Genomic DNA, 72,089 nt, shown 5'->3' with positions numbered 1-72,089 from the left:
TATTTTAAACTTATCGCTATTCAAAAGTTATTATCATGTATCTTTTGAGTTTTTTTTCTAAACTCGATGATAAGAAAAACTGGATTGTGGGAAAGGTGTGGAGTGCTGAGTGGTAGGGGGGCAAGTCCTCAAAGGTAAGTAAGTTTAGGGTTATTTTCAAAAAGCTTTGACAAACAGAAGCCAAGAAGTAGAAGATGATATGAGGGAGAATAAAATAGAAAAGAAAGATTATGGAGAGAAATTATCAAGGAAGGAGAAACAGTTTGAGATAGAATGTTGGAGAGAACCAAATAGTTCAAATCAAAACAGAAAGAATATATTTAAATATGCTGAGAGCAAGTCAAAGCAGTTGACTGTAATCAATTCTAGGACTAGAAAACATACTATGTCTCTAGTAGAGTACCTAACTCTACTAGAGGAAAAACAACCTATCCGAAAACCATGGCTGTGGTTTCTTTTCTTATGGTCTCTACAACACAGTTGGCACTTGGCGGTTTTGTATGTAAACACGTTTTAGAAATGATACTTCCTATAAGTAACTAATACTGGTTACCTAGGGCGATGGAAGATACATCATCTTCAATGTTTTTATTACATTCTAGTTTGTAAGGTACATGTACGGTCTGCCTGTTATAATAAAGAAGTGATATCTTCTAAGTTGAATCAGGAGAATTGATTCTTTTGTGTGATAAGTAGGGTCCAGGTAAAGGCAACTTGTCATCTTCACAAAGAGTTTCTTTCTGGGCTGGAGCGATATTTATGGCGTTTGCCTTGCACACGGGTAGGCCATTTACCATGTACGTGGACGACCTGTGTTCAATTCTCAGCATCCCGTATGGTTCCCTGAACACCACCAGGAGTAATTCCTGAGTGCATGAGCCAGGAGGTACTCCTGTGTAGTGCCAGATGTGACTAAAAAAGAAAATAAAGTAGTTTCTTCCTAACATGACAGCATTTTGATAGCAGTCGACATCTGCTTTTAGATCCTAAGAAGAAATAGACAAGTCAAGTCTCAGATGTCTAAGTATACACTGATTTCAGTTTTGTGGAGAGTGATATTTCCAACATTAAAAATATTTAACTTGGATTTTGGTGATTGTTTCTGAAAATTGGGAAGGACAATTTCCTGGTTGATAAAGATACTTGTCATTTAGGTTTTAAAAATAAATCTGAAATTTTGTGACCATTTTTTAAATTGTCTTTTCTCCTTTTTTTCTGATATACTGAAATGGTATGCTCTATTTAATATCTGTTGTTTGATCGCTAATATTCAGGCATATGAATGAGAATAATAATATCACGGTCACCATCCTCCCGTTGTTCATCGATTTGCTCTAGTGGTCCCAGTAACGTCTGCATTATGACACTTGTTACTGTGTTTGGCATATCGAACACATCACGGGGAGCATGCCAGGCTCTGTCATGCAGGCGAGATACTCTCGGTAGCTTGCCAGGCTCAACGAAAGGGGCGGAGGAATCGAACTCGGAATGACTTGTTGGCTGCTTGCAAGGCAAACGCCCTACTACTGTGCTATCGCTCCAGCCAAAAACAGTGTCATTTCCTTGTTATTATTATATTTATTTCTGCTTTATACTCCTTTAAAATATATACTGGCTGCAAAATGCAATCACATTTATTATATTTTCTGCTTGTTATGTCAGTTACTGGTAAATCTTCTGTTTTATGAACACTCAAAAATCACCTTCTATTGCCTTATTAGGCTAGTAGTTTTTGCTAAAATAGAATTTCATCTTCATATTGTATACATGACACAATTTCTTAATAAACTTTTGTATTCTTTCCTTTGTTGTGTTTGGGGACAACATTCACTGTTGGTCAGGGCTTACTCTTGGGGCTGCTCTCAATCAATTACTGTACTATGTTGCTTGCCACCTAGCCCTGATTTCATTAATACATACATACATCTTTTTCAGTTCTGTGATACTTATTTTTCGTGATTTTTCTTGGTCTCTATTCTTCTCACATGTAAGTCACGTGAAAAAGAAAAATTTTATTTCTCTGTGCACATTATTCTTAATTAGAGTTGTAAGTAACTCCTTTGCAGGAAAGCAACTTGAGAGTCAGAATTTAAACAACACTTTTCCTTGCAAAAGCACATCTTGAGAAAAAATAAAGTACTCATTTTTGAGGGGGATCAGAAACCAGGATACAGTTGTGAACCTTTAATTCATCAAGCAGATTGACTTCTATGTGAGGTGTAGGTAATAGATAGGAACTACACAAGAAAAAGTAAAACCTGATGATTACACTACTAATAGTTGTAACGACCCCACATGCCTATATGAATGGAACGTATCATCCTCATAGTTTCTGACATTGTATTGATCAAGGCAGAGTCCTGGAAAGAAAGTCCACATGCTTAGGTTCCGTAACCTGTTAATACATAAGGGACAGCGAGATAGTGCAGGAGGGGATAAGGCATTTGCCTTATAGGCAGCTAATCCCGTTGGATCTCTGTCACTGCATCCAGTCTCCTGAGCACTTTAAGAGGTTACTTCAGATTACAGAGCCAGAAATAGCCCATGATCACTGCCAGATGTTGGTTCAAATCCACTCCACCCCAATATCAATAATAATAAAAAAAAAGATAAACGGGAAAGTTTGAACAAGTCTCTATGCCAATTCTGGGCCTCGGGTTTCTTTCTTCTCCAATAAAATGTTAGTCATTCTCTTAGGACTTCCTAGTTGTAAAATGTTTCCATTCTAGGCAATAATGTAAAGTTAAACAGGAGAGCAAGCTACAGACAGAGCTAGGACGAGGAGAAACTAGCTCTAAGTAACAAATCCATGTACCAACATCACCAGAGTCTTCTATAGCTCTGTGTTCACTTGGGGAGCGTGGTGCCAAATACATCAAGTGCAAAATGTTCCAGCCTTTGAATCACCCAAAGTTGTTTGGACTTTTTTAACTTACTTGACTGTTGGTATAAGAATCTTCTCTATACCTGAAACTTTAAGTGAATTTTGCTCCTCTCAAACGTTGTCAGAGGGGGCTGCAGTGATAGCACAGCAGGTAGGGCGTTTGTCTTGCATGCGGCCAACCCGGGTCCCATTCCCAGCATCCCATATAGTGCCCTGAGCACTGCTAGGTGTAATACCTGAGTGCATTTGCCAGGGGTTACCCCTGTGCATCGCTGGGTGTGACCCAAATAGAAAAAAAAAAGTTGTCAGAGGTTATCAGTATCACAGATTTTTTCCATCACCTTCTTGTTCCTTACAGAAAATATTCAAACTCCTTCTATATTGGGAACTGCACATTCTCTGCAGCTTCCCCTTCCCGTGTTGAACAATACAGCTTTCCTAACAGGAAGTGTATGCAACTACTCCAGCGTACCTACTCCAATTTGTAGATCTACTTGGCTCCTGCCCTCAGATTCTGGCATCTCTTTCCAAACACTCATGGGTAGTGCCGATCTTCACAAACAATCTTGTACAACAATGCTGCCTGGAGTGTCTGGTTAGAGCCAGCTATCCACACTGTCTACTTCAACCCAAGTGTTTTGGAGTGGGATATTTCAGGAAGTACTAAAAATTCTTACACGGAAGAAATTACTGTGACTATCCTTGACCAAAACACCACTGTCTCTTCCATGTCTATGGCAGTTTGCTATGAGAAAAACTTAGATACCAACCACACGGTGCGTCACTTTCTGCCAGTCTTGTTGAAAGGAAACCATCTCAGGTTCCAAATCTTAGTTAGGGCCTGTCGCTTCCCTACAAGAAAGGAAGCCAGGTGGTTTACTATCATTAGGCACTCTTCTAATGATAGAGGACCTACTATCATTAGGTCCTCTCCTTTCTGGAGAGGACATCATGACATGGGTGGAAAATAAACGACTTCCCCAGTTCTTTTATTGCTTGGAAGACCTAGATCAATGCATAGATCCGAAGGGAATGAACACCAGAGATACCATCACTCTGAATCAACGCCAAGAAAACTCAGATGTCACTAAGGGGACCTCCCACCCAATACGGAAGAAAAAACACCAGGCCTCTGAGATTCTGTAGGGAGAAGCCAAAGCCAAAACCCATTCCAAAGACCCAAAACACTTGCTAGGGGGAGCAGGGATTGTTTGCAATTCTGCATCCAGTGATAGGTGTCCTGTGACCATGGCCAAACCCAACAGCAAACCTCAGAAAGCTGCGTCCAGCAGGATCACCAAGACCAAGAGCAATGGGCAGGAGAAGACAAAAAAAGCCAGAGAAAACTCCAAGAAACCTGATGACAATAAGCAGACAGGCAAAAAGGCTCCTTCCCAGTCTGAGCTGCCACCTCCTGGGAAGGTCAAATTGGTACCTTTGCCTTTTCTTACCATGGGTTAGCCACAAGCTCGACATGTTCCTTGGAAACAACCATCTCTGGCTTCACATCGTCCTGCTGGATCTTACACTGCCAAGCCTGCTGTACCAACTCAACTTGGCCAACTGCCACCAATTCATCCTGGCCAGTGACTGCATCTTTGTCACGTCCTGTCAGACCAGCTTAGCCCATTTCGACCAACCCATCTCGACCAGCTTTGCTGAGCTCTACTAGCCGGCCTATTTCTCAGCCAGCAACTTCTAGATCTGCTCTCTCCAAGACAACAGCTAGCACTTCTCTCCAGAGGGGCCCTCTTCCTGTCTCTGGGACTGAGCGCCAGGCTCCACACAAATGGCAGAGTCAGTTTCTACTCCAAGACTTCCTTTTCCAACCAATTCCATGGAGAAAGCCCAATGTTCCCGAGCCACTCATGTCAAAGCTCCTCAACAAAGAGCAGAGACAAGAGCGTGAGGCTATGAAGAGGAAGGCTAAGCAGGAGCGTAAGAATGCTGCCAAATGCACCTCTTTGAGGAATGTGCAGTTTTTTATCCAGAGAGAAAAAGATATTGACATCTCTTGATTCTATGGCTATAAGTAGTTGGAATGGTTGGTGCCACTTTAGGTACCAGAGGGTTGCCTTACACAAACACTTGTAATGCCATACACATTTCATTTATTCTGATACATTTTTCAAAAAATAAATAGTAGCATATAAGTTAATAGATTAATAATAAAACTTCTGAATGTCGAGAGGCTTTCCATTGTGGTCATCATTTAGAGGGGGCGAGGATTCAAGGATTCATGAGAAAGAAATAGAAGTTAGAGGGGGGATAAAAGGGGAAACAGACAAGAAACTATGAAAGAGAAACTTTCTCAGGGTTGTAAAGCTCTTTAGAGGAGAAATTTTATTGTCCTGATGATGAGTTATGGTTGTGGGGCAGAGAAATATTATACCTGATAGGGCACTGCAAGAGGCTGACCCAAGATTCATCCCTGGAATCATATGTGGTCCCAGAAGTTTCACTAGATGTTATCCTTGAGCACAGAGCCAGGAGTAAGCCCTGAGCACAGGCAAGTATGTTTCCATCGCCAGTCTCCTTTAAAAAAGAATGGGAGAAATGGTACAGTTAGAATGTTTGGTTTAATATAAAAAAATGGAATAGGCTGAAGAAGGAGAATTAGTATAATAAGATAACCTGATGAAAAGTAATAATATTTTCACAGAGGCTGTCTTTATGTTTCATGACCTCCCTTATTAAATAAAGAGATTTGAAGGATATTTCCAAATGTGTGGGTGGTCTATCCATATGTGATGAGGCTGTGGAATGCTAAAACATATACTAGGGAAAGAACCTATATATCAACAGTCAACAGCCCTAAGAGTTATTCAGGGGTTTCTGTAAATAGGGACCAAGCAAGAGAACAGTTGTAGCAAGAAGCCCGAATATCAGTTCTTGTAACATGTAAAGATCAATCGCCATGTACTCATTCCCATGGTTCAGCCACCCTAGATGCACCATTTCCATTCATCTTCCCAACAATACTCAGAGACTGTTTTACCGGGACAGTAGGCCAGCACAGTTCAACAATGAGGTCTATCTAACTAAGTGCTTTGGATTTGCAAACTCCCCAAGGTGGCCAATGTGTCTTTCAGACCACAGCATCCTGACATTACTCACTTGGGAATTCAAAATATATTAGCTTCAGGGGGCGTCGCGGGGGTTTTCCGCGGTGCCTGGTGCCTGCATCTTGCTTCAAACATCGATGTTAATGGAAGCTCACATTAAAACCAATGCTATAACTGGCGTTGGAGGCTGGGCCGTGGGAGAATCCGGACTTGGACATGCGCACTAGGTCGTCACTCTCAGAGCGTTGGGACCTGCTCTTCTTGAGGCTGGGAAGAGATGGTGCTGGGAGAGATATGGGGTGATGAATGAAAAGGAAGGAAACGGGAAAGGACTGGGACCAGGACACCGGATGGGCATGATGGGGAAAATGGTGGGTTACATTAAAATGTTTTTTAGTGAAAAACTGTATTCCATTCACCAAAGAAACAACAAAAGTAGGAAAATAAAATAGGTTTAAAATTACAGGTCACATACAAGGTCAGAGAGAGCTCAAAGAGCTGAAGTTCGTTCTGGAGCTCCTCCTGGATTTTGGGCAGACAGCCTGGTTCTTTCAGCATCACGTGGTGTGACCACAAAACAACAACCAAGTGTTAAACATGCAAAGACAAAAGAAACAAAAATCAAGCTGCAGAAAATGAGATTGGTGACTCGTTTTTCTTTTGGGGTGCAGTGTGAGAGACTTTGAAGTGAAGTGTTTTAAGTATTTCTTAAGGGGAAAATAATAAGAACACCTTGGCCAGCACAGAGATTAGGGGCCAGAGGGGAGAGTCTTATGGGCTTCTATTTCTACAGTAAAAAAGTAAGGTGTGCTGCACTTACATAATTTAGAGTTTGAAAAGAAGGAAAAATCTGACACAGCCCAACAGTTATTTCCAATTTTCCTAGGTGCTTCTAGGCAATGACTAAAAGAGAGAGAACTTGTATCCTTTTAAAATACAAACATTCATAAGCAATTTTGTTCATGGGATCCATCATTTAAGACATATTTCAGTGACATTTGCTATACTTGGTAGTTTTGCAACTATTACCATTATTTTATCCATGGGCTGGAGCTATAGTACAGTGGGTAGGGTATTTGCCTTGAAAGCGGCCCACATGGGCAACCTGAGTTCGAATCCTCCGCCCCTCTCAGAGAGCCCAGCAAGCTACTGATAGTATCTCTCCCACATGGCAAAGCCTGGCACGTCACCCATGACTAATTCGATATGCCAAACACAGTAACAATTGTCACAACGGAGACGTTACTGGGCCCGTTCGAGCAAATCCATGAACAACTGAAGGACAGTGACAGTAATAGTGACCATTATTTTATCAATAACAGTTTCATCATTTCCAAACACAGCCTCTTCACTACCCACTGACCTCTCCATTTTCTGTCTCCTTTAGTTCCTGGCAACACTCTTCTTTTGTCTTTATGAATTTTCATTCTCTACACCCTTCACATACATGGATCTTAAGATATGTGACACTTTTGGAAGCCTTTTGAAAACCCTGATGCTTTCAAATTTCATAACCACTACAGTATGTCATTACTTCTTTCGACTAATATTCTGTTTTATGGATCTATCATATTGGAGAGGTTTCCACACTTTCTAAATGCACAGATCCCTGCAGATCTCATAAATTGGCTAAAAGAAATATTAATAGTGGTTGTACACATAGTACAGAGGATAGGGTGCTTGTCTTCAACACAGTAGGACTGCTTGGGTCCCTGGCACTCCATATGTCCCCTGATCCCTGCCAGGAGTGACTTCTGAGCACAGAGCCAAGAGGAAGCTCTGAGCACCATCACATGTGGAAACAACACACAAAAAAATCAAAGCATTCACACACACTCAAGATCCAGTCCCAGATCCAGTCATGGTGTAGAATAGATAATGGCCATTCAAAGAAACCATCAATCCTGCAAATATTCCTTTGTTTAGTAAACCTTGATTGAATAGATGCTATGGCCGGCAATGAACAGATCTGGTGAATTATCATGTGAGTCAATGGAATAACACTTGTTCTGACACAATGGAAGAAGATGATGAAGATGAAGGGGAAGTTCATGTGAACTTCGAGGCCAAGACTTGAGTTTCTTAACTACCAGACAAATTGAGGTCATCAGAATTTAACAGAAAATACAGGGTAAAGACCTTCTAAACAAGGCATATATCCTGACTAACATGTTTTTCCCAATGATCTGTATGTGAAATTTCTGGCTTCCAGGAGAGTGGATTTTTTTTTCTGATGTTTAAGCTAACAGGTGATTGGTTACAGCAATCACAGAAAACTTAAACAAACAGCACATCAATAACACAATAGACTGAAAAACAATACAGTGCTCCAGCAACAAATATTTGAAACCAGTACTAATAAAACCTAAAAATCTTTTTCTATTTCACTCTTAAATAAACTACTTGATAATGGAACATGTGTAGCTATTGGGCAAGTAGCAACGTCTTGAACCAGGATTTAAATTAAAATGGCCAGTGTCTTTCCCTGCTCCACATTAATTTTCAAACTATTTTGAGTTTTTCTTATAGTGACTCCTCCAGGAATGATTCCTGAGTGCAGAGCCAGGAATAATCCCTGAGCATAACCAGGTGTGGACCACAAACTAAAACAAATAAATAAATAAATCAGATTTTCAAATTTTCCTATCCAATTATTAGCCATATTGTCCATAACTCAACCACCTGTATTCTCAAAGCCACTCGCCACACGCTCAGACAAGCCTCACCCATGAATGAATCTATTCCTGGACCTCTTATACTTTACACCACTAATAGATCAAGAGTAGCACACCACATTTGATGGGATTTATAATAGAAGGCAAGTGTTTGGTGGGCTTGCACTCCAGGGCAGTGTGCCCAGAGATCCAGCTCAGGGAACTGCAAGACTCCTCACTGTTGGCCATGCCGCCAACCCCCAAGACACTCAAGACAGAGGCGTTCCCCAGCAAGTTTTAGGACTGCATCAGAAGTGGGACTTTTTTCTTGATCAGGTGCCATTGAGGCTTACTTCCCCAAAAGTAGAGCAGAGGCGGTGGGCTTGGGCTCCAAGGCAGCAGTGCCGCATGTGGCTGCTGTAATTTTCCCCTTTCTCAACACTTTGGACTCACATCTCAATCTCCATGACCTAATTTTGAGGAGGACAGCCTGGCTGTCACAAATACATTATGCTAATAGTCCACTAGCCTATTCCAATATCACCAAAAAAATTGAACACAAGAAACTGGACAAGTCTAACATTAAAGAACACATATCTGTAACTGCACTAGAGGACTCACAGAAGTCACAAAGGAGCAACACCAAAGAGGAAGCTAGTATTCTAAAGGGGGAAAAGGTGACCACCTTCGAAGAGCTCATCCAGAATCCTTTCTGACAACAAGAGGGGAATATTGAGAGTTTTTTTCTGTATCTTTTTTTTTAATTATGAAGGGTCTTTGAATGACTTTTGGAATTTTTATGGCTGAAAGAGAGTAAACATTTAAAAATAAATATACTCCAACAAAATTGTAATCCACTTCTGCTACAGCTAATACCCAGTTCTGGGTATGGTACAAAAGTGCTAAATCAAAGCAATCCTTAGAAAAAAACTACCACCAACAACAACAAAACAACCAATATTCTACTTTAATAATCGAGGCTCTACTTTTTCCTCTATTTGATATTTAAGATTTGATCTCCATCATCAAAAAAAATCAGAATTTACCTTGTAATATTTTTATCTCTTGAATTAAATCAGATTATTGTATGAAGCTGCTTAAATGTCTAAATTCCCTTCTTCAAAAACCTTCAGGCCAGACGTACTTAGAATCTATACTCAGGTTTCTGAAGGTTAGGCGACATTACAAAATAGCTCTGGCTGGGGACAGTTCCTAGAATCAAACCCACGGCAGACAATTCTTTGGGTAAATCAACCAATAGTTCATGAAGTAGTAAAAAACAAACAAACAAACAAAAAACTGAATTCATCTCATGTTTGTTCAAGTCAGGAGTTGCTAACAAAAAACATGGCACCAAATTCAGAAAGAGCAAAAATAAACTCCTAAGTTTTCCATGCAGAGGGTAAGAGACTATGGCCCTTTGGCCTCTGACAAGCAAGGGACTGGGGACCACTGGGCCTCACAGATGGCCTAGAGCTCAGGTGGCTACCCACAGGTGTGCATGCTACATGCCTGCTATGGTACCTCAGGCTGACAGCCATCATGGATTCAGTTTCCATACACAACAACAGTGAAAGGTTCGTGCCTTCACGGGGCATTTGTAAGAGAAGAACAGAAGAAAGAAGCGTCCTCAGAGCAATGGACCCCCTTTCCTTGACTTAAAGGCAGCCAACTATTGGTGGCAATGGCTGCCTTCCCCAAGGACTACCATCAGGTTTACCACTGTGGGTGCCACAAGTTGAAAAGACTTGCAAAACCATGATGGCGCCCCCCACTCCTAAACCCAAATGCTGATGATCACCTCGTCTTGATGGTGTTTAAAGGACGCGACTCTCAGACCTAATTTAGATGGAGCTCTTCATCATGGCTGATGGAAGCCTGCTGGATAGTGTGTTTTAAAAGTCCCTTTTTGAAGTGCAGAGGATTAAAAACTCACATGTGCTAGGGGAAAAGGAGGCTCAGATAGAGAAGAGAGCACCAAATAAAGGGTGTTGTGAGGATCCTCCCAGGGTGGGAGAAGCATGCTGAAAGTAGACTATAGACCAAACATGATTGCCACTCATTGCCTCTCTTGCAAAACACAGGACCCAAAAGAAGAGAGAGAGAGAACAAGGGGGAATAATGCCCTGCCAAAGAGGCAGGGTGGGGTGGGGGGAATAGGGGTGGGAGGGGTGCTTGGACCCGTGGTGGTGGAGGATGGGCACTGGTGGAGGGATGGATACTTGATCATTGTATAACTGAAACCCAAGCACAAAAATTTGTAAGTCTATAACCGTACCTCATGGTGTTTCACTAATAAAAAAATTTAAAAAAATACAAACTCAAGAGAACAAAAGTCTGCTACACAACTTTAAGGTTGTGCTCTTCCAGAGAGTTGAGGGTATTGGAAATAATTTATAAAAGCATCTTTTGCAAATGTTGGGGTTTTCCCTCCCAGCATCAACCGGAATGTGCGAGTATGTATGTATGGGAGGAGAGACAGAGGGTTTCACGGTTGGGGAAAGTCCCCCACAAGCCAAAGGACGTCAGGGTGACAGTGTGAGGCGGGTCTCGGGTAACACTCCCTGGAGGCACTTGCTGTGGAAACCAGCCTGGGGTCTGGAAGCAACACCAGGGCCCCTCTGAGAGAGTGAGGCGAGGAGTTTCTGGGCGGTCACAGAAAGAACAGGACTCCGGCTCTCCTCCAAAATGAGCCTCGTTCAAGCCAGCCACATCCCCTCCCCTCCGCTGGCCCACGCATGAACAGGGTTCCAGAACTGACCATCCGTCCTTCCTGAAGTGACCTCCGTGCGCCCAGAACGCCACACTTCTCAGTTTCACGCCAGCTTTAATGAGTCAGGAATCAGTGTTAATCACTTAATCACTTAACTTCCCGTTAGTCGTCGATTTGCTCAAGCAGGAGCCAGTAACGTCTCCATTTGTCCCTGTCGCGTGCTAGTGTAGCCCAATGGCATCTGTTCGCTCCGGGAACATGAAGGGCCTCAAACCGATCGTTCATGATCTTCACGAAGAAGTCTGACCATCTGGTAGGTGGGCGGCCACGCGGTCTTTTGACACCCCGTGGAATCCAGTCGGTAACAGCTCTAGTCCAGCGGTTGTCTTTAAATCTCATTACGTGACCAGCCCATCTGATTTTCGACACCTTGGCAAATGAGACAGCGTCCCTGATTCTTGATTGTCGACGGATGTCGGAACTCCGGATTCTTTCTCTCATTTCAGTGAAACGTGATATTCCAAGCAGAGGTCTTTCTATTCTTCTTTCAGAGACTTGAATAGCGTTCTCATCCTGTTTGCATAGGGCCCAGGTCTCTGAGGTATATGTTAATGCAGGAAGAACAGTGGAATCAAAGAGATGTGCCCGGAGCCAGAGGTTCTTCGTCCTCTTAGCTATTTCTTCGACGTTCTTGAAGGCGTTCCAAGCCACTCTCTTCCTCCTGCGCAGCTCGAGTGCCAGGTCATTTGTCATGTTGACCTCTCGACCTAGGTACACATAGCTGTTGCATTCGGAGATGGTCATTCCATTGAGAGTGAATGGGGCATCAGGAACGAGGCTGTTTCTCATAAACATTGTCTTCGTAAGATTCAGCTGTAGTCCTACCTTTCCACACTCACAGTCAAAGTCGGCCAGCATTTGTGCCACTTGGCTGATGTTTGGTGTTATTAAAACAATGTCATCAGCAAAGCGGAGGTGGTGTAGTTGCCGACCATCTATCTTCACTCCCATTCCTTCCCATTCCAGTTGTTGCATGATGTTCTCGAGGGTGGCACTGAAGAGTTTCGGTGAAATGGTATCACCCTGCCGCACCCCACTATTGACATCAACGATCACTTCTTTGTAGAATGGTGAGATCCTGGCAGTGAATCCGCAATACAGCTCACGGAGGATCCTGATGTATTGGGCTTGAATGCCCTGATTGGCTAGGGCTTCCATGACCGCTTCCGTCTCAACAGAATCAAAGGCCTTCTTTAAATCAATGAACGTTAAACAGAGCAGCATCTTGAACTCCCGAGAAACCTCAATGAGCTTGGTTATCGTGTGGATATGGTCGATGATGCTGAATCCTTTGCGGAACCCGGCTTGCTCGCATGGTTGTCCTTCATCTAGTGTTCTGCCAATCCTATTTAGGATGACGCGAGTGAACAACTTGTAGATGACAGACAATAGGCAGATCGGGCGATAGTTGCCAATGTCATGGATGTCTCCCTTCTTGAACAGTAGTACAGTCCTGCTGGTTTTCCACTGGGACGGAACCTTGCATTCAGACAGGTAGCGAGTGAAGAGCCGAGCCAGTGTATTTATGAGTACTGACGGCAGGCTTTTCAGGTGTTCAGGTTTGAACTTGTCTGGGCCGGGTGCTGTTTGTTTCTTTACCGACGAAATGGTGTGTCAGATTTCGGAAGGGAGAACGTTGGGAATTACATATCCATCCTGTGGAATTTGGTATGTCGGCAAGTGGACATGGCTGTCGAAGAGATTAGAGTAGAAGTCATGGATAATCTTCTCCATTGCCTTTCTGGAGGATGTGATGGATCCATCAGGACATCGGAGGGCAGTCATCTTGGTCTTGTAGTTGGCGAAGGACAGGCAGGCGTTACGAATACTTTTCCCGGCTTCTGCTGCATCTACCAGTACTTCTGCTCTTCTCTCTTTGAGGTCTTCATTGATTGCATCTCTGCACTGCTTTGCGAGCTCAGACATTAGCTTGCGGTTGCCTGAGGCATGTGCCAAACCACGCTGGTGAATTAGCTCAAGAGTTTTTGAAGATAGGCGATTTTTTGTGGCTATCTCTCTCTTGGCGTTCCTCGCACATTCATGGAGGTGCTGAACCAGTCGATCGTATTCCTCGTCAATGTTGTTAACAATGACATCTTCCCATGTTGCCGCAATAGTACTAAACAGTTCCCAGTTGGTGATCGTTCTGGGAGTTCTCTTTTTGAACTTTGCCGCCCTTTCTCCCCGCTCTGTGAAGTAGAATTTTGCACGAAGGAGACGGTGGTCCGATCCCGTTCGAAATTTTGGAACAACAGCGACATCGGTCAGGCAAAACCGTCGATTGAATATGATGTGGTCTATTTCGTTGTGGAATCGTCCACCGGGAGACTCCCATGTCCATGGTTTAGATTCTACCTTCTGGAACTGTGAGTTACCATGAATGGTCTTGGTCGACATGATGAACTCAGACAGTCTCTCACCCTGTTCATTCCATTCTAGGCCATGGGTCCGGAAGTGAAGTTCTTCAGCTGATCTTCTCGGTCCTATCTTGGCATTAAAATCACCCACAATGATCTTGTAGAAGGTGTGGTCTTCTTTATAGAACTTCTCTAGCTCCATGTAGAACTTCTCGATTTCTCTTTCATCATAATGAGATGTTGGCGCGTAGACAACGAAGATAGAAACTGCAGGCAGTGAGCCACATCTATTCAAATGTAAATGTCCGATTCGGGTTGTTAGGCATTCGAATGAATCAATGCTCTTGGCCAAGTTTGTGTTGACAAGGACACCGACGCCTCCAACACCTCTTTTATCGCATGTTCCGAGGAACAATTCTTCTCCAGTGTCGAAAACGGCATGGTGAGATTCGTGCCTTCTTGTCTCGATCAGACCAATGATATCGTACTTGATCATTCGTGCTTGTACCATCAGGTCCTCGATGGATGTATCTGATGCTAGTGTACGTGCATTGAAAGTACAGATGATCATTTTTGTCTTCCTTCATTGTGGCAGCCTAGGTCGGCCTTGAGATTTTGTCGGCCTCTCCTTTCTCATCCTTCTCAGTGCTGCGATGTCGGTGAAGCCTTCAGGGTCAGGTGAATGAGACCAGTTGTAGTTACTGGTTTTGGCATATCGAATACACAACAGATAGCTTGTCAGGCTCTTCCGTGCGGGCGGAATACTCTCGGTAGCTTGCCAGTCTTTCCGAGAGGGATAGAGTCTCTTGGGGCAACCTCTAATCACCCTTGTAGGTGTTACCATATTTGAGCCCTATCAAATACGGTACGACAATTCCGGAAGATGGGTATTTAGTGTCTTATGATGTGTCGCACGGCAGCAAAGCTGCCGCTCGGGTCCAGAAAGCGTCCTGAAGTGTGGCCACGGCTGGGTAGTGGAAGTAGTGTCGAGTAGTAGTGCAAGGTGATAGCATCCTGCTGGTGCTACTGGTGGTGGGCGGCATCGTGGTGGCCTTGCGCTGCTGGCGTCACACCTTCAAGGGCGACTACAGCACCAAGAAGCACGTGTATGGCAATGACTACAGCAAGGCGGGGGTCCCGCAGCACCATCCGCCCATGGCCCAGAAGCTGCAGTACCCAAAGGACTCAGACGATGAGAAGAAGCCGGGCCCCCTTGGCGGCGGCAGCTACGAGGAGGAGGACGACGAGGAGGGCGGCGGTGGGGGCTGCGGCGAGCGCAAACTGGGGGGCCCCCACCCCAAGTACGACGAGGACGCCAAGAGGCCCTACTTCACAGTGGACGAGGCCGAGGCCTGGCAGGACGGCTACGGGGACCGGACCCTCGGCTACCAGTATAACCCCGAGCAGCTGGACTTGGCCGAGAACATGGTGTCCCAGAACGAATCAATGTTAAAAATACCAAAATACCAAAATACCAAAGCAGCATGAGGAAAAGGCACAAATCCCCACCACAAGGAGGGCTTGAAGAAAAGAGCTCAGAAGCCTCAATAGGGAATACCAACAAATACAATCTATTCAATAAAGAATTCTGAGATGAAATGTTGAGGATGATTATTGAACTCAAAGAAACGATGAAACAGGCACCCAGTAGATTAAAGGAAGCCATGAAAGAAACAGTGGAATGGACAGCCAATAAAATCAGGAAGCAATGAAAGCAGAAAAAAGAAAGCAACAAACAGGTGTCACTAACAAAGGATTCAGGAGATGAAATTAAAAACAGAGTGTGCACGCTCAACAGTAGAATGAACACCACTGCTCCAGCACTGAGAAATAATGTAGGGGTTAATATATTAATATTCCATGTGACTGACCCTGGTTTTATCTCCAGCACCACATATGGTCCCATGAGCACCACCAGGCGTCACTCCTGAGCACAGAGACAGGAGTACTTGAGTATCACTAGGGCTACCCCAAATCTTCTCTCTCTACTCACACACAAAAACACACATACATAACACACACATACACACACTCTTCCTGGGCTGTGTTGATACTATAGTGAGTAGAATGCTTGACATGTATGAAGACAATCTTCAAGGGTTCAAGGAACAATACGTATTGGGTGGCAGGGATTGAATTCAAGTCAACCATGTGCAAGGCAAGTGCGTTTCCCACTGGATTATTACTTTGATCCAGATGACCACACTATATTCAATTACAACTGACATCGAGTGTTCCTTGAGTTCTTCCTGATTCTTTTTATCTTTCAATCACTTAATCACTTATTCATCGATTTACTCGAGCGGGTGCCAGTAACGTCTCCATTCATCCCGGTTGCGTGTTAGCGTAGCCCAATGGTATCTGTTCATTCTAGGAACATGCAGAGCCTCAAACCGATCATTCAGGGTCTTGACGAAGAAGTCTGACCATCTTGTAGGTGGGCGTCCACGTGATCTTTTGATGTCCTGCGGAATCCAATCAGTAATGGCTCTAGTCCAGCAGTTGTCTGTAAACCTCATTACGTGTCCAGCCTATCTGATTTTTGATGTCTTGGCAAATGAGACAGCGTCCCTGATTCTTGAGCATTGACGAAGATCAGAACACCAGATTCTATCTCTCATTTGAGTGAATTGTGATATTCCAAGCATAGCTCTTTCGAATCCTCTTTGAGAGACCCGAATAGCGTTCTCATCCTGTTTTCGTAGGGCCCAGGTCTCTGAGGCATATGTTAATGCAGGAAGAACAGTGGGATCAAAGAGATGTGCTCATAGCTGAAGGTTCTTTGTCCTTTTAGTTATTTCTTCAATGCTCTTAAAGGCATTCCAAGCCGCTCTCCTCCTCCTGCGCAACTCAGGTGCCAGGTCATTCATCATGTTGATTTCTCGACCTAGGTATATATAACTGTTGCATTCGGAGATGGTGATTCCATTGAGAGCGAATGGAGCATCAGGAACAAGGCTGTTTCTCATAAACATTGTCTTCGTAAGATTCAGCTGTAGTCCGACCTTTCCACATTCACGGTCAAGCATTTGTGCCGCTTGGCTGATGTTTGGTGTTATTAAAACAGTGTCATCAGCAAAGCGGAGGTGGTGTAGTTGCCGACCATCTATCTTCACTCCCATGCTTTCCCATTCCAGTCGTAGCATGATGTTCTCGAGGGTGGCACTGAAGAGTTTTGGTGAAATGGTATCACCCTGCCGAACCCCTCTCTTGATATGGATGATTACTTCTTTGTAGAATGGTGAGATCTTGGTAGTGAATCCGCAATAGAGCTCACAAAGGATCCTGATGTATTGAGTTTGTACGCCCTGATTGGCTAGGGCTTCCATGACCGCTTCCATCTCAACAGAATCAAAGGCCTTCTTTAAATCAATGAACGTTAGACAGAGCGGCATCTTGAACTCCCGAGAAACCTCAATGAGCTTAGTAATTGTGTGGATATGGTCGATGGTACTGAATCCTTTTCAGAATCCGGCTTGTTCACATGGTTGTCCTTCATCTAGTGTTCTGCTAATCCTATTCAGGATGACTCGAGTGAACAGTTTGTAGACGACAGACAATAGGCAGATTGGGTGATAGTTGCCAATGTCGTGGATGTCTCCCTTCTTGTATAGTAGTACAGTCCTGCTGGTTTTCCATTTGGATGGAACCTTGCATTCAGACAGGTAGCGTGTGAAGAGCCGAGCCAATGTATTGAGTATTGATGGTAAGTTCTTCAGGTGTTCAGGTCTGATCTTGTCTGGGCCAGGTGCTCTTTGTTTCTTTACCGACGAGATGGCATGTTGGATTTCGGAAGGGAGAACATTGGGAACGACATATCCATCATGTGGTATGTGGTATGTGGGCAAGTGGACGTGGCTATTAAAGAGATCTGAGTAGAAGTCATGAATAATCTTCTCCATTGCCCTCTGGAAGATGTGATAGATCCATCATGGTGTCGGAGGGCAGTCATCTTGGTTTTGTAGTTGGTGAAGGACAGGCGGGCATTACGAATGCTTTCCCCAGCTTCTGCCGCATCTACCAGTACTGCTGCTCTTCTGTTTCTGAGGTCATCCTTGATGGCTTCTCTGCACTGTTTTGTCAGTTCGGATGTTCGCTTGTGGTTGCCTGAGGCATGTGCCAAGCCACGTTGGCGAATAAGTTCAAGAGTGTTCAAAGAAAGATACTTTTTATAGGTTCCAAAATATTCCACACTACTTGGGATTTTCTAATAGATGGTATAATTTTTGATCACAATAATTGGTTATAATGTGTAAATTTTTTCTCATCTGCCAAATCCAATTATCACTTTGAACCTCCATTCAGTTGCGGTCACTCACAGAGAATAAGACAAACACAGAACTAGGAAAACACGCAGATTGAACTAGCTTTAGGGTCACCTGTGCAGCATTCAGTGTCTCATGGCAGGTCAATATAATGCAATATTTCTCCCCCAAACGCAGCAGATTCCTACAGGTGAGCCGTTGTTGGAGTTGACAGGGACATCAAGGACCGTTAGGAAGTATATAAACATGCCACAGGGGCCTGGAGAAGAGAGGCTAGTGTAGTTCTCAGAGAATCAGTAGGCATGAGTAAAATTTAAAGTTGTTTGCGCAGGAGAGAGAATTCAGCGGGCAAGGTACCTCTCTTGCATCTAGTCTACCGAGTTCCTCCAGGAGTGATCCCTGAGTTTGGAGCCAGGAACAAGCCCCGAGCATGGCTAGGTGAGGACCCAAAATCAAAATAAATAAATAAAAGATTGTGAAAGTTGTTTATTCTAGATTTGGCTATATTGTCCCCTAAATCTAAAAGACCCTACAAAGTATTAGCCTATGTTTGCCTGGCACAAGTTTACAGCTGGCAGATACTGTGTCATCTATTCTATCCTTGCCTACTATTCTTTTTTGTGTGCATGTTTTCTAGCGGATCAGCCTAAACTTAGGGGTTTTTGATAGGGGAAGATTTCTTATCATAATCCATCCTTTCCTAATCCTAAAGTAAGTAACAATATATATTATAAAATATTAATATATCAATTAATATTATTGGAATACTCTCGGTAGCTTGCCAGTCTTTCCGAGAGGGATAGAGGCTTTTGGGGCGACCTCTAATCGCCCTCGTAAGTGTTACCATATTTCAACCCTATCAAATATAGTACAACAATTCCGGAAGATGGGTATTTAGTGTCTTATGATGTGTCGCGCTGCCGCAAAGCGGCCACGCGCGTACGGAAAGCGTCCTGGAGTGTGGTGGTGGCTGGGTAGTGGAGGTAGTGTCGGTAGTGTCTGCCAGTGGGGTATTTATCTGGTCCTGGTAGGGGTAGGGTGGGTCTTCTGTGCACAATCCAATCCCTGGGTGGTTGGTGGAAGCAGACAGGGCAGGGTAGGGTGGGGCTCCTGGTTAGAATCCCTTTGTCACCTGTGGTTGGTGGGAGCAAGCAGAGAATCTCTGTCCCTGGGTCTGCCGAGCCTGGAGTCCAAGGTCTCAGAGAGTTCCGCTTATCTTGTTCTGTGGGTCTTCAGTTGTGCGTGAGTCTCGGCCGAAGCTGCCACACGACCTGTCTGAATGCAAGGTTCCGTCCCAATAGAAAACCAGCAGGACTGTACTACTGTTCAAGAAGGGAGACATCCATGACATTGGCAACTATCGCCCGATCTGCCTATTGTCTGTCATCTACAAGTTGTTCACTCGAGTCATTCTAAATAAGATTGGCAGAACACTAGATGAAGGACAACCATGCAAGCAAGCTGGGTTCCGCAAAGGATTCAGCACCATCGACCATATCCACACGATAACCAAGCTTATTGAGGTTTCTCGGGAGTTAAAGATGCCGCTCTGTCTAATGTTCATTGATTTAAAGAAGGCCTTTGATTCTGTTGAGATGGAAGCAGTCATTGAAGTCCTAGCCAACCAGGGCATTCAAGCCCAATACGTCAAGATCCTCCATGAGCTGTATTACGGATTCGCTACCAGGATCTCACCATTCTACAAAGAAGTAATCATTGATGTCAAGAGAGAGGTTTGGCAGGGTGATACCATTTCACCGAAACTCTTCAGTGCCATCCTCGAGAACATCATGCGACGACTGGAATGGGAAGGATGGGAGTGAAGATACATAGTCGGCAACTACACCACCTCCGCTTTGCTGATGACACTGTTTTAATAACACCAAAAATCAGCCAAGCGGCATGAATGATCGATTTGAGGCTCTTCATGTTCCCAGAGCGAACAGATGCCATTGGGCTACACTAGCACACGACAGGGACAAATGGAGATGTTACTGGCACCCACTCGAGCAAATCGACGACTAATGGGAAGTTAAGTGATTAAGTGAATTAATATTATTAAACATTACACAAAATACACTAGTAGTATTGGTTAACTAGGCAATGCAAATTATTACCTAGTAACTTTTGTTTTATTAATGAAATATGTAAGCTCATCAGTATAATAGGAGTATTTCCCTAACCTAAGAGTCTGAGGAAGGTCATACTGTTATAAATATCTTGTAAGATTCCATCTCTCTAGCCTGCTTAAGTCTACATCTCAGTCTATCCAATCAGGTCTTCGTCTTGGGAATCTGACCTCCCTATTGGCTAGCCTCAGCCTTTCAAATGCCTGCTTTATGACATCATTCTCCCACCAAACATATCAGCACCCATTAGAATCCCGGGGCTACCATGCAGTTGTTTCTAAACAAATTTGGATCATCGCGAGTGACCAGTGACCAATGACCAATCACCAGTGATCAGTCATCGGTACTGGACACTAGTGGACTCCCACTTCAGTGTTCAGATGTACATTTATATCATTTCCTCTTCTCATTTACCTTTCCTTGATATTTCCTCTTCTCTGATCATGTCAGGTAAGGAATAATATTTTTCAAAGCTTTTAATTAGATTTCTTATCCCTAATCTTAGTAGTTAAGGAAAAGCAGAATGTAATAATAGACTAAAATATTCAACTTGAATATGGTAAGCCTTATTTTAGCTTGACATTCACATTTGTTGTATGATTTTAGATATTGACTTCCTTTCTCTCACAAAGTGTTTTTCTTCATTGATTACTTTATAATTGATACATACTTACAACCTCAAATACTATCACTGTCACTGTCCTCCCATTGTTCATTGATTTGCTCGAGCAGGCCCAGTAATGTCTCCATTGGAGACTTTGTTGTTACTGTTTTTGGCATATCGAATACATCATGGGTAGCTTGCCAGGCTCTGCCATGTTGGCAAGGTACTCTCGGTAGTTTGCCGGGCTCTCCGAGAGGGGCCCAGCAATCGACCTCGGGTCGGCCATGTTGGCTGCAAGGAAGGCAAATGCCCTACTGCTGTGCTATCACTCCACCCCAACCTCAAATACATGTTCATATATTTGTGTTCACTGTGTGTTTCCTTTTCCTTTTAATAGTTATTTTGACATGATATCCATGAAAAAAAGTAAATCAGAGACAATATTTTGATAGAAACAGAAAATGCAGTTTTGTTAGAAAACCTAATCTATACCAGGATGCTTTATCTGTAGCGGTCTCTCCACTTGCATTTATAATTTAGTATTTTAAATTTAGTGCTATTCAATAGTCATTATCGTGTGTATTTTGAGTTTTCTACCTAAACTAGATGATTTAAAAAAAACTGGATTGTGGGGAAGGTGTAGTTTGCTGAGTGGTTGGGGGCTAGTCCTCAAAGGTAAGAAAGTTTAGGGTCATTTTCAACAAGCATTGTCCAAAAGAAGCCAAGAAGTACAAGATGATGTGAGGCAGAATAAAATAGGAAAGAAAGATTATGGAGGGAAATTATCAAGGAAGTAGAAACACTTTGAGCTAGAATGTTGGAGAGAACCAAATAGTTCAAATCAAAACAGAAGGAATATAATTAAATATGCTGAGAGCCAGTCAAAGCAGTTGACTTTAATCAATTCTAGGACTAGAAAACATACTATGCCTCGAGAAGAGTAACAGTAGGAAAAACAACCTATCCGAAAACCATAGTTGTGTTTTCTTTTCATATTTTCTCTAGAACATAGTTGGCACTTGGCGGTTTTGAATGTAAACACGTTTGAGAAATGATACTTCCTATAAGTAACTAATACTGGTTACCTAGGGCGATGGAAGATACATCATCTTCAATGTTTTTATTACATTCTAGTTTGTAAGGTACATGTATGGTCTGCCTATTATAATAAAGAAGTGATATCTTCTAAGTTGAATCAGGAGAATTGATTCTTTGGGTGGTAAGTAGGGTCCAGGTTAAGGGAACTTGTCAGCTTCACAAATAGTTTCTTTCTGGGCTGGAGCGAGAGAGAGGAGGGGTGTTTGCCTTGCATGCATTTAGGTCATTTGCCAAGCACGTGGCCGACCTGGGATCGATTCCCAGCATGCCATATGGTTTCCTGAACACCACCAGGAGTAATTCCTGAGTATATGAACTAGGAGGAACTCCTGTGCAGTTCTGGGTGTGACCAAAAAAAGAAAAAAAAGTAGTTTCTTCCGAACATGACAGCAATTTGACAGTAGTCAACATATGCTTTTAAATCCTAAGAAAAAAAAAGAGAAAAGTCAAGTCTCAGATGTCTAAGTACACATTGATTTCAGTTTTTTGGAGTCTGAGTTTTCCTACATTAAAAATATTTCAATTGGATATTGGTGATTGTTTCTGAAACTTTGGGAATAACATTTTCCTGGTTGATAAATATATTTCTCATCTAGGATTTAAAAATAAATTTGAAATTTTTGTGACCATTTTTCAAATGGTCTTTTCTGCTTCTTGTATGATTTACTGAAGTTGTATGCTCTATTCAAAACCGTTTGTTTGATGGTTAATATTCAGAGGTATAAATGAGAATAATAATGCCATTTCTTTATAATTATTATATTTATTTCTGCTTTATACTCCGTTACAAAATATACTGGTTACCAAAAGCAATCACATTTATATTATTTTTACTTATTATGTCAGTTACTGATAAATCATCTGTTTTATCTACAGGTAAGCTATACACTCAAAAATCACCTTCTATAGCATTTTTTGGCTAGTAGTTTTTGCTAAAATAGAATTTCATCTTCATATTCTACACATGTCCCAATTTCTTAATAAACTTATTGTACTGTTTTCTTTGTTTGGATTGGGGACAACATTCACTGTTGGTCAGGGCTTACTCTTGGGTCTGCTCTCAATCAGTTACTATACTATGCTGCTTGCCATATAGCTCAGATTTTATTAATATGAACATACTTATTTTTCAGTTCTGTGATACATATTTTTCATGATTTCTTTCTTGATCTCTATATTTGGTTCCTGGCAACACTCCTCTTTTGTCTTCCTGAATTTTCTTTCTCTAAATCATTCACATATATGTATCCTAATATATGTGACCTTTTTGGCAATCTTTTTTAAACCCGAATGTTTTCAAAGTTCATCTTTGCTACAGTATGTCTTTACTTCCTCTCACTGATACTCTATTGTATGGATCCATCATATTGGAGGGGTTTCCATAGTTTATATATGCACAGAGCCCTGGAGGTCTCATAAATTGGCTAAAAGAAATATTGATAGAGGTTGTACACATATTACAGAGGGTAGGGTGCTCTCCTTCAACCCAGTAGGCCTGCTTGGCTCCCTGGGACTCCATATTTCCCCTGAGCCCTACCAGGAGAGACTTCTGAGCACAGAACCAAGAGGAAGCTCTAAGCACATCACGTGTGGCTACAACACACAAAAAATTCAAAGCATTCACACACACAAGATCCAGTCCCATTCATGTAGTTTTATATGCTTAGAAAATCATGGTGTAGAATGGATAATGGCCATTCAAAGAAACCATAAACCCTGCAAATATTCCTTTGTTTAGTAAACCTTGATTAAATAGATGCTATGGCTGGCAGTGGAGATATCTGGTGAATTATCAGGTGAGTCAATGGAATAACACTCATTCTGACACAATGGAGGAAGTAGATGATGAAGATAGAGGAGAAGGTCATGTGAACTTTGAGGCCAAGACGTGAGTGTATTAACTACCAGACAAATTGATGTCATCAGAATTTAATAGAAAATACAGGGTAAAGACCTTCTAATGAAGCTATGTGTCCTGGCTGACATACTTTTCCCAGTAATCTTTATATGAAATTTCTGGCTTCTAGGAGTGCAAATGTTTTTCTTCTGGTGTTTAACCTAACAGCTGCTTGGTTCCAGCAGTCTCAGATAACCTAAACAAAAGAGCACATCAATAACACAATAGCCTGTAAAAGAAGACAGTGCTCCAGGAACAAATATTTGAAACCAGTACTTATAAAACTTAAAAATCTTTTTCTATTTCACTCTTAAATAAACACAGTACTTGGTAAGAAAATATGTGTATCTATTGGGGAAGTAGCAATATCTTGAAACTCGACTTAAATTAAAATGAGCAGTGTGGTTCCCTGCTCCACACTAATTTTCAAACTATTTTGACTTTTTATTATAGAGATTCCTCCAGGAATAATTCCTGAGTGAAGAGCCAGGAGCAATCCCTGAGCATAGCCAGGTGTGGCCCCCAAACTGAAATAAATAAATAAATAAATCAGATTTTTCAAAGTCTCCTATCGTATTTTTAGCCATATTATCCATAATTCAACCACTTCTATTCTCACAGCCACTCTCCACACGCTGAGACAAGCCTCACCCGTGAATGAATCTATTCCTGGACCTCTTATAATTTACACCACTGATAGATCAAGAGTAGCACACCACATTTGATGGGGTTTAAAATATAATGCAAGTGTTTGGTCAGCTTGCACTCCAGGGCAGTGTGCCCCGAAATCCAGCTCAGGAAACTGCAAGACTCCTCACTATTGGCCATTGCCCATGCACCCCTTCCCCAATCACTCAGGACAGAGGCGTTCCACTGCAAGGTTTAGGACTACATCAGAAGTGGTACTTTATCCCCTATCAGGCAGCATTTAGGCTTACTCGCCCAAAAGCAGAGCAGCGGCAGTGGGCATGGCCTCCAAGGCAGCAGGGCCTCAGGCGGCTGCTCTAATTTTCCCCTTTCTCTACACTTTGGAATCACATCTCAATCTCATTACCTAATTTTGCTAAGGACAGTCTGGCTGTAAAAAAACACATTATGCCAATATTCCACTAGCCTATTCCAATCTCACCAAAATAAATGTGAACACAAGAAAATGAACAAGTCTAATATTAAAGAACACATCTGAAACTGCACTAGTGGACTCAGAGAAGTCACAAAGGAGCAGCACCAAAGAGAAAGCTAGTATTCTAGAATGGTAAAAAGGTGACTACCAACGAAGAGCTCATCCAGAATCCTTTCTCACAGAAAGAGGAAAACAATGAGTGAACCAGAGGGACCCAGCTCAAAAACACCAAAACAGCATGAAGAAAAGGCGAAAATCCCCACCACGAGGAGTGGATGAAAAAAGAGTTGAGAAGCCTCAGTAGGAAATACCAACAAATACAAACTCTCCAATAAAAAATTCAGAGATGAAATGTTGAGGATGTTTATTGAACTCAAAGAAACATTGGAACAGGCAGCCAGTAATTTAAAGGAAGCCATGAAAGAAACAGTGGAGTGGACAGCCAAAAAAATCAGGAAGCAATGAAAGAAGAAATAAGAAAGCAACAAGAATATGTCACTAATAAAGGATTCAGGGGATGAAATTAAAAACAGAGTGCGCGCACTCAACAGTAGAATGACCATTGCTGAAGACAGAATCAGTGAGCTTCAAGATGAGCTGCATAATGCTTACAGGCATATAATGGGAAAGGACCTCAAAATAGCTCATGTGAATCAGAGACCTAGGGGATGAACTTTAGAGGAACAACATACGAATAATCAAAAATCCAGAAGAAAGGGTAGGCAATGCCAATGAAGTAGCAACGGTTAAGAATATCTTTGCTGAGAATTTCCCAAATCTGGAGAATGCAGACATCTGGATCCAAGGACCTTGAAAGGTACCAGCTTAAAGAGACCCTAATAAAGAGACTCTAAGACATTTCATTTTCAGAATGATGGATACCACAGATAGAGACATAATACTGCAAGCAGAAAAGTCAAAGAAAGAAATCACATACAAAGGAGCATCCCTTAGGTTTGCAGCAGACTCATCAAAAGAAACCGTTCTAGCCCAAAGACAATGGGAGGATATAGTGAAACACTCATCGAAACGAATGCTTCACCAAGAATACTCTATCCTTCAATGTAATACACTGCAGCTGTTAGAAAGGATGAAGTCATGAAATTTACACACAAGTAGTTCAACATATTAAGTATCATGCTACGTGAAATGAGCCAGAAAGACAGGGACAGACATAGAAAGGCTGCACTCATCTGGGGAATATAAAAGAACAGAATGGGAGACTAATACCCAAGAATAGTTGAGATAAGACCCCTAGGTCTGCTCCATGGCTTGGAACCCATTAAAACGGGATAGAGACATACAAAAACAGAACAAAACAAAAAAAAACCGGGCTCAGACCACTATCTACGACAATGCACAGAAGTCAGACCAAAATGCATTAAAGACCTCAGCAGCAGATCTGAATTCGTAAGGTACATTGAAGTGAAGGTCAGCAAAATCCTCCAGTCATTGAAAATAAAATTTTCTTCAAAGGTGACATGCCACTGAACAAGCAAGTGGAAACAGAGATACTCTAATGGGACTGTCTTAAACTAAGTAGCCTCTTTATCTCAAAAGATTCAGTGAGCAGAATACAAAGACAGTTTACAGAATGGGAAAGGATATTCACCCAATACCCATCTGATAAGGCTATACAAGGCCGTGGTTAAACTCTACAGTAAGAAAACATCCATCCCATCAGAATGTGGGGCAATGAAATGAACAGAAACTTTGTCAGAGGAGAAATCTGAAGGCCCAAAAGGCACATAAAAAATGCTCTTCGTCACAAATCATCAGGGACATGCAGATGAAAAAAAAAAAAAGATATCATGTCACACCACAGAAACTGGCACATATCTTACAGGAAAAAAGGAACCAGTGTTGGCATGGATGTGGGTCAAAGGGCACTCTCTTTCTCTGCTGGTCGGAATGCTGACTGGTGTAGCCTTTGTGGAAAACAATATGGACATTTCTCAAAAAAACTATAAATTGAGCTCCCATTTGACCCTGCAATACCACTTCTGGGAATATATTCTAGAGATGCAATGAATTACAGTAGAAATGACATTTGCACTTGTACATTCATTGCAGAACTCTGTGCAATAGCAAGAATCTGGAAAAAAAATCCAAGTGCCTGAGAACAGATGACAGGTTAAAAAAAACTTTGGTACATCTACACAATGGAATACTATGCATCTGTTAAAAAGGAGAAATTCTGAAATTTGCATATATGTGGATCGATATGGAGAGTATCATGCAAAGTGAAATCAGTCAGAGAGAGAGAGGGACAGACATAGAATGACTGCACTCATTTGTGGAATATTAAGTAACAGAATGGGAGACTAACACCCAAAGATAATAGAGATAAAGTTCAAGCGATCGCTCCAAGGCTTGGAAGCTGGTCTCACATGCTGGGGGAAAAGGCAGATGGAATAGAGAAGGGATCACTATTTAAATGATTCTTGGAGGGTTCACTTGGGATGGTTATGCCGGCTGAAAATAGACTACCAACCATGATGGTCACTAACTACATGCATTGCAAATCATAACACCCAAAAGGAGAGAGAGAGTAAAAGGGAATGTGTTTGCCACAGAGGCAGGTGCGAGAGATTGTGTGGGAGTAGCGGGAGGGATACTGGGAACATTGTTGGTGGAGAATGGGCACTGGTAGAGAGATGGGTACTCAATCATTTTATGACCAAAATGTAATCAGTTTGCAAATCTGTAACTGAACCTCATGGTGATTCATTAAAAAAATAAAAAAATAAAAATAAATAGAATATAAGGGAACCAAACTTAAAGGAAATATATTAATACAGATAGATAGATAGATAGATAGATAGACAGACAGACACACAGACACACAGACCAACAGATAGATAGATATGCACACAAGGCTAAAATTGAATAATATGTTACTAATCTCTTATAGAAGTGCTTAATGGCTCCTGGGTGAAATACAACCGTCTGGACATAATTTCCTCTGAGAAATAATTTTTGGATCATTTTTAGCAAATTACTCATAACAAGAAGTGCAAAATTAATCATTTTGGCTATGCATTAGAGCAGGGTTTTAGGTTTGGGATGGAAACATTTGAAATATAGTGATGAGAAGTTGTAATGGTGGTGTATTGGTGTTTGAATATTAAATGCACCCAAATATTGTGAACAACTTTTAAAAATAAAATTAAATTAAAAAATCTTTTTAAGAAACCAAAGCAACAATTCTGAGTGTGGAAAACAATGAAGAGAAAAACAAAGTCAAGAATATCTCAGAAGTTTCTATATTCAGTTATCAGGTGTTCAGAAATAGAATTCAGCATGGTCCGCAAGGCTCATGCTGAAAACTGAATGTTAAAAGCCCCAAAGGTGCCATGTGGAGAGAAGGATCATGTGAGTCCATCACTAAGGCAGTGGCTTAGGACTGTGATCATTAGAAAACTGTTGGTGGTCAAAAAATGAAAGTGCATAGAGCAAGACCACTTAAGATCAAGGTTGAATCAGTGTGGACTTATAATATTGAGAATCAAATAGTGCTATATTCTGCTATTCACAGTTCTCACACAGCAGTCTATAAACTACTAGGAATTTCATCTTGCAAATAGCATTTTAGCACTGTCCTCCCATTGTTCATCGATTTGCTCAAGTGAGCCCAGTAAGGTCTCCCTTGTGAAACTTGTTGTTACTGTGTTTGGCATATTGAATATGGCACGGTAGCTTGCCTTGCTTTGCTGTGTGGGCGAGATACTCTCGGTAGCTTGCCGGGCTCTCTGAGAGGGGCAGAGTAATCGAAATCAGCTCATCCAGGCTGAGTTAATATATTTACTAAATTTAAATATAGTAATACCTCAGCCAGAGCAATAGTTTTAAGCATATTAAGATGCATTCACTTAATCACTTAACTTCCCGTTAGTCGTCGATTTGCTCGAGCGGGCGCCAGTAACGTCTCCATTTGTCCCTGTCGCGTGCTAGTGTAGCCCAATGGCATCTTTTCGCTCCAGGAACATGGAGGGCCTCAAACCGATCGTTCATGACCTTGACAAAGAAGTCTGACCATCTGGTAGGTGGGCGGCCACGCGGTCTCTTGACATCCCGTGGAATCCAATCAGTAACAGCTCTAGTCCAACGGTCGTCTTTAAATCTCATTACGTGACCAGCCCATCTGATTTTAGACACCTTGGCAAATGAGACAGCGTCCCTGATCCTTGATCGTCGACGGATGTCAGAACTCCGGATTCGTTCTCTCATTTGAGTGAAACGTGATATTCCAAGCATAGCTCTTTCTATTCTTCTTTGGGAGACCTGAATGGCGTTCTCATCTTGTTTGCGTAGGGCCCAGGTCTCTGAGGCATATGTTAATGCAGGAAGAACAGTGGAATCAAAGAGATGTGCCCGGAGCCGGAGGTTCTTCGTCCTCTTAGCTATTTCTTCGACGTTCTTGAAGGCGTTCCAAGCCGCTCTCTTCCTCCTGCGCAGCTCGGGTGCCAGGTCATTTCTCATGTTGACCTCTCGACCTAGGTACACATAGCTGTTGCATTCGGAGATGGTCGTTCCATTGAGAGCGAATGGGGCGTCAGGAACAAGGCTGTTTCTCATAAACATTGTCTTCGTAAGATTCAGCTGTAGTCCTACCTTTCCACACTCACGGTCAAAGTCGGCCAGCATTTGTGCCGCTTGGCTGATGTTTGGTGTTATTAAAACAATGTCATCAGCAAAGCGGAGGTGGTGTAGTTGCCGACCATCTATCTTCACTCCCATTCCTTCCCATTCCAGTCGTCGCATGATGTTCTCGAGGGTGGCACTGAAGAGTTTTGGTGAAATGGTATCACCCTGCCGCACCCCTCTCTTGACATCAACGATCACTTCTTTGTAGAATGGTGAGATCCTGGTAGTGAATGCGCAATACAGCTCACGGAGGATCCTGATGTATTGGGCTTGAATGCCCTGATTGGCTAGGGCTTCAATGACCGCTTCCGTCTCAACAGAATCAAAGGCCTTCTTTAAATCAATGAACGTTAAGCAGAGCGGCATCTTGAACTCCCGAGAAACCTCAATGAGTTTGGTTATCGTGTGGATATGGTCGATGGTGCTGAATCCTTTGCGGAACCCTGCTTGCTCACATGGTTGTCCTTCATCTAGTGTTCTGCCAATCCTATTCAGGATGACTCGAGTGAACAACTTGTAGATGACAGACAATAGGCAGATCGGGCGATAGTTGCCAATGTCATGGATGTCTCCCTTCTTGAACAGTAGTACGGTCCTGCTGGTTTTCCATTGAGATGGAACCTTGCATTCAGACAGGTAGCGAGTGAAGAGCCGAGCCAGTGTATTGATGAGTACTGACGGCAGGTTCTTCAGGTGTTCAGGTCTGACCTTGTCTGGGCCGGGTGCTGTTTGCTTCTTTACTGACGAAATGGCGTGTCGGATTTCGGAAGGGAGAACGTTGGGAACGACATACCCATCCTGTGGAATTTGGTATGTCGGCAAGTGGACATGGCTATCGAAGAGATTTGAGTAGAAGTCATGGATAATCTTCTCCATTGCCGTTCTGGAGGATGTGATGGATCCATCAGGACGTCGGAGGGCAGTCATCTTGGTCTTATAGTTGGCGAAGGACAGGAGGGCGTTACGAATACTTTTCCCGGCTTCTGCCGCATCTACCAGTACTTCTGCTCTTCTCTCTTTGAGGTCTTCCTTGATCGCATCTCTGCACTGCTTTGCAAGCTCGGACGTTAGCTTGCGGTTGCCTGAGGCATGTGCCAAACCACGCTGGCGAATTAGCTCAAGAGTTTTCGAAGATAGGCGACTTTTTGTGGCTATCTCTCTCTTGGCGTTCCTCGCACATTCATGGAGGTGCTGAACCAGTCGATCGTATTCCTCGTCAATGTTGTCAACAATGGCATCTTCCCATGTTGCCGCAATAGTACCAAAGAGTTCCCAGTTGGTGGTCGTTCTGGGAGTTCTCTTTTTGAACTTTGCAGCCCTTTCTCCCCGCTCTGTGAAGTAGAATTTTGCACGAAGGAGACGGTGGTCCGATCCCGTTCGAAATTTTGGGACAACAGCCACATCAGTCAGGCAAAACCGTCGATTGAATATGATGTGGTCTATTTCGTTGTGGAATCGTCCACCGGGAGACTCCCATGTCCATCGTTTAGATTCTGCCTTCTGGAACTGTGAGTTACCATGAATGGTCTTGGTCGACATGATGAACTCAGACAGTCTCTCACCCTGTTCGTTCCATTCTAGGCCATGGGTTCCGATGTGAAGTTCTTCAGCTGATCTTCTCGGTCCTATCTTGGCATTAAAATCACCCACAATGATCTTGTAGAAGGTGTGGTCTTCTTTATAGAACTTCTCTAGCTCCATGTAGAACTTCTCGATTTCTCTTTCATCATAATGAGATGTTGGTGCGTAGACAACGAAGATAGAAACTGCAGGCAGTGAGCCACATCTATTCAAATGTAAACGTCCGATTCGGGTTGTTAGGCATTCGAATGAATCAATGCTCTTGGCCAAGTTTGTGTTGACAAGGACACCGACGCCTCCAACACCTCTTTTATCGCATGTTCCGAGGAACAATTCTTCTCCAGTGTCGAAAACGGCATGGTGAGATTCGTGTCTTCTTGTCTCGGTCAGACCAATGATGTCGTACTTGATCATTCGCGCTTGTACCATCAGGTCCTCGATGGATGCATCTGATGCTAGAGTACGTGCATTGAAAGTACAGACGATCATTTTTGTCTTCCTTCGTTGTGGCAGCCTAGGTCGGCCTTGAGATTTTGTCGGCCTCTCCTTTCTCATCCTTCTCAGTGCTGCCATGTCGGTGAAGCCTTCAGGGTCAGGTGAATGAGACCAGTTGTAGTTACTGGTTTTGGCATATCGAATACACAGCGGATAGCTTGCCAGGCTCTTCCGTGCGGGCGGAATACTCTCGGTAGCTTGCCAGTCTTTCCGAGAGGGATAGAGGCTTTTGGGGTGACCTCTAATCACCCTTGTAGGTGTTACCATATTTGAACCCTATCAAATATGGTACGACAATTCCAGAAGACGGGTATTTAGTGTCTTATGATGTGTCGCGCGGCCGCTTGCGGCCGCGCGAGTCCGGAAAGCGTCCTGGAGTGTGGCGACGGCTGGGTAGTGGAAGTAGTGTCGAGAGTGGAAGTCTGCCAGTGGAGTATTAATCTGGGTAGGGTGGGTCTCCTGTGCACAATTCGATCCCTGGGTGGTTGATGGAAGCAGACAGGGTAGGGTAGGGTGGGGCTCCTGATTAGAATCCCTTTGTCACCTGTGGTGGTGGGAGCAAGCAGAGAAGCTCTGTCCCTGGGTCCGCCGAGCCTGGAGTCCAAAGTCTCAGAGAGTTCCGCTTACCTTGTTCTGTGGGTCTTCAGTTGTGCGTGGGTCTCGGCCGGAGCTGCCGCGCGAGTCCGGAAAGCGTCCTGGAGTGTGGCGACGGCTGGGTAGTGGAAGTAGTGTCGAGAGTGGAAGTCTGCCAGTGGGGTATTTATCTGGGTAGGGTGGGTCTCCTGTGCACAATTCGATCCCTTGTTCTGTGGGTCTTCAGTTGTGCGTGGGTCTCGGCACTACTTCCACTACCCAGCCGTCGCCACACTCCAGGACGCTTTCAGGACTCGCACGGCAGCTCCGGCCGAGACCCACGCACAACTGAAGACCCACAGAACAAGGGATCGAATTGTGCACAGGAGACCCACCCTACCCAGATAAATACCCCACTGGCAGACTTCCACTCTCGACACTACTTCCACTACCCAGCCGTCGCCACACTCCAGGACGCTTTCCGGACTCGCGCGGCAGCTCCGGCCGAGACCCACGCACAACTGAAGACCCACAGAACAAGGGATCGAATTGTGCACAGGAGACCCACCCTACCCAGATAAATACCCCACTGGCAGACTTCCACTCTCGACACTACTTCCACTACCCAGCCGTCGCCACACTCCAGGACGCTTTCAGGACTCGCACGGCAGCTCCGGCCGAGACCCACGCACAACTGAAGACCCACAGAACAAGGGATCGAATTGTGCACAGGAGACCCACCCTACCCAGATAAATACCCCACTGGCAGACTTCCACTCTCGACACTACTTCCACTACCCAGCCGTCGCCACACTCCAGGACGCTTTCCGGACTCGCGCGGCAGCTCCGGCCGAGACCCACGCACAACTGAAGACCCACAGAACAAGGTAAGCGGAACTCTCTGAGACTTTGGACTCCAGGCTCGGCGGACCCAGGGACAGAGCTTCTCTGCTTGCTCCCACCACCACAGGTGACAAAGGGATTCTAATCAGGAGCCCCACCCTACCCTACCCTGTCTGCTTCCATCAACCACCCAGGGATCGAATTGTGCACAGGAGACCCACCCTACCCAGATAAATACCCCACTGGCAGACTTCCACTCTCGACACTACTTCCACTACCCAGCCGTCGCCACACTCCAGGACGCTTTCAGGACTCGCACGGCAGCTCCGGCCGAGACCCACGCACAACTGAAGACCCACAGAACAAGGGATCGAATTGTGCACAGGAGACCCACCCTACCCAGATAAATACCCCACTGGCAGACTTCCACTCTCGACACTACTTCCACTACCCAGCCGTCGCCACACTCCAGGACGCTTTCCAGACTCGCGCGGCAGCTCCGGCCGAGACCCACGCACAACTGAAGACCCACAGAACAAGGTAAGCGGAACTCTCTGAGACTTTGGACTCCAGGCTCGGCGGACCCAGGGACAGAGCTTCTCTGCTTGCTCCCACCACCACAGGTGACAAAGGGATTCTAATCAGGAGCCCCACCCTACCCTACCCTGTCTGCTTCCATCAACCACCCAGGGATCGAATTGTGCACAGGAGACCCACCCTACCCAGATAAATACCCCACTGGCAGACTTCCACTCTCGACACTACTTCCACTACCCAGCCGTCGCCACACTCCAGGACGCTTTCAGGACTCGCGCGGCAGCTCCGGCCGAGACCCACGCACAACTGAAGACCCACAGAACAAGGTAAGCGGAACTCTCTGAGACTTTGGACTCCAGGCTCGGCGGACCCAGGGACAGAGCTTCTCTGCTTGCTCCCACCACCACAGGTGACAAAGGGATTCTAATCAGGAGCCCCACCCTACCCTACCCTGTCTGCTTCCATCAACCACCCAGGGATCGAATTGTGCACAGGAGACCCACCCTACCCAGATTAATACCCCACTGGCAGACTTCCACTCTCGACACTACTTCCACTACCCAGCCGTCGCCACACTCCAGGACGCTTTCAGGACTAAGATGCATTAGTTGATAATATTTTGTTAGAAATGCTCTAGCATCAAAGATATAACATCAAAGAGTATGTAGGAAGTTGTCTGCCATGAAGGCAGGGGGAGGACCAGAAAGGGGCAGTATACTGGGAAGATTGGTGGTGGGGAATGAAGCCTGGTGGAGAGATGGGTGATTGAACATTGTATGTTTGCAACTCAAACATGAAAGCTTGTAACTGTATCTCACAGTAATACAGTAAAAAAAATACAAAATACAATGCTTCAATCAAGAGAACTCTCAAAAGAAATGAAAAGATAAGAAAATAAAGAAAAAGTGATTCAAAATCTATTTAGAGTCCCATCCCCTCCCCTCCCCAATGGAGCTAGTCCAAGCAGCCAAAACCTCCTGAACTTGAAAGCCATTGAATACGGCACGGTAGCTTGCCTTGCTTTGCTGTACAGGTGAGATAATCTCGGTAGCTTGCCGGGCTCTCTGAGTGCAGAGGCATCAAACTGAGCTCGACCAGGCTGAATAAATATATTTACTATATTTCAATATAGTAATACCTCAGCCAGAGCAATAGTAAAGCAGAGAGGTATTTGGCTTGGTGAGGGCCTATCCAGGTTCAATCTAAGATATCCCATATTTTTCGACAAGCACTGCAAGGCATAATTACTGAGTTTCCAGCCAGGAGTCACCTCTGAGAATTTTTGGGTGCCCCTGCAAATAGTAAGAACTTATGAAGTACCCACTGTATACAAGCCATTGTTTTAAGCATATTAGTAGGAATTAAGTTGATAATATTTTGTTAGAAATGCTCTAGCATCAAAGATATAAGATCAAAGAGATAATATGTGGGAAATTTTCTACCATGAAGGCAGTGGGAGGGTGAGAAATGGGGAGGTTTCTGGGGAGACACGGTGAGGGTTGTGTGTTCCCTGACTCTCTGGATGGCTCTTTCTCACTGCCCAAGTTAGGTGCCCTAGAACTACTGTGTGTGACCTGGATCTGGAAGGCTGTTGGCCAAGGGCAGACAAAGGAAGAGACCAGGGCCAGACCGGTTGATCTTTTTAGCAGTTTATTACCAGGAAGTTTATCCCATAGAAGAAATTTATGTTGTGGAGGGCCTAGGTTCTCTCAAGCACATGTTCTCCTTGCTAGTCTCTCCATGGTCCATCTTGCAGCCTCTCTCTCTCTCTCTCTCTCTCTCTCTCTCTCTCTCTCTCTCCAGCTACCTTGTCTCTCCAAATCCCTGGCGGTCTGGGCTGACACTCTAGCCAGTCAGGTAGCCAAATCAACAGAAGAAAGCCCTTCCTGACGGCCCACCTAAAAGGTAATTCTAAAGCCCTTCCTCACTGCCCAAGGGCAAAATATCTCCTAAGGTGTTTTTCTCTTTTCTTCAGTCCAATAAAATATCAAGAAACTATCAATTATTCCTGAGGTTTTGCAGAAAGGACAGAACAGTGTTATCCTACAAAATGTGCACTGGTGGAGGGATGGGTCTTTGAACATTATATGTTTGTAACTCAAACATGAAAGCTTGTAGCTCTCTCACGGTGATTCATGAAATAAATTTTAAAAAATAAAAAGATTCAATCAAGAGAACTCTCAAAAAAAGATAAAAAAATTAAAAAATGTGATTCAAAATCTATTTGGAGTCCCATCCCTTCCCCGCCCCAATGAGGCTGGCCCCAGCAGCTAACAACCTCCAGAACTTGAAAGCCATGATCATGGCCGCTATCCTCATGTGCGGAGAAGCCTCATCTATGTGTGAATGTGCAGAAAAACTCAGGTATGTGAGACTTCTGATTGAAAAATCAAGGCTCAAAGAAATCAGAGAATGGGTGACCTCTCCCAAACTCCCCCGTTTCCAGCAACTTGGCAGTCACACCCACAAACCACCTCTGGAGCCATATATTCTCATCAATGGCCTTGATCCAGAGACTCAACAATAAATCTCTCAGAATAGAGCACAGAACAATACACAATCGACATGCCCCTAGATCCCATGCCAGCCTGTTTTATTCAGGGTATCCCGGGGGGGGGGGGGGGTGGATGAGATCCAATGAAGCCAGGCCCAGCAGCCAAAAATGACTTCTTTCCTCCTTTTTTCCCTTCTTTCCTTCCTTCCTTCCTTCCTTCCTTCCTTCCTTCCTTCCTGATTCATTCCTTTCTTTCTTCCTTCTCTTTCTCCTTCTTTCTCTCTTTCTTTATCTTTTTTTTCTTCTTCTCAGTCTTCTTTTCTTCCTTCCTTTGCTAATTAGGGATCAGCAAATATTTTCTATTTAAAAATCTACACATAGTCAATTGGTTACTATTTGAGGATCTGTCTCAGTCTCTGCTCATCTCTGCAGTTGTAGTATGAAATCCTTCCCTGGCCACTTGGGTGATCCTTCCCCAGCAAATTTACTGATTCTGTCTTTCCACTGACTCCTACTGGCTCATCTTCTTTTCATTTCTAAAATATATCTCTGCTCCAGCACTGAGAAATAATGTAGGGCTTAATATATTAATATTCCATGTGACTGACCTGGTTCTATCTCCAGCACAACATATGGTCCAATGAGCACCACCAGTAGTCACTCCTGAGTACAGAGTCAGGAGTACTTGAGTATCACTGGCGCTACCCCAAATCCTCTCTCTCTACACACACACAAAAACACACATACATAACACACAAATGCACAAATACACACTTCCTGGGCTGGATTGATGGTACAGTGTGTAGGGTGCTTGCCATGTATGAAGACAATTCTCAAGGGTTCAAGGGAACATACGAATTGGGATTGCAGGGATTGAATCCAGATCGACCATGTGCAAGGCAAGTGCGTTTCCCACTGGATTATCACTTTGATCCAGATGACGACACTATGTTCAATTACAACTGACTTAAAGTATTTCTTGTGTTCTTCCTGATACATTTTATAGGTTCCCAAATATCCCACACTACTTGGGATTTTCTAATAGATGGTATAATTTGTTGATTACCATAATTGGTTATAATATGTGTAAATTGTTTCTCATCTGCCAAATTCAGTTATCACTTTGAACCTCCATTCAGCAGCGGTCACTCACAGAGAATGAGACAAACACATAAGTAGACAAACACACAGATTGACCTAGCTTTAGGGTCACTTGTGCAGCTATCAGTAGTCTCATGGCAGGTCAGTAAAATGCTATATTTCTCACCCAAACCCAGCAGATCCCAACAGATGAGCCAATGTTGGAGTTGACAGTGACATCAAGGACAGTTCGAAGCATATAAACATGTCGAACGGACCTGGAGAGCATAGGCAAGTGTAGTTCACAGAGCATCAGTAGGCATGAGTAAAATTTAAAGTTGTTTGCGCAGGACAGAAAATTCAGTGGGCAGGGTACCTCTCTTGCACCCAGTCTACTCAGCTCCTCCAGGAGTGATTCCTGAGTGTGGAGCCAGGAGAAAGCCCTGAGCATGACTAGTTTAGGACCCAAAATCAAAATAAATAAAGATTGTTAAAGTTGTTTATTCTAGCTTTGGCTATATTGTCCCCTAAATCTAAAAGACCCTAGAAAGTATTAGTCTATGTTTGCTTGACACAAGTTTACAGCTGGCAGATACTGTGTCATCTATTCTATCCTTGCCTACTATTCTTTTCTGGGTGCATGTTTGATAGAATACCCTAAACTTAGGATTTTTTGGTAGGGGAAGATTTCTCATAATAATCCATCATTTCCTACCCCTAAAGTAAGTAATAATGTATATCATAAATCATTAACATCTCACTTAATATTATTAAACATTACATAAAATACACTAACAGTATCTTAATGTTATTGGTTAACGAGGCAATACAAATTATTACCTAGTACCTATTGATTTTTTAATGACATATGTAAGCTCATCAGTATATAGGAGTATTTCCCTAACCTAAGAGTCTAAGGAAAATGAAACTGTTATAACTGTCTTGTAAAGATTCCATCTCTCTAGCCTGCTTAATCTACATCTCAGTCTATCCAATCAAGTCTTCTTCTTGGGAATCTGACGTTCCTATTGGCTAGCCCCTACTTTTAAACAGCCTGTTTATGACATCATTCTCCCACCAAAACTACCAGCACCTGGTAGAATCTTGGGGTTGCCATGCAGTTGTTTCTAAACAAGTCTGGATCATCACAAGTGACCAGTGACCAATGACCCATCACCAGTGATCAGTCATCGGTACTGGACACTTGTGGACAGCTGCTTCAGTGTTCAGACATACTCTCACATCGTCTCCTCTTCTCATTTAACTTTCCTTGATATTTCCTCTTTTCTGATCATGTCAGGTAAGCAATAATAATTATCAAAGCTTTTTATGAGATTTCTTATGCCTAAACTTAGTACTTAAGGAAAAGCAGCTTGTAAAAATAGAGGAAAGTAATCAACTAGAATATGGTAAGCCTTATTTTAGCTTGACGTTCACATTTGCTGTGTGATTTTAGACACTACCTTTCTTTCTCTCAAATATAAAGGGTATTTCTTCATTTATTAGATTATATTTGATAGATATTTACGACCTCAAGTAAATGTTTATATATTAGTGTTCACTCTCTGTGTTTTCTTTTGCTTTTAATAGTACTTTGACATGATATACATGAAATAAAGTAAATCAGAAAGAATATTTTGACAGAAACAGAAAACGCAGTTTTGGCAGATAACCTAATATATACCAGGATGTTTTATCTGTAGCGGTCTCTCCACTTGTATCTATAATTTAGTATTTTAAATTTAGTGCTATTCAAAAGTCATTATCATGTGTCTTTTGAGTTTTCTACCCAAACTCGATGATAAGAAAAACTGGATTATGGGGAAGGTGTGGAGTGCTGAGTGGTAGGGGGGAAAGTCCTCAAAGGTAAGGATGTTTAGGGTTATTTTCAACAAGCTTTGACCAACAGAAGCCAAGAAGTAGAAGATGAGATGAGGGATAATGAAATAGGAAAGAAAGATTATGGAGGGAAATTATCAAGGAAGGAGATACAGTTTGAGATAGAATGTTGGAGAGAACCAAATAGTTCAAATCAAAACAGAAAGAATATAGTTAAATATGGTGCGAGCAAGTCAAAGCAGTTGACTGTAATCAGTTCTAGGACTAGAAAACATACTATGTCTCTAGGAAAGTGCCTAATTCTACTAGAGGAAAAAACAGCCTATCCAAAAACCATGGTTGTGGTTTCTTTTCTTATTTTCTCTAGAACACAGTTGGCACTTGACAATTTTGAGTGTAAACACGGTTTAGAAATTATAGTTCCTATAAATAACTAAGAGTGGTTACCTAGGGGGATGGAAGATACTTCATCTTCAATGTTTTTATCATATTTTAGTTTGTAAGGTACATGTATGGTCTGCCTGCTAAAATATAGAAGTGATATCTACTAAATTGAATCAGGAGAATTGATTCTTCTGTGTGGGAAGTAGGGTCCAGGTTAAGCCAATGTGTAATCTTCATAAAGAGTTTCTTTCTGGACTGGAGCGATAGGTAGGTCATTTGCCTTGCACGGGGACATGTCATTTGCCTTGCACGTGGCTGACCGGGGTTCGATACTCAGCATCCCGTATGGTTCCCTGAACACCACCAGTTGTAATTCCTGAGTACATGTGCCAGGAGGAACTCCTGTGTAATGCCACAGGTGACCATAAAAGAAAAAAAAGTATTTTCTTCCTAACATTGCAGCATTTTGATAGCAATCGACATCTGCTTTTAGATCCTAGCAAGAAATAGAAAAGTCTCAGATGTCTAAGTGCACATTGATTTCAGGTTTGTGGAGTCTGAGTTTTCCTACATTAAAAGTATTTCAACTGGATTTCAGTGATTATTTCTGAAACATTGGGAATGAGATTTTTCTGGCTTATAAAAATACTTGTAATCTAGGTTTTAAAAATAAATCTGAAATTTTGTGACCATTTTTAAATGGTCTTTTCTACTTCTTGTGTGATTTACTGAACTGGTATGCTCTATTTAATACCTTTTGTTTGATGGCTAAAATTCAGTGGTATGAATGTGAATAATAATGTCATTTCCTTGTAATTATTATTTTTATTTCTGCTTTAGACTCCTTTAAAACATATACTCGCTACTAAATGTGAACATTTATTATATTTTCTGCTTGTTATGTAAGTTACTGGTAAATCTTCTGTTTTATGTACTGGTAAGTTATACACTCAAATATCACCTTCTATTGCCTTTTTTGGCTAGTAGATTTTGCTAAAACAGAATTTCATCTTCATATCGCATACATGACACAATTTCTTAATAAACTTATTGTACTGTTTTCTTTGTTGTGTTTGGGATACGATATTCACTGTTGGTCAGGGCTAACTCTTGGGGCTGCTGTCAATGAATTACTGTACTATGCTGCTTGCCAAATAGCCTAGGTTTCATTAATATCTACATACTTCTTTTTCAGTTCTGTGATACATATTTTTTATAATTTTTTCTTGGTCTCTATTCTTCCAACACGTTAGTCACGTGAAACAGACAAATTTTATTTCTGTGTGCACATTAGTTCAAAGAAGTCCAAAGATTTCCAGCCCTCCTCAGCTGTGAAACCACTGGCAGGTGCTATAAGGGTTGGAAAAGGTCTTGAGAAATATCAGGTCAAAGCTCAGAAACCAAACAGCAGTGCTACAGAATGCTGGTCTCCATCCCTCTCTGAGCTGCCACCTCCTGGGAAGGTCAAATTGGTCCCTTCGCCTTTTCTTATCATAGAGAAGCTGCAAGCTCGACTTGTTCCTCGAAAACCACAGCCTCTGGCTTCACATCGTCCTGTTGCACCTTACCCTGCCAGGCCTGGCTCGACCAACTCAGTTCGGACAACTGCCACCAGTTCATCCTGGTCAGGGGCTGCATCTTTGTCACATCCTGCCAGACCACCTCAGGCTATTTTGACCAACCCATCTCAACCAGCTTTGCTGAGCTCTACTAGCCGGCCTATTTCTCAGCCTGCAACTTCTAGACCTGCTCCCTCCAAGACAACAGCTAGCACTTCTCTTCAGCGGGGCCCTCTTCCTGTGTCTGGGACTGAGAGCCAGGCTCCACCCAAACGGCAGTGTCAGTTTCTACTCCAAGACTTCCATTTTCAACCAATTCCATGGAGAAAACCCAATGTTCCCGAGCCTGTCATGTCAAAGTCCATCACAAAAGAGCAGAGACCAGAGCGTGAGGCTATGAGGAGGAAGGCTCAGCAGGAGCGTGAGAATGCTGCCAAATGCATCTCTTTGGGGAATGTGCAGTTTTTTATCGAGAGAGAAAAAGATATGGACATCTCTCGATTCTACGGCTATAAGTAGCTGGATTGGTTGGTGCCACTTTAAGTACCAGATGGTTGCCTTAGACAAACACCTGAAATGCCATACACATTTCATTTATTCTGATACATTTTTCGAAAAATAAATAGATCCATGTAAGTTAATAGATTAGTAACAAAATTTCTGAATGTTGAGTGGCTCTCCATTGTGGTCATCATTTGGAGGGGGCGAGGATTGAAGAATTCATGAGAAAGAAATAGAAGTTAGAAGGGGGATAAAAGGGAAAACAGACAAGAATCTATGAAAGAGAAACTTGGCTCAGGGTTGGAAGGCCTTAAAAGGAGAAATTTTATAGGTCTGATGAAGAGTTGGGGGGATGGGGCAGAGAAATAGTATACTTGATAGGGCACTGCAGGAGGCTGACCCAAAATTCATCCCTGGAATCCTATGTGGTCCCAGGAATTTCACTAGATGATATCCTTGAGCACAGAGGCAGGAGGAAGCCCTGAGTACAGGCAAGTATGTTTCCATCACCAGTCTCCTCCAAAAAAGAATGGGAGAAATGGCACAATTAGAGGGTTTGGTTTAATATAAAAAATGGAATAGATTGAAGAATGAGGATTAGTATAAAAAGATAATCTGTTGAGAAATAAAAATAATTTAACAGAGGCTGTCTTTATGTTTCATGGCCTCCGTTTTTAAATAAAGATATTAGAGACATATCTCCAATAAGTGTTCAGGTTGTGGAATGCTAAGATATATACTGGGGAAAGAACCTACAGATGATCAGTCAACAGGCCTCAGAGTTAATCAGGGGTGACTGTAAATAGGGAACAAGCAAAGAGAACAGTTGTAGCAAGAGCCCAAATATCAGCTCCTGGAACATGTAAAGATAAATTGCCATGTACTCAGGCCAGTGTTTCAGCCACCCTACATGCACGATTTCAATTCATCTTCCCAACAATACTCAGAGCCATATTACCGGGGCACTAGGCCAGCGCAGTTCAAAAATGAGGTGTATATGACTAAGTTCTTTGGATTTGCAAACTCCCCAAGGTGGGCAATGTGTCTTTCAGACTACAGGATCCTGACATTACTGACTTGGGAGCTCAAAATATATTAGACTCATGGGCCTCTCGGGGGTTTTCCGCAGTGCCTGATGCCTGCAGCCTGCTCCAAACATCGATGTTAACGGAAGCTCACACAAAACCAACGGTGTCAATTGCGTTGGAGGCTGGGCCATGGGATAATTCTGACTGGGATATGCAAAGTAGGTCACAACTCCCGGAGCATTTGGGACCGGCTCTTCCTGAGGCTGGCAAGGCAATAGTGGGAAGAGATGGTGCTAGGAGAAATATGGGGTGATGAATGACAGGGTAGGAAACGGAGACAGACTGGGATTGGGACACCAGATGGGCATGATGGGAAAATTGATGGGATACATTAAAATATTTTTTAATGAAAAACTGTATTCCATTCACCAAAGAAGGAAAATAAAATAGGTGAAAAATAACAGGTCATATAAAAGGTCAGAGAGAACTCAAAGAACTGAAGTTCGTTCTGGAGCTACAGATGAAACACGGGCAGCCTGGTTCTCTCCCAGCATCACGTGTTGTGACCACAAAACAACCACCAAGTGTTAGACATGCAAAGAAAAAAGAAAAAAAATCAAGCTTTAAATATTGAGAATGGTGAATGGTTTTTCTTTTGGGGGCTGGTGGGAGAGACTTTGAAGTGAAGAGTTGAAAGTATTTCCTAAGAGGTAAAGAGTAAGTCCACCTTGGCCACCACAGGGATTAGAGGCCCAGAGGGGAGAGTCTGAAGACCTTCTACTGCTAATGTGAAAAAGGTAAGGTGTACTGCATTTACATAATTTAGAGTTTGCAAAGAAGAAAAATCTAACACAGCCCAACAGTTATTCCCAATTTCCCTAGGTGCTTCTGGGCAAAGAGTAAAGGAGAGAGAAATTTTACCCTTTTAAAATACACACCTGCTTAAGCAAATTTTTATGAGATCCATCATTTAAGACAATTTTCAGTGGCATTTGCTTTACTTGCTAGTTTTGCGACTATTACCATTATTTTGCTCGAGCGGGCCCAGTAACGTCTCCATTGGAGACTTTGTTGTTACTGTGTCTGGCATATCGAATACTCTCGGTAGCTTGCCAGGCTCTCCGAGAGGGGCGGAGGAATCGAACTCGGGTCGGCCATGTTGGCCGCTTGTAAGGCGAACGCCCTACCCGCTGTGCTATCGCTCCAGCCCTTTGGTAGGGCGTTCACCTTACAAGTGGCCAACATGGCCGGCCCGAGTTCGATTCCTCCGCCCCTCTCTGAGCCCGGCAAGCTACCGAGAGTATTCGATATGCCAGACACAGTAACAACAAAGTCTCCAATGGAGATGTTACTGGGCCCGCTCGAGCAAATCGACGATCAACAGGAGGGCCTTTACCTTTACCTTTACCATTATTTTATCCATGGGCTGGAGCTATAGCACAGTGGGAAGGGCATTTGCCTTGCAAGCGGCCAACATGGGCAACCTGAGTTCGATTCCTCCACTACTCCCAGAGAGCCCGGCACGCTACCAAGAGTATCTCCCGGCATGGCCAAGCCGGACACATTACGCATGACTTATTTGATATGCCAAGCACAGTAACAATTGTCACTATGGAGACATTTACAGGGCCTGCTCGAGCAAATCAATGAACAATAGAAGGACAGTGACAGTAAGAGTGACCCTTATTTTATCCACAACAGTTCCATCATTTCCAAAAACGGCCTCTTCACTACCCACTGACCTCTAAATTCTCTCTCTCCTCTGGTTCCTGGCAACACTCCCCTTTTGTCTTTCTGAATTTTCTTTCTCTAAGCCCTTCTCATATATGGATCTTAAGATATGTGACCTTTTTGGCAGCCATTTTAAACCCCGATGCTTTCAAAGTTCATCTCTGCTATAGTATGTCATTACTTCCTCTGACTGATATTCTGTTGTATGGGTCTATCCCATTGGAGAGGGTTCCACACAGTATAAATGCACAGAGCCCTGGAGGTCTCATAAATTGACTAAAAGAAATATTGATAGTGGTTGTACACATCAAAAGATCACGTGGACGCCCACCTATAAGATGGTCAGACTTCTTCGTCAAGACCCTAAATGATCGGTTTGAGGCTCTACATGTTCCTAAAACGAACAGATACCATTGGGCTACGCTAGCACGCAACCGGGATGAATGGAGACGTTACTGGCACCCGCTCGAATAAATCGATGAATAACGGGGATTAAGTGATTAAGGTTGTACACATAGTACAGAGGGTAGGGTGCTTGTCTTCAACACAGTAAGCTTCCTTGGCTTCCTGGCACTGCTTATGTCCCCTGAGCCCTGCCAGGGGTGAATCCTGAATACAAAACCAAGAGAAAGTTCTGAGCACCATCAGGTGTGGATACAACACACAAAAAATCAAAGTATTCACACACACAAAGATCTAGTCCCATTCATGTAATTTTAGATGCTAACAACATCATGGTGTAGAATGGATAATGGTCATTCAAAGAAACTATCAACCCTGCAAATATTCCTTTGTTTAGAAAACCTTGGTTGAATATATGCTATGGCTGGAAATGGAGAGATCTGGTGTATTTTCAGGTGAGTCAATGGAATAACGCTTGTTGTGACACAGTGGAGGAAGTAGATGATGAAGATAGAGGAGAAGGTCATGTGACCTTCGAGGCCAGGATGTGAGTTTATTAAATACCAGACTAGCCTCCTGGAAGTTATCAGAAGTTAACAGAAAATAGAGGCTAAAGACCTTCTAAAGAAGGCCCATTTTCGGGCTGACATCTTTTTCCCAGTGATCTGTATATGAAATTTCTGGCTTTTGGGAGTTCATATTTTTTTCTTCTGATGTTTAAGCTAACATGTAATTGGTTATAGCAGTCACAGAAAACCTAAACAAAACAGCACATCAATAACACAGTAGCCTGTAAAACAATACAGTGCTCCAGCAACAAATATTTAAAACCAGTACATATAAAACTTAAAAATCTTTTTCTATTTCACTCTTAAGTAAAAACAGCACTTGTTAAGGAACATGTGTAGCTATTGGGCAAGTAGCAATATCGTGAACCTGGGACTTAAATTAAAATGACCAGTGTGTTTCCCTGCTCCACATTAATTTTAAAACTATTTTGACTTTTTATTATAGTGACTTCTCCAGGAATGATTCCTGAGTGCAGAGCAAGGTGCAATGCCTGAACCTAATCAAGTGTGGCCCCCAAACTGAAATAAATAGATCAGATTTTGAAAGTTTCCTATCCTCATTTTAGCTATATTGTCTATAATTCAATCACCTCTATTCTCACAGCCACTATCCACAAGCTCAGATTATCATCACCCATGAATGAATCTCTTCCAACCTCTTATACTTTACACAACTGATAGATCAAATGTAGCACACCACATTTATTGAGATTTAAAATAGAAGGCAAGTGGTTGGTGGGTGTGCACTCCAGGGCACTGTGCCCAGAAATCCAGCACAGGGAACTGCAGAGGCACTCAGGACAGAGGTGTTCCCCAGCAAAATTTTGGACTGCATCAGTGGTGGGACTTTATTCCAGATCAGGCACCATTGGGATTTATTCCCCCAAAAGTAGAGCAGCGGCAGTGGGCATGGCCTCCAAGGCAGCAGCACCTCATGCGGCTGCTGTAATTTTCCCCTTTCTCTACACTTTGGACTCAAATTTCCATCTCAGTTACCTAATTTTGAGGAGGACAGTCTAGCTGTCACAAACACATTATACCAATAGTCCACTAGCCTATTTTTATCACAGCAAACAAGAAACTGACAAGTCTACATTAAAGAACGCATATCTGAAATGGCAGTAGAGGACTCACAAAGGTCACAAAGGAGTAGCACCAAAGACGAAGCTAGTGTTATAGAAGGAGGAGAAGGTGACCACCATCGAAGAGCTCATCCAGAATCCTTTCTCACAGCAAGAGGGGAACATCGAGAGTTAATCGGACGGTCCCACCTCGAAAATACCTAAGGAGCATGAAGAAAAGGCGCAATTTCCCACCATGAAGAGTGGATGAAGAAAAGAGCCCAGAAGTCTCAATATAGAATACCAACAAATACAATCTCTCCGATAAAGATTTCAGAGATGAAATGTTGAGGATGTTTATTGAACTCAAAGAAACGATGGAACAGGAAGTCAGTAATTTAAAGGAAGTCATGAAAGAAACAGTGCAATGGATAGCCAATAAAATCAGGAAGCAATGAAAGCAATAATAAGAAAGTGACAAAGTGTCACTAAAAAGGATTCAGTAGATGAAAATATAAACAGAGTGTGCACGCTCAACAGTAGAATGAGCCCCGCTGAGCACAGAAACAGTGAGCTTCAAGATGAGCTGCATAACGCATACAGGCAACAACATATAATGGGCAAGGACCTCAAAATAGCTCATGTGAATCAGAGACCTAGGGGATAAACTTAATTACTGAGGCATAATTACTGAGTATTGGGCCAGGAGTCACCTCTGAATATTTTGGCGTGCCCCCGCAAACAGTAAGAGCTTATGAAGTACCCACTGTATACAAGCCACAGTTTTAGTCATATTAAGAGGCATTAGTTGAGAATATTTTGTTAGAAATGCTCTAGCCTCAAAGATATAAGTTCAAAGAGATACAATGTGGTAAGTTGTCTGCCATGAAGGCAGGGGGAGGGCCAGAAAGGGGTGGTATACTGGGGAGAATGGTGTTGGGGAATGTCTCCTGATGGAGGAGTGGGTGTTTGAATATTGTATGTTTGTAACTCAAGCAAGAAAGCTTGTAAGTGTATCTCACAGAGATACAGTAAAATAAAATTTACAAAATATAAAGATGCAATCAAGAGAACTCTCAAAAAAAAAGAGAAGATAAGAAAATAAAAAAAAAAAAACGTGATTCAAAATCTATTTAGAGCCCATCCCTTCCCCGCCCCAAATGAGCTAGCCCCAGTAGCCAAAAAACTTCAAAACTTGAAAGCCCTGATCATGGCCGCTATCGGCAATTTTGGACTAGCCTCATCTATGAGTGGTCTGCAGAAAATCTCACGTATGTGGAACTTCTGACTGAAAACTCCAAGCTCAATGAAATCAGAGAATGGGTGACCTCTTCCCAACTTCCCCCGTTTTCAGCAGCTTGGCAGTCATACACAAAAATCACCTATGGTGCCATATAATCTCATCAATGGCCGTGATCCAGAAACTCAACAATGAATCTCTCAGAAGAGAGCACTGAACAATAGACCATAGACATGTCCCTAGACCCCATGCCAGCCTGTTTTATTCAGGCCATCCCAGAGCGGAGTGGGGTGGTCCAATGGAGCGAGCCCCAGCAGCCAAAAACTTCTTCCTTCCTCCCTCTCTCCCTCCTTCCCTTCCTTCCTTCCTTCCTTCCTTCCTTCCTTCCTTCCTTCCTTCCTTCCTTCCTTTTTTCCTTCCTTCCTTCTTTCCCTCCTTCCACCCTTCCTTCTTCCACCCTTCCTTCCTTCCTTCCTTCCTTCCTTCCTTCCTTCATTTATTCCCTTCTTCTTTTCTACTTTCCATCATTCCTTCATTCCATCCCTGTTTTCTTCCTTACATTTGCATTACTTTTTTCTTTCTTTCTTTCTTTCTTTCTTTCTTTCTTTCTTTCTTTCTTTCTCTCCTTCCTTCCTTCCTTACTCCTTCCTTCCTTCCTTCCTTTCTTTCTTTCTTTCTTTCTTCCCTTTCTTTTTCTTTCTTTCTCTCTTTCTTCTTCTCAGTCTTGCTTTCTTCCTTTTGCTAATTTGGTATCAGCAAATATTTTCTGTTTAAAAAACTACACCTAGTCAATTGGTCACTCTTTGAGATCTGTCTCTGTCTCTGCTCATCTCTGCATTTGTAGTATAAAATCAGTCCCTGGCCACTTGGGTGATCCATCCCCAGCAAACTTCCTAATTCTGTCTTTGCACTGGCTCCTACTGGCTCATCTTTTTTTCACTTCAAAAATATATATCTGCTCCAGCACTGAGCAATAATGTAGGGCTTAATATATGAATATTCCATGTGACTGACCCTTGTTCTATCTCTAGCACAACATATGATCCCATGAGCACCACCAGGAGTCACTCCTGAGCACAGAGACAGGAGTACTTGAGTATCACTGGGGCTACCCCAAATCCTCTCTCTTTAGTCACACAAAAAATCACACCTACATAGCACACACACACACACTTCCTGGGCTGGATTGAGAGTACAGTGTGTAGGGTTCTTGCCATGTATGAAGACCATCCTCAAGGGTTCAAGGAAATATACGTATTGGCATGACAGGGATTGAATCCAGGTCGACCATGTGCAAGGAAAGTGTGTTTCCCACTGGATTATCACTTTGATCCAGATGACTACACTATGTTAAATTACAACTGACTTCAAATAATTCTTATGTTATTCCTGATTCTTTTTATAGATTCCCAAATATCCCACACTACTTGATATTTTCTAATAGATGGTATAATTTGTGGATCAAAATCATTGGTTATAATATGTCTAAATATTTTCTCATCTGCCAAATCCAATTGTCGATTAGAACCTCCATTCAGCAGCGGTCACTCACAGAGACTGAGACAAACACATAAGTAGACAAACACGTGAATTGGCCAAGCTCTAGGGTCACCTGTGCAGCATTCAGTGGTCTCATGGTAGGTCAATTTAATGCAATATTCCTCCTCCAACCCTAGCAGATCCCAACAGGTGAGCCAATGTTGGAGTTGACAGAGACATCAAGGACAGTTAGGAAGTATATTAACATGCCACAGGGACCTGGATAGCAGAAGCTAGTGTAGTTCACAGAGAATCAGCAGGCATCTGTAAACTGTAAAGTTGTTTGCGCAGGAAAGAGAATTCAGTGGGCAGGGTACCTTTCTTGCACCCAGTCTACCGAGCTCCTCCATGAGTGATTCCTGAGTGTGGAGCCAGTAGCAAGCCCTTAGCATGGCTAGGTGAGGACCCAAAATCAAAATAAACAAATTAAAGATTGTGAAAGTTGTTTATTCTAGTTTTGGCTACATTGTTCCCTAAGTCTAAAAGACCCTACAAAGCATTAGTCTATGCTTGCCTGACACAAGTTTACAGCTAGCAGATACTGTGTCATCTATTCTATCCTAGCCTACTATTTATTTCTGGGTGCATATTTGCTAGCTGAACACCCTAAACTTAGGGATTTTTGCTAGGGGAAGATTTCTCATTATAATCCATCATTTCCTACCCCTAAAGTAAGTGATAATGTATATCATAAAGCATTAACATATAATTTATTTTTTATTATTAAACATTATACAAAATACACTAGTAGTAACTTAATGTTATTGGTTAACTAGGCAATATAAATTATTAACTAATAACTGTTGATTTATTAATGAAATATGTAAGCTCATCAGTATATAGGAGTATTTTCCTAACCTAAGATTCTGAGGAAAGTGAAACTGTTATAACTGTATTGTAAGATTCCATCTCTCTAGCCTACTTAAGCTAAATCTCAATCTATCCAATCCAGTCTTCTTCTTGGGAATCTGACGTCCCAATTGGCTAGCCTCTACCTTTCAACTGCCTGCTTTATGACATCATTCTCCCAAGAGACCTACCAGAACGTGGTAGAATCTTGGGGCTCCCGTGCAGTTGTTTGTAAACAAGTTTGGATCATCACGATAGACCAGTAACCAACGGTCATTGGTGCTGGACACTTGTGGACTCCCACTTCAGTGTTCAGACATACTCTCATATCGTGTCCTCTTATCATTTACCTTTTCTTGATATTTCCTCTTTTCTGATCATGTCAGGTAAGGAATAATATTTTTCAACGCTTTTCAGGAGATTTCTTATCCCTAAATTTAGCAGTTAAGGAAAAGCAGCATGTAATAATGGAGGAAAGTATTCAACTAGAATATGGTAAGCTTATTTTAGCTTGACGTTCACATTTCTTTGTGCTTTTAGACACTGACTTCCTTTCTCTCAAATACAAAGGGTATTTCTTCATTTATTAAATTATATTTGATACATATTTACGCCCTCAATTACATGTTTATATATGAGTATTCACTCTCTGTGTTTCCTTTTCCTTTTAATTGTATTTTGACAAGATATCCACGAAATAAAATAAATCAGAGACAATATTTTGACAGAAACAGAAAATTCAGTTTTGGTAGAAAATCTAATATATACCAGGATTTTTTTAACTGTAGTGGTCTCTCCAATTGTAGTTATAATTTATTATTTTAAATTTAGTGCTATTCAAAAGTCATTATTATGTGTCTTTTGAGTTTTCTTTCTAAAATCGATGATAAGAAAAATTGGATTGTGGAGAAGGTTTGGAGTGCTGAGTGGTAGGGGGCATGTCCTCAAAGACAAGGAAGTGTAGGGTTATTTTCAAGAAGCTGTGACGAACAGAAGCCAAGAATTAGAAGATGATATGAGGGAGAATGAAATAGGAAAGAAAGTTTATGGAGGGAAATTATCAAGGAAGGAGATACAGTTTGAGATAGAATGTTGTAGAGAACCAAATTGTTCAACTCAAAACAGAGAGAATATAGTTAAATATGCTGAAAGCAATCGAAGCAGTTGACTTTAATCAATTTTAGGACTAGGAAACATACTATATCTTTAGTAGCATACCTAACACTACGAGAGAAAAAACAACCTATCTGAAAACCATGGTTGTGGTTTTCTTTCTTATTGTCTCTAGAACACAGTTGGCACTTGGCAGTTTTGAATGTAAACACGTTTTATAAATGATACTTCCTATAAATAACTAATACATGTTAACTAGGGGGATGGAAGATACATCATCTTTAATGTTCTTATTACATTCTAGTTTGTAAGGTACATGTATGGTCTGCCTGTTATAAAAAAGAAGTGATATCTTCTAAGTTGAAACAGGAGAAATGATTCCTTCGTGTGGTAAGTAGGGTCCAGGTTAAGGCAACTTAACCTCCAGAGTTTTGGGTAGTTCAAAGAAGCCCAAAGATGTCCAGCCCTCCTCAGCTGTGAAACCATTGGCAGGTGCTATAAAGGATGGAAAAGGTCTTGAGAAAACTCAGGTTAAAACTCAGGATCCAAACAGCAGTGCCTAGAAAGCTCGTCTCCATCCCAGTCTGAGCTGCCACTTCCTGGGAAGGTCAAATTGGTACCTTTGCCTTTTCTTACCATGGAGAAGCCACAAGCTCGACGTGTTCCTCGGAAACCACAGTCTCTAGCTTCACATCATCCTGCTGCAGCTTACCCAGCCAGACCTGGCTCGACCAACTCAGCTCGGCCAACTGCCACCAATTTATCCCCGCCAGTGACTGCATCTTTGTCACGTCCTGCCAGACCAGCTCAGCCCATTTCGACCAACCCATCTCGACCAGCTTTGCTGAGCTCTACTAGCCGGCCTATTTCTCAGCCAGCAACTTCTAGACCTGCTCCCTCCAAGACAACAGCTAGCACTTCTCTTCAGCAGGGCCCTCTTCCTGTCTTTGCGACTGAGCGCCAGGCTCCACCCAAACAGCAGAGTCGGTTTTGACTCCAAGACTTCCGTTTCCAACCAATTCCATGGAGAAAGGTCAATGTTCCCGAGCCAGTCATGTCAAAGCCCATCACAAAAGAGCAGAGACCAGATCGTGAGGCTATGAAGAGGAAGGCTCAGCAGGAGCGTGAGAATGCTGCCAAATGCACCACTTTGGGGCAAGTGCAGTTTTTTATCAAGAGAGAAAAAGATATGGACATCTCTTAATTCTTTGGCTATAAGTAGCTGGAATGGTTGGTGCCAAATTAAGTACCAGATGGTTGCCTTAGACAAACACCTGAAATGCCATACACATTTCATTTATTCTGATACATTTTTCAAAAAATAAATAGATGCATATAAGTTAATATATTGGTAATAAAATTTCTGAATGTTGAGAGCCTTTCCATTGTGGTCATCTTTTGGAGGGGGTCAGGATTGAAGGATTCAGAAGAAACAAATAGAAGTTAGTGGGGGATAAAAGGGAAAACAGACAAGACTCTATGAAAGAGAAACTTGGCTCAGGGTTTTAAAGCCATTAAGAGGAGTAATTTTATGGGCCTGATGAAGAGTTGGGGAGGGTGGGGCAGAGAAATAGTATACCGGATAAGGCATTGCAGGAGGCTGACCCAAGATTCTTCCCTGGAATCCTACGTGGTCCCAGGAGTTTCACTAGATGTTATCCTTGAGCACAGAGCCAGGAGTAAGCCCTGAGTACAGGTAAGTATGTTTCCATCACCAGTCTCCTCCAAAAAAGAATGGGAGAAATAGCACAGTTAGAGGGTTTGGTTTAATATAAAAAAAATGGAATAGGTTGAAGAAGGAGGATTAGTAGAAGAAGATAACCTGTTGAAAAGTAAAAATAGATTCACAAAGGCTGTCTTTATGTTTCAGGACCTCCGTTATTAAATAAAGAGATTTGAGACATGTCTCCAAAAGGTGTGGGGGGTCTATACATAAGTGATCAGGCTGTGGGATGCTAACATGTATACTGGGGTCAGAATCTACAGATGAACAGTCAAGGGCCCTCAGAGTTATTTAGGGGTGACTGTAAATAGTGACCAAGCAAAGATAACAGTTGTAGCAATATGCCCGAAAATCAACTCTTGGAACATGTAAAGATCAATCGCCATGTACTCAGGCCAATGGTTCAGCAAACCTAGATGCACCATTTCACTTCATCTTCCCAACAATACTCAGAGTCAGTATTACCAGGACACTAGGCCAGCGTGGTTCAACAATGAGGTGTATATGACTAAGTTCTTTGGATTTGCAAACTCCCCAAAGTGGGCAATGTGTCTTTCAGACCACAGCATCCTGACATTACTAACTTTGGAGCTCAAAATATATTAGCTTCAGGGGGCCTCCCGGGAGTTTTCCGTGGTGCCTGGTTCCTGCAGACTGCTCCAAATATCGATGTTAATGGAAGCTCACACAAAAACCAATGGTATCAATGGCGTTGGAGGGTGGGCCGTGGGAGAATTGTAGCTGTTAGAAAGGATGAAGTCATGAAATTTACATACAAGTAGTTCAACATAGTCAGTAACATGCTAGGTGAAATGAGCCAGAAAGAGAGGAACAGAGATAGAAAGACTGCACTCATCTGGGGAATGTCAAATTACAGAATGGGAGAAAACACCCAAGAATATTTGAAGTCATTACCAGGAGGTCTGCTCCATGGCTTGGAAACCAGCAAAACTGGACAGCTACATGCAAAAAAAAAATGGGCTCAGACCTCTACCTAAACCACGCAAAAAATTCAGATCAAAATGGATTAAAGAACCTCAGCATCAGATCTGAATCCATAAGGTCCATTGAAGAGAAGGTCAGCAAAATCCTCCACGTCATTGAAAATAAAAGTATCATCAAATGTGACATGGCACTGAACAAGCAAGTGAAAACAGAGATACACTAATGGAACTGTCTTAAACTAAGTAGCCTCTGTGCCTCAAAAGAATCGGTGATCCGAATACAAAGGAAGTTTAAAGAATGGAAAAGGATGTTAATCCAATACCCGTCTGGTAAGGGGTTAATATCAAGGCTCTACAAGGCACTGGTTAAACTCTACAGTAAGAAGAAATCCATTTCATCAGAATGTGGGACAATGAAATCAACAGAAACTTTCTCAGAGGAGAAATTTGCATGGCCAAAAGGCACATGAAAAAATGCTCTTCATCACAAGTCATCAGGGAGATGCAGATGAAAACAAATAATACCATGTCACACCACAGAAACTGGTACATATCCAAAAGAACAAAAGCAACCAGTGTTGGCATGGATGTGAGTCGAAGGGCACTCTCTTTCTCTGCTGGTGGGAATGCTGAATGGTGCAGACTTTTTGGAAAACAATATGGACGTTTCTCAAAAAAAACCTAGAAATTGAGCTCCTATTTGAGCCCGCAATACCACTTCTGGGAATATATCCTGGAGATGCAAAGAATTACAGTATAAATGACATCTGCACTTGTGCACGCATTGCAGAACTCTTTGCAACAGCCAGAATCTGGAAAAATATCCAAGTGCCCAAGAACTGATGACTGGTTAAATACAACTTTGGTACATCTACACAATGGAATACTATGCATCTTTTAGAAAAGGTGAAATAATGATATTTGCATATATGTGCATCAATATAGAGAGTGTCATGCTAAGATAAATCATTCAGAGAGAGAGGGTCGGACATAGAATTATTGTACTTATTTGTGGAATATAATGTAACAGCTGGGAGACTGACAGATAGAATAGAGAAGGACAACTATTTTTTTTAAGATCATTTCTCCTGCCCCAACGCCTGGCTGTCCTTGCTGGGGCCCCTTTGGAGGGGAGCGGGTTGAGTTTCTCTCCCCGCCCAGACCAGGTGTCCGGCTGCCGAAGACCTCCAGAACCAGCCACCATCATGCTGAGACCACTCTCCACACGCATGAAGGTACCAACAGCGGAACAAAGGCATGCGGGTCCCAGGGCTGAGATCTCCAAACCTGCTCGGATCGGGCTGAGTATCCTCCACCCAGATCCTCCAAATTCCAGTAGGCAGGGGTCACAACCAAAAACTGGCCCCCTGGCGCCGTGTACTCCTATCAACGGCCAAGACTCAGAGACTACAAAAACTAGCTCCCAGAAATGTGTGGCAGCGAATTATCTCATTTCTACATTGGACAAACTGGCAGGCTACCGACTGTAACCTGCCCACACGGCAAAGTCTGGCAAACTCCGCATGTCGTACCCAATATGCCAAATACCAGTAACAATGATGGGTCTCATTCTCCTAACCCTGAAAGAGCCTTGAATGTGGCACTTTGTAAAAAATCTCAGGGCTCAGACGAAGGAGACGTCACTGGGGCCTGCTCGAGGCAATCGACAAACAACAGGATGGTCGTGATCGTGATCGTGATCACTTCTTAAATTTAATCGAATAATTCCTATTACCTAACTATGGAAAGATATCCTGATTTCCTAAATCCTCAAAAAAGGGCCCAAATGATCAAATACGAAGTGTTCCAATCTTTCAATTATTTGAGCCTTTATTAACATGCAAGTACAGTTTGCAAGATATACAGGTTTTCCTAATCTTCTAATCCAATGTTTTAAACCTAGAGTTACTTCTGAATCTAACACAAAGTAACTCACTAAAGTTGGCCAAGGTTAAGTTAACTATTTCTAGCTATCACCTTGACAGTTCTGTTGGTAGTTTAGGTTTTTATAATTAACATTACTTGTCACTAGGTAACAGAATAGAGTTCTGATCTTGAGTTGTTTATACTAAAATATGTACCCATATGTCTTATGAAGTTACTAAAATATATGCAATTAACATGTATGTTGTTTACTTCACTACTTTCATAAACTAGAAATTACAACATTAGGTCTTTAAAGAGTAAAATTTTATAACTCTAGGTTGTTTTTAATTTTCTGAAGTTTCTATAACCTTGCTCTGGCCTCATCTAAGCATTACAGGAATGCACAGGGTTGCCCCAGACCTAGGCACACAGGAGGCTTGTAGAGACTTGGTTCTTGATGGTTGCAGTTGCCAGAAAAAATGGTCCATAATAAACCCATCTGGAAGAACTAAGTTGAAAGTTTAATTTATAGACTCTATAATGACAGCATTGTTGTCACTACAAGATAAAAGAAATATAAACTCACGTTCAGTGCTTCTTTTACCATACCTTCACATCAGCTATGCTGTTATGTTTTTTAGTATTTTTTGGTATGTTTAGTAGGAGAGCTTATTGACCTCCTTATTAAGTTTAAGTTCACATTACATGTGGGTAAAAGCCCCACCAATCATCATTGTCATATTCACTTCGGATGATAAATTTTAATAGATGATTATGTGTAACAAAGTATATTGTAAGCATTGAATTGTGTATCTCAACATGTTTCTCATAGATAATACAAGTGGAAGGAGCAAGAATAGAATAATTCAGGGTGGTCTATTTTTAAGGTCTAATGAGGTTAAGTGTTAATTCAAAAATACAAAAATGTGAACACAACAAGGAATTATGGAAGAATGAATATTGGGGGAAAATAACTATAGTAAAGTACATACTGTGAATTGGTTAAAATGAACAACGCACATTTAATCAGTCATGTAACTGACCTGTTGGCTACATGAAGTTACTAGCTCCAAAAACTGACTGGTAATCTTCCAAAACTGCTTTTAAATTAAGTTCTTAAATCTCAGCTATAAACAAAAGGACAAGAAACATTTAAACAATACTGCAGTTTATCAAAAGACAGATAAGAAATTTCAAATCTTATGTCTTTGACAGTTATAAGAAAAATTGAAGACTTGGCTAAGTTATAAACATGTTTATAATGCAACATTTGCATAACGAATAATGCTATGAATGATGTCTAGAAGATCAGGATAGTTTTAAAAAAAAACATAAAAATACAGAGCCAATTATTTACTTGTAGAACATGTACATTTATGCCTAAATTTTAGCATTTACTGTACCACCATTAATTAAAAAAATCACATCCAAAATCTAATGCAAAACCACCTATGAAATGGCATATTAGTTTATTTCTCAGTTTTTGAAGATGTCCTTAGTTTACTGATGTAGCAAACAAATGTCAGTTCTGATTGCTATGCAAAAGAACAGAAGACAATCTGTTTGGCAATGAACATTAAAAGTTCAATTGCACACAGGCAACATGCTATATATGAAAAGTTACTAACTGAACTAAGGGTATTAAATACTGAAAAAAGTTAAGATTTTATTATAATTTATTTTATTTAACAATCTAGGAAATTCGCAGCCATCAACCATTCCAGTGAAATTTCAGGTGATAATGGGAATTCAGGAATCTCGGTGGAGCTGTTAGTGTAACAAACCTTGTAGGTGAAATACATGCACACTTTGGATAGCACATGGAAAGAGATCTCTCTACAATTGACTTCATTGGTTTCATTTTCAGGAAACTGACCTGGGCCACTCAACATGGCTTTTATTGTTCCTGATGTTAATGCATGTTCTCTTTTTACAATAAACTCATGGCCATCAGAGGATATTAATTTGACATACATAGCATCAGAGCCTTCACAGCCACCATAGGTTTTCTCTTCTGCATAAATTATGTTCTTAAGAAATTCTACTTCACTCCCAGAGGAAATTTAGGAGTTTCTTGTCAGCTCTGCAGCCACCACAGCCACTACAGCCTCCACACCCGGGCCCGCGCTCCACCGAGAAGGGACCACAATTTAAATGATTCTTGGAGGGCTCACTCGGGATGTTAGATTCCTGTTAAAAGTAAACTATAGAGCAACCATGAAGGCCACTTGCTCTATGCATTGCAAAGCATAACACCAAAAGGAGAGAGAGTAAAAGGAAATGTGTTTGCCACAAAGGCAGGTGGGAGAGATTGTGTGGGGGTGGCAGGAGGGATACTGGAAACATTGGTGGTGGAGAATAGGCACTGGTAGAGAGATGCATACTCGATCATTTTATGACCGAAACGTAGTCACGAAAGTTTGCAAATCCGTAACTGAACCTCATGGTGATTCATTAAAAAATAAAATAAAATAGAACAGAAGGAAACCAATCTTAAGGGAAATATATTTATACAGAAAGATAGATGGACAGACAGATATGCACACAAGGCTAAACCTTAACAACGTGTTACTAATCTGTTATAGAAGTGCTTCATGACTCCTGGTGAAATACAACCACCTTGACATACTTTCCTCTAAGAAACAATTTTTAGATCACTTTTAGTGAATTATTCATAATAAGCACTGCAAAAGTAAGTTTTTGGCTCTGCATTAGGGCAAGGTTGTAGGTTTGGGATGGAAACATTTGAAATATGGTGGTGAGAAGGTGTGATGGTGGTGTATTGGTGTTTGAATATTAAATGCTCTCAAATATTGTGAACAACTGTATAAAAATAAAATTAACTTTAAAAATCTTTTTAACAGATTAAAGCAACAATTCTGAGTGTCAAAAACTATGAAGAGTAAAACAAAATCAAGAATATCTCAGAGGTTTCCGTATTCAATTATCAGGTGTTCACTAATAAAATTCAGCATGGTCCACAAGGCTCATGCTGAAAACTGAATGCTGAAATCCCCAAAGGTGTCATGTGGAGAGACGCATCATGTGAGTCCAGCACTAAGGCAGAGGTTAGGACTGTGATCATAAGAAAACAGTTGGTTGTCAAAAAAATGAAAGTATATAGAGCAAGACCTCATAAGATCATATTTGAATCAAGGCGCACTTATAATATTGAGAATCGAATAGAGGAATATTCTGCCATTCACAGTACTCACACTTCACTCTATAAAACACTAGAAATTTCATCTGCACATAGCACCGTAGCACTGTCCTCCAATTTTTCATCGATTTGCTCAAGCAGGCCCAGTAACGTCTCCCTTGTGAGACTTGTTGTTAATGTGTTTGCCTTGCTTGCTCTGCAGGTGAGATACTCTTGGTAGTTTGCCAGGCTCTCTGAGAGCGGCAGAGGAAACAAACTCAGCTCGGCCAGGCAGAGTCAAAATATTTACTAAATTTAAATGTAGTAATGACTCAGCCAGAGCCATAGTAAAGCAGATAGGTATTTGGCTTGGTCAGGGACCTATCAGGTTCAATCTAAGGCTTCCCATATTTTTTGACAAGCCCTGCCAGGCATAATTACTGAGTGTCGAGCCAGGAGTCACCTCTGAAAATTTTGGGGTGCCCCCCAAAACAGTAAGAACTTATGAAATACCCACTGTATACAAGCCACAGTTTTAAGCATATTAAGAGGCATGAGTTGATAATATTTTGTTAAAAATGCTCTAGCATCAAAGATATAAGATCAAAGAGATAGTATGTGGGAAATTGTCTGCCATGAAGGCAGGGGGAGGGCCAGAAAGGGGCAGTATACTGGGGAGATTGGTGGTGGGGAATGTGCCCTAGTGGAGGGATGGGTGTTTGAACTTTGTATGCTTGTAACTCAAGCATTAAACCTTGTATGTGTATCTCACGGTGATACAGTAAAATAAAATTTAAAAAATGTAAAAATTCAATCAAGAGAACTCTCAAAAAAAGAAGATAACAAAGTAAATAAAAAATGATTCAAAATCTATTTAGAGACCCATCCCTTCCCCGTCCAAATGGAGCTAGTCACAGCAGACAAAAACGTCCAGAACTTGAAAGCCATGATCATGGCCACTATCAGCAATTGTGGATTAGCCTCCTCTATGAGTCATCTGCAGAAGAACTTGGGTATGTGGGACTTCTGACTGAAAACTCCAGGCTCAATGAAATCAGATAATGGGTGATCTCTCCCCAACTCTCCCTGTTCTCAGCTGCTTGGCAGTCACACCCACAAAACACCTCTGGCGCCATATAATCTCATCAATGGCCATGATCCAGCGACTCAACAATGAATCTCTCAGAATAGAGCACAGAACAGTACACCATAGACATGGCCCTAGACCCCATGCCAGCCTGTTTTATTCAGGGCATCCCAGAGGGAAGTGGGGTCGTCCAATGGAGCCAGCCCCAGCAGCCGAAAACTTTTTCTTTCCTTCCTTCCTTCCTTCCTTCCTTCCTTCCTTCCGTCCTTTTTACCTTCCTTCCTTTCTTTTTTCCTTCCTTTCTTTATTCCCTTCTTCCTTTCTACTTTCCATCTTTCTTTCCTTCCATCCATGTTTCCTTCCTTATATATGCCTTACTTTCTTCTTTCTTTCGCTCTTTCTTTCTCTCTTTCTTTCTTCTTCTCAGTCTTCCTTTCTTTCTTCCTTTAGCTAATTAGGGATCAGCAAATACTTTCTTTTAAAAGAAAACTACATCTAGTCAATTGGTTACTCTTTGAGGACCTGTCTCTGTCTCTACTCATCTCTGCATGTGTAGTATGAAATCCGTCCCTGGCCAATTGGGTGATCCTTCCCCAGCAAAGTTCCTGATTCTGTCTTTGCACTCCTACTGGCTCATCTTTTTTTCACTTCTAAAATATATTTCTGCTCCAACACTGAGGAATAATGTAGGGCTTAATATATTAATATTCCCGGTGACTGATCCTGGTTCTATCTCCAGCACAACATATAGTCCCATGAGCAGCACCAGGAGTCACTCCAGAGCATAGAGACAGGAGTACTTGAGTATCACTGGGGCTACCCCAAATCCTCTCCCTCTACACACACACACAAACACACACACACAAAAACACACATACATAACACACACATACACACACACTTCCTGGGCTGGATTGATGGTACAATGTGTAGGGTGCTTGCCCTGTATGAAGACAATACTCAAGAGTTCAAGGAACATACATATTGGGATGGCAGGGATTGATTCTAGGTCGAACATGTGCAAGGCAAGTGCGTTTCCCACTGGATTATCACTTTGATCCAGATGACGACACTATGTTAAATTACAACTGACTTCAAGTATTTATTGTGTTATTCCTGATTCTTTTGATAGGTTCCCAAATATCCCATACTACTTTTTTTTCTTTTTTTTTAATTAGTGAAAAACCATGAGGTACAGTTATAGGCTTACAAATTTTGTGCTTGGGTTTCAGTTATACAATGATCAAGTCCCCATCCCTCCACCAGTGCCCATCATCCATCCCCATGGGTCCCAGCATCCCCCCCACCCTCATCCCCCCCCCCGTCCCATCCTGCCTCTGTGGCAGGGTATTCCCCCTTGTTCTCTCTCTCTTCTTTTGGGTACTGTGTTTTGCAAGAGAGGCTTTGAGTGGCAATCATGTTTGGTCTATCAACTACTTTTAGCATGTTCTCCCACCCTGGGAGGGCCCTCACAACACCCTTCATTTGGTACTCTCTTCTCTATCTGAGCTTCCTTTTCACCTAGAGCCTGTGGCTGGCCTTCCATTCATGGAGCAAAATTCCTGGTACTAATCTCAGCCATTCCTGTGTGTCACTCTCCCTTTTTGTTGCTTTATGTTCCCCAGATGAATGCAATCTTTCTGTGTCTATCCCGCTCTTTCTGACTCATTTCGCTTAACATGATACTTTCCATGTAGTACCACTTGTATGTAAATTTCATAACTTCATCTTTTCTAACAGCTACATAGTACTCCATTGTGTGAATGTACCAAAGTTTCTTTAACCAGTCATCTGTTCTTGGGCACTCAGGTTTTTTCCAGATTCTGGCTATTGTAAAGAGTGCTGCAATGAACAAACAATTGCAGATGTCACTTCGACTATACCTTTTTGCCTCTCTGGGATATATTCCCCGGAGTGCTATAGCTGGGTCAAATGGCAGATCAAATTCTAATTTTTTGAGAGTCGTCCATACTGTTTTCCAAAAGGGTTGGACCAGCCAGCATTCCCACCAGCAGTGAAGGAGGGTCCCTTTCTTGCCACATCCGCGCCAGCACCGGTTGCTTTTGTTCTTGTGGATGTGGGCCAGTCTCTGTGGTGTGAAATGATATCTCATTGTGGTTTTGATCTGCATCTCTCTGATGATTAGTGATGTAGAGCATTTTCTCATGTCCCTTTTTGCCATTCGAATTTCTTCTTTGCGAAAGTTTCTGTTCATTTCCTCAGCCCATTTTTTGATGGGGTTGGGTGATTTCTTCTTGTGGAGTTTAACCAGTACCTTGTAAATCCTTGATATCAACCCCTTGTCGGATGTGTACTTGGTGAATATCCTTTCCCATTCTGTAGGCTGTCTTTGTATTTTGGTCACTGTTTCTTTTGAGGTACAGAAGCTTCTTAGTTTAAGATAGTCCCATTTGTCTATCTCTGTTTTCACTTGCTCGGCCAGTGGCGTGACATCTTTGAAGATACCATTAGCTTCAATATCATGGAGAGTTTTGCCGACTTTGTCTTCAATAAACATCAATAGACGCAGAGAAAGCTTTTGACAAGATCCAGCACCCATTCATGATGAAAACCCTTGCCAAAATGGGGATAGAGGGGACTTTCCTCAATATAGTTAAAGCCATCTACCACAAACCTACAGCAAACATCATCCTCAATGGGGAAAAACTGAGACCCTTCCCCCTAAGGTCAGGGACGAGACAAGGATGCCTACTCTCTCCACTACAGTTCAATATAGTACTGGAAGTACTTGCAATAGCGATTAGGCAAGAAAAAGATATTAAGGGCATCCAGATAGGGAAAGAAGAAGAAATTAAGCTCTCACTATTCGCAGATGACATGATACTATACTTAGAGAACCCTAAAACCTCTACCAAGAAACTCCTAGAAACAATAGGCTTGTATAGTAAAGTGGCAGGCTATAAAATCAATACCCAAAAATCCATGGCATTCCTATACGCAAATAGTGAAAGAGAAGCAAGTGACATCAAGAAAACAATCCCATTCACAATTGTGCCCCAGAAAATCAAGTATCTAGGAATCAGCTTAACTAAGGAAGTAAAGGACCTGTACAAGGAAAACTACAAAACGCTACTTCAGGAAATAAAAGAGGACACGAGGAAATGGAAAAATATCCCCTGTTCATGGATGGGGAGAATCAACATCATCAAAATGGCAATACTTCCCAAAGCACTGTACAAATTCAATGCAATCCCTATAACGATACCCATGACATTCTTCAAAGAAATGGAGCAAACACTCCTGAAATTTATATGGAACAATAAGCCCCCACGAATAGCTAAAGCAATTCTTGGGAAAAAGAAAATGGGAGGACTCAACCTCCCTAACTTCAAACTCTACTACAAGGCAGTAATAATTAAAACAGCATGGTACTGGAACAAAAGCAGAGCTGCAGACCAATGGAACAGAGTTGAATATACTGACATTTCCTCCCAAACATATAATCATCTAATTTTTGATAAGGGGGCAAGAAAAGTGAAATGGAGCAGGGAAAGCCTCTTCAACAAACTGTGCTGGCAAAATTGGATGGCTACATGCAAAAAAGTGGGCTCAGATCTCTGCCTAACACCATGCACAAAAGTAAGATCAAAATGGATTTATGACCTCAACATCAGACCAGTATCCCATACTACTTGCGATTTTCTAATAGATGGTAAAATTTGTTGATCACAACAATTGGTTATAATATGTGTAAATTGTTTCTCATCTGTCAAATCTAATTGTCACTTTGAATCTCCATTCAGCAGCGGTCACTCACAGAGAGTGAGAAAAACACATAAGTAGACAAACAAACGGATTGACCTAGCTTTAGGGTCATCTGTGCAGCCATCAGTAGTCTCATGGCATGTCAATATAATGCAATATTGCTCCCCCAAACCCCAGCAAATTCAAAGGTGAGCCAATGTTATAGTTGACAGAGACATCAAGGACAGTTAGGAAGTATATAAACATGTCACAGGGACCTGGAGAGCAGAGGCTAGCGTAGTTCACAGAGAATCAGTAGGCATGAGTAAAATTTAAAGTTGTTTGTGCAGGAGAGAGAATTCAGTGGGCAGGGTACCTCTCTTGCACCCAGTCTAATCAGCTCCTCCAGGAGTGATTCCTGAGTGTGGAGCCAGGAGCAAGCCCTGGGCATGGATAGATTAAGACCCAAAATCAAAATAAATAACTAAAAGATTGTGAAATAAACTAACCTCACAGCTTAAGAGCTTGGAGAAGGACCAACAAAAGGAGCACAACCCGAACAGGAGGAAGGAAATAATAAAACTCAGAGCAGAGATTAACGAGATGGAAACCCAAAAAACAATCCGAAAGATCAATGAAACCAAGAGCTGGTTCTTTGAGAAAATTAACAAGATTGATAAGCCTCTAGCAAAACTCACAAAGAAGGGGAGAGAGAAAACCCTAATAAACAGAATCAGAAATGAAAAGGGGGTCATCACAACAGAAACTACAGAAATTCAAAGGATCCTCAGGGAGTACTTTGAGAAGATTTATGCCACGGAACATGAAAACCTCGAGGAAATGGATAAATTCCTAGACTCCTACAGACTCCCAAGGCTGAACCAAGAAGACCTGGAATACCTGAACAGACCTATCACCATCAAGGAAATTGAAATGGTAATAAAAAGTCTCCCCAAGCACAAAAGCCCTGGCCCGGATGGATTCACTAGTGAATTCTTCCAAATCTTTAAAGAAGACTTACTCTCAATCCTCTTTAAGCTTTTCCACAAAATTGAAATATCAAAAACACTTCCGAATAGTTTCTACGAAGCGAATATCACACTGATAACAAAAGCAGACAGAGATACCACAAAGAAAGAGAATTACAGGCCAATATCCCTGATGAACACAGATGCAAAGATCCTCAACAAACTACTAGCAAATAGAATCCAACTACTCATCAAAAAGATCATACACCATGACCAAGTAGGATTCATCCCAGGGATGCAAGGATGGTTTAACATTCGGAAATCAATCAACATAATCCACCATATCAACAAAAGAAAAGATAAAAAGCATATGATCATATCAATAGATGCAGAGAAAGCATTTGACAAGGTCCAGCACCCCTTTATGATGGAAACCCTAGCCAAAATGGGTATAGAGGGGACTTTCCTCAACATAGTTAAAGCCATCTACCACAAGCCTACAGCAGCATCATCCTCAATGGGGAAAAACTGAGAGCCTTCCCTCTAAGATCAGGGATGAGACAAGGATGCCCACTCTCTCCACTGCTGTTCAATATAGTACTGGAAGTATTTGCAATAGCGATTAGGCAAGAAAAAGATATTAAGGGCATTCAGGTAGGAAAGGAAGAAATCAAGCTCTCACTATATGCAGATGATATGTTACTATACTTAGAGAACCCAATAACCTCCACCAAAAAACTCCTAGAAACAATAGACTCGTATAGTAAAGTTGCAGGCTATAAAATCAATACCCAAAAGTCCATGGCTTTCCTATACGCAAACAGTGAGAGAGAAGAAAGCAACATGAAAAAAACAATCCAGTTCACAATTGTGCCCCAGAAAATCAAGTACCTAGGAATCAGCTTAACTAAGGAAGTAAAGGACCTGTACAAAGAAAACTACAAAACGCTACTTCAGGAAATAAAAGAGGACATGAGGAAATGGAAAGATATCCCCTGCTCATGGGTCGGGAGACTTAACATTGTCAAAATGGCAATACTACCAAAAGCATTGTATAAATTCAATGCAATCCCTATAAGGATACCCATGACATTCTTCAAAGAAATGGAGCAAACACTCCTGAAATTTATATGGAAAAATAAGCCCCCACGAATATCTAAAGCAATTCTTGGGAAAAAGAAAATGGGAGGAATCAACCTCCCTAACTTCAAACTCTACTACAAAGCAGTAATAATTAAAACAGCGTGGTACTGGAACAAAAGCAGAACTGCAGACCAATGGAACAGGGTTGAATACAATAACATCTCCCCTCAATCATATAATCATCTAATCTTTGATAAAGGTGCAAGAAAAGTGAAGTGGAGTAAGGAAAGCCTCTTAAACAAATTGTGCTGGCATCACTGGATGGCTACATGCAAAAAATGGGCCCAGAACTCTGCCTAACACCATGTACAAAAATAAGATCAAAATGGATTAAAGACCTCAACATCAGACCAGACACCATAAGGTACATTGAAGACAAAGTTGGCAAAACCCTCCATGACATTGAGGCTAATGGTACTTTCAAAGATGCCACGCCACTGGCCGAGCAAGTAAAAACAGAGATAGATAAATGGGACTATCTTAAACTAAGAAGCTTTTGCACCTCCAAAGAAACAGTGACCAAAATACAAAGACAGACTACAGAATGGGAAAGGATATTCACCGAATACACATCTGACAAGGGGTTGATATCAAGGATATACAAAGTACTGGTTGAACTCCACAGGAAGAAAACATCCAACCCTATCAAAAAATGGGGCAATGAAATGAACAGAAACCTTCTCAAAGAAGAAATCCGAATGGCAAAAAAGCACATGAGAAAATACTCTACATCATTAATCATCAGGGAGATGCAGATCAAAAACACAATAAGATACCATCTCACACCTCAGAGACTGGCCCACATTCAAAAGAACCAAAGCAACCGATGCTGGCGCGGATGTGGCGAGAAAGGGACACTCCTTCACTGTTGGTGGGAATGCTGACCAGTTCAGCCCTTTTGGAAAACAGTATGGACGTTTCTCAAAAAATTAGAAATTGAGCTCCCATTTGACCCAGCGATACCACTCCTGGGAATATACCCCAAAGAGGCAAAAATGTGTAGTCGAAGTGACATCTGCACTATTTTGTTCATTGCAGCACTCTTTACAATAGCCAGAAACTGGAAGAAACCTGAGTGCCCAAGAACAGATAACTGGTTAAAGAAACTTTGGTACATCTACACAATGGAGTACTATGTAGCTCTTAGAAAAGATGAAGTCATGAAATTTGCACACAAGTGGTAAAATATGGAAAGTCTCATGCTAAGCGAAATGAGTCAGAAAGAGAGGGATAGACATAGAAAGATTGCATTCATCTGGGGGATATAAAGCAACAAAATATGAGATCAATAACTAAGAATAGCTGAGATCAACACCAGGAGGATTACTCCATAGCTTCGAGGCCAGCCGGGTATTCTAGGGGAAAGGGCAGTGCAGATAGAGAAGGGAGCACCAAATCAAGGGTGTTTGGAGGATCCTCCCAGGAGGGGAAATGCATGTTGAAAGTAGACTATGGACTGAACATGATTGCCACTCAATGCCTCTTTTGCAGACCACAACACCCAAAAGGAGAGAGAGAACAAAGGGGAATGCCCTGCCACAGAGGCAGGGTGGGAGGGGGGGTGGGGGGAAATGGGCACTGGTGGAGGGATGGGTATTTGATCATTGTATGACCGAAACCCAAGCACAAAGATTTGTAAATCTACAACTGTACCTCATGGTGCTTCACAAAAAAAAAAAAGATTGTGAAAGTTGTTTATTTGGCTATATTGTCCCCTAAATCTAAAACACCCTACAAAGTATTAGTCTATGTTTTCCTGACACAAGTTTACAGCTGGCAGATAATGTGTCATCTATTCTAACCTTGCCTACTATTCTTTTCCGGGTACATGTTTGCTAGCGGAACACCCTAAACTTAGGGGTTTTGCTAGGGGAAGATTTCTCATAATAATCATTTTCTACCCCTAAAGTAAGTAATAATATATATCATAAAGCATTAACATATAATTTATTTTTTATTATTAAACATTATACAAAATACACTAGTAGTAACTTAATGTTATTGGTTAACTAGGCAATATAAATTATTACCTAGTACCTGTTGATTTTTTAAAGAAATATATAAGCTCATCAGTATATAGGAGTATTTCCCTAACCTAAGATTCTAAGGAATGTGAAACTGTTATAACTGTCTTGTAAGATTCCATTTCTCTAGCCTGCTTAAGTGTACATCTGAGTCTATCCAATCCAGTCGTATTCTTGGGAATCTGACGTTCCTATTGGCTAGCCCCTACCTTTCAACTGCCAGCTTTATGACATCATTCTCCCACCAAACCTACCAGCACCTGTTAGAAACTTGGGGCTGCCATGCAGTTGTTTGTAAACAAGTTTAGATCATCAAAAGTGACCAGTGACCAATGACCAATCACCAGTGTTCAATCATCCGTTCTGGACATTTGTGGACTCCTGCTTCAGTGTTCAGACATACTCTCATATCGTCTCCTCTTCTCATTTACCTTTCCTTGATATTTCCTCGTTTCTGATCATGTCAGGTAAGGAATAATATTTTTCAAACCTTTTTTTGAGATTTCTTATCCCTAAACTTAGTAGTTAAGGAAAAGCAGCATGTAATAATAGAGGAAAGTATTCAACTAGAATATGGTAAGCCTTATTTTACCTTGACGTAAACATTTGAAGTGTGATTTTAGACACTGACTTCCTTTCTCTCAAATACAAAGGGTATTTCTTCATTTATTAGATTATATTTGATAGATATTTACGACCTCAAGTACATGTTTATATATGAGTGTTCACAATCTGTGTTTCCTTTTACTTTTAATAGTATTTTAACATGATATCCATGAAATAAAGTAAATAAGAGACAATATTTTGACAGAAACAGAAAATGCAGTTTTGGTAGAAAACCTAATATTTACAGGATCTTTTATCTATAGCGGTCTCTCCACTTGTATTTATAATTTAGTATTTTAAATTTAGTGCTATTCAAACGTCATTATCATGTGTCCTTTGAGTTTTCCTTCTAAACTTGATGATAAGAAAAACTGGATTGTGGGGAAGGTGTGGAGTGCTGAGTGGTAGTGGGGCAAGTCCTCAAAGGTAAGGAAGTTTGGGGTTATTTTCAACAAGTTTTGACCAACAGAAGCCAAGAAGTGGAAGATGATGTGAGGGAGAATAAAATAGGAAAGAAACATTACAGAGAGAAATTATCAAGGAAGGAGAAACAGTTTGAGATAGAATGTTGGGGAGAACCAAATAGTTCAAATCAAAACAGAAGGAATATAGTTAAATATGCTGAGAGCAAGTCAAAACAGTTGACTTTAATCAATTCTAGGACTAGAAAACATACTTTATCTCTAGTAGAGTACCTAACTCTACTAGAGGAAAAGCAGCCTAGCCAAAAATCATGGTTGTGGTTTCTTTTCTTATTGTCTCTAGAACACAGTTGGCACTTGGCAGTTTTGAATGGAAACACGTTTTAGAAATGATACTTCCTATAAATAACTAATACACGTTACGTAGGGGGATGGAAGATACATCATCTTTAATGTTTTTATTATATTCCAGTTTGTAAGGTACATATATGGTTTGCCATTATAATAAAGAAATGATATCTTCTAAGTTGAACAGGAGAATTGATTCTTTTTTTGCCGTAAGTAAGGTCCAGGTTTAGGCAACTTGTCCTCTTCACAAAGATTTTCTTTCTGGGCTGGAGCTATAGGTAAGGCGTTTGCTTTGCACGAGGGTAGGCCATTTACCTCACATGTGGCCGACCCAGGTTTGATACTCAACATCCTGTATGGTTCCCTGAACAGCACCAGGAGTAATTCCTGAATGCATGAGCCAGGAAAAACTCCTGTGTAGTGCCAGATGTGACCAAAAAAGAAAAAAAGATGTAGTTTCTTCCTAACCTGACAGCATTTTGATAGCAGTGGACATCTGCTTTTAGATCCTAAGAAGAAATAAAACAGTCAAGTCTCAGATGTCTTAAGTACACATTGATTAAAGTTTTGTGGAGTCTGACTTCCTACATTAAAAATATTTAACTTGAATTTCGGTGATTGTTTCTGAAACTTTGGGAATGACATTTTCCTGGTTGATAAAGATACTTGTTATCTAGGTTTTCAAAATAAATCTGAAATTTTGTGACCATTTTTGAAATGGACTTTTCTGCTTCTTGTGTAATTTACTGAAATGGTATGCTCTATTTCATACCTGTTGTTTGATGGCTAATATTCAGAGGTATGAATGAGAATAACAAAGTCATTTCCTTGTAATTATTATTTTTATTTCTGCTCTATACTCCTTTAAAACATATACTGGCTACGAAATGCAATCACATTTATTCTATTATCTGCTTGTGATGTCAGTTACTGGTAAACCTTCTGTTTTATGGACTGGTAAGCTATACACTCAAAAATCACCTTTTAATGCCTTTTTTGGCTTGTGGTTTTTGCTAAAAGAGAATTTCATCTACATGACACAATTTCTTAATAAAGTTTTGTACTGTTTTCTTTGTTGTGTTTGGGGACGACATTCACTGTTGGTCAGGGCTTACTCTTGGGGTGGAGTGGATTTGGACCAATATCTGGCAGTGAACTTGGGCTTTTCCTGGCTCTGTAATCTGAAGTAACCCCCTGTAGTGCTCAGGAGACTGGATGCAGTGACAGAGATCCAACTGGATTAGCTGCCTATAAGGCAAATGTCTTTTCCCCTCCTGGACTATCTCGCTGTCCCTTATGTATTATCAGGTTACGGAACCTAAGCATGTGGACATTCTTGCTTGGACTCTGCCTTCATCACTACAATGTCAGAAACTAGGAGGAAGATACTTTCCATTTATATAGGCATGTGTGGTCGTTACAACTATTAGCAGTGTAATCTTCAAGTTTGTCTTTTTCTTGTGCAGTTCCTATCTATTGCCTACAGCTCACATATAAGTCAATCTTCTTGATGAATTAAAGGTTCACAAGTGTACCCTGGTTTCTAATCCCCCCATCAAAAATGAGTACTTTAGTTTTTCTCAAGTTGTGCTTTTGGAAGGAAGAGTGTTGTTTAAATTCTAACTCTCAAGTTGTCATCCTGGAAAGGAGTTACTTACAAATCTAATTAAGAATAATGTGAACACAGAAATAAAATTTGTCTTTTCACATGGTTTACATGATATTTGAGAAGAATTGAGACCAAGAAAAAATCATGAAAAATATGTATCACAGAACTGAATAAGAAGTATATAGAAATTAATGAAATACGGGCTACCTGGCAAGTAGCATAGTACATTCATTCATTCATCATCCTGTTATTCGTCAATTGCCTCGAGCAGGCCCCAGTAACGTCTCTTTCATCCTAGCCCTGAGATTACATTGAAGGCTCTTTAGGAGAATGAGACCCATCATTGTTACTGGTATTTGGCATATTGGGTACGCCACGGGGAGTTTGCCAAACTCTGCCCTGTGGGCAGGCTGCATTCGATAGCCTGCAAGTTTGTCCAAAGTAGGAATGAGATAATAAGATGTCATAAAAAAGATGTCCTCATAAGATGTCGAGCGGCATAGTCTCTGAGTCTTGGCTGCTGATGGGATTACATGGCGCCAGGGGGCCAGGTGGTGGGTGTGACCCCCGCCTACTGGAATTTGGAGAATCTGGGTGGAGGATGCTCAACTCCCATCCGAGTAGGCTTGGAGATCTCGGCCCCAGAACCTGCGTGGCTTTGTCCCTCTGCCAGTACCTTCATGTGTGCAGAGAGTGGTCTCAGCATGGTGGTGGCTGGTCCTGGAGGTCTTCCGCTGCCGGAGCCCTGGTTCGGGGCAGGGAGGAAAGCTCAACCCGCTCCCCTCCAAGGGACGCCAGCGAGGAACAGCCAGGCGCAGGGGCAGGAGACTGCACTGGTCTTGTCCGGGAGCTGGATTTTATAGTCTCTGAGTCTTGGCCGCTGATGGGATTACACGGCGCCAGGGGGCCAGGTGGTAGGTGTGACCCCCGCCTACTGGAATTTGGAGCATCTGGGTGGAGGATGCTCAACTCCCATCTGAGTAGGCTTGGAGATCTCGGCCCCGGAACCTGCATGGCTTTGTCCATCTGCCAGTACCTTCATGTGTGCGGAGAGTGGTTTCAGCATGGTGGTGGCTGGTCCTGGAGGTCTTCTGCTGCCGGAGCCCTGCTTCAGGGCGGGGAGTAAAGCTCAACCCGCTCCCCTCCAAGGGACGCTGGCGAGGAACAGCCAGGCACAGGGGCAGGAGACTGCACTGGTCTCGTCCGGCAGCTGGATTTTACGGTCTGTAAAATCTCCAAGCCTACTCGGATGGGAGTTGAGCATCCTCCACCCAGATCCTCCAAATTCCAGTAGGCGGGGGTCACACCCACCACCTGGCCCCCTGGTGCCGTGTAATCCCATCAGCGGCCAAGACTCAGAGACTATAAAATCCAGCTCCCGGACGAGAACAGTGCAGTCTCCTGCCCCCGCGCCTGGCTGTTCCTCGCCGGCATCCCTTGGAGGGGAGCAGGTTGAGCTTTCCTCCCCGCCCCGAACCAGGGCTCCGGCAGCAGAAGACCTCCAGGACCAGCCACCACCATGCTGAGACCACTCTCCGCACACATGAAGGTACTGGCAAAGGGACAAAGCCATGCAGGTTCCGGGGCCGAG

At 42.2% G+C, this 72,089-nt stretch overlaps 2 protein-coding genes across 2 annotated transcripts; one reads left to right on the top strand and one right to left on the bottom strand.

Moving 5' to 3' along the window:
* Positions 1-4,358: 4,358 nt before the first annotated feature.
* On the top strand, positions 4,359-15,221 carry LOC130021312 (nectin-1-like). The gene is made up of 3 exons (XM_056112035.1): positions 4,359-4,494; positions 9,737-9,774; positions 14,718-15,221. Exons 1-3 carry the CDS (start codon positions 4,359-4,361, stop codon positions 15,219-15,221), a joined length of 678 nt encoding a protein of 225 aa, XP_055968010.1.
* Positions 15,222-57,132: 41,911 nt separating this feature from the next.
* Positions 57,133-57,508, bottom strand: LOC130021421 (elongin-C-like). The gene has a single exon (XM_056112194.1). The coding sequence runs from the start codon at positions 57,421-57,423 to the stop codon at positions 57,133-57,135; it is 291 nt and encodes a 96-aa protein (XP_055968169.1). The 5' UTR covers positions 57,424-57,508.
* Positions 57,509-72,089: the final 14,581 nt, after the last annotated feature.

This window comes from Sorex fumeus, unplaced genomic scaffold (assembly GCF_029834395.1).
Source record: "Sorex fumeus unplaced genomic scaffold, SorFum_2.1 ptg000015l, whole genome shotgun sequence".
Classification (NCBI taxonomy): Eukaryota; Metazoa; Chordata; class Mammalia; order Eulipotyphla; family Soricidae; genus Sorex; species Sorex fumeus.
This window is presented reverse-complemented; position numbering and strand designations above follow the sequence as displayed.

What these genes read in the sequence shown, in the direction of transcription:
- LOC130021312 (XM_056112035.1), top strand. Translation starts at nt 4,359, where the DNA reads ATGTTCCTTGGAAACAACCATCTCTGGCTTCACATCGTCCTGCTGGAT. An exon ending in CTGCATCTTTGTCACGTCCT is followed by an intron (nt 4,495 to 9,736) that starts GTCAGACCAGCT and finishes AAAAACCTTCAG; the next exon opens with GCCAGACGTACTTAGAATCT. An exon ending in CTATACTCAGGTTTCTGAAG is followed by an intron (nt 9,775 to 14,717) that starts GTTAGGCGACAT and finishes TAGTGGAAGTAG; the next exon opens with TGTCGAGTAGTAGTGCAAGG.
- LOC130021421 (XM_056112194.1), bottom strand. Translation starts at nt 57,423, where the DNA reads ATGTATGTCAAATTAATATCCTCTGATGGCCATGAGTTTATTGTAAAA.